The sequence below is a fragment of the Ricinus communis genome, chromosome 5 (genome assembly GCF_019578655.1).
Source record: "Ricinus communis isolate WT05 ecotype wild-type chromosome 5, ASM1957865v1, whole genome shotgun sequence".
NCBI classification, from domain to species: Eukaryota; Viridiplantae; Streptophyta; class Magnoliopsida; order Malpighiales; family Euphorbiaceae; genus Ricinus; species Ricinus communis.
This window is the reverse complement of record NC_063260.1, coordinates 18,311,210-18,383,298: the sequence shown is the minus strand read 5'-3', so window position 1 is coordinate 18,383,298 and position 72,089 is coordinate 18,311,210. Positions and strand designations below refer to the sequence as shown.

The 72,089-nt window shown below is 33.3% G+C and overlaps 2 protein-coding genes and 3 long non-coding RNA genes across 8 annotated transcripts in view; all 5 read left to right on the top strand.

Moving 5' to 3' along the window:
* Positions 1 to 910, top strand: part of LOC125370170 — a 3,422-nt gene extending 2,512 nt beyond the window's left edge. Inside the window, exons 3-4 of the long non-coding RNA XR_007216068.1 lie at positions 1 to 113; positions 379 to 910. The exon at positions 1 to 113 is cut by the window's left edge and continues 556 nt beyond it. This is a non-coding gene — a long non-coding RNA (uncharacterized LOC125370170). The remainder of the gene's footprint in view (positions 114 to 378) is intronic.
* Positions 911 to 8,101: 7,191 nt separating this feature from the next.
* LOC8269350 lies at positions 8,102 to 10,711 on the top strand. The gene is made up of 2 exons (XM_015726686.3): positions 8,102 to 9,774; positions 10,363 to 10,711. Exon 1 carries the CDS (start codon positions 8,671 to 8,673, stop codon positions 9,409 to 9,411), a length of 741 nt encoding a protein of 246 aa, XP_015582172.2. The 5' UTR covers positions 8,102 to 8,670; the 3' UTR covers positions 9,412 to 9,774; positions 10,363 to 10,711.
* Positions 10,712 to 41,902: 31,191 nt separating this feature from the next.
* LOC107262218 lies at positions 41,903 to 44,059 on the top strand. The gene is made up of 2 exons (XR_001536117.2): positions 41,903 to 42,584; positions 43,811 to 44,059. It is a non-coding gene; the product is annotated as an uncharacterized LOC107262218 (long non-coding RNA).
* A 9,439-nt stretch (positions 44,060 to 53,498) lies between these two features.
* On the top strand, positions 53,499 to 58,882 carry LOC8269347. The gene is made up of 5 exons (XM_015726692.3): positions 53,499 to 54,659; positions 54,773 to 54,840; positions 54,938 to 56,806; positions 57,607 to 57,736; positions 57,876 to 58,882. Exons 1-5 carry the CDS (start codon positions 54,503 to 54,505, stop codon positions 58,604 to 58,606), a joined length of 2,955 nt encoding a protein of 984 aa, XP_015582178.2. The 5' UTR covers positions 53,499 to 54,502; the 3' UTR covers positions 58,607 to 58,882.
* A 7,165-nt stretch (positions 58,883 to 66,047) lies between these two features.
* On the top strand, positions 66,048 to 69,673 carry LOC125370047. Of its 4 annotated transcripts, none has more exons than XR_007215719.1 (3): positions 66,065 to 66,607; positions 66,693 to 66,756; positions 67,263 to 69,673. It is a non-coding gene; the product is annotated as an uncharacterized LOC125370047 (long non-coding RNA). The 4 variants fall into 4 exon arrangements; XR_007215718.1 differs by having other exon boundaries at positions 66,077 to 66,607; positions 66,693 to 68,187; positions 68,271 to 69,673; XR_007215720.1 differs by having other exon boundaries at positions 66,048 to 66,587; positions 66,693 to 69,673.
* The last annotated feature ends 2,416 nt before the right edge of the window (positions 69,674 to 72,089 follow it).

Below are 72,089 nucleotides of genomic sequence, written 5' to 3'. Positions count from 1 at the left end.
GCAAAGTGTGCTACAACATTGAAGAACCAACTGAGCGAGATAGGCGGTCCTAGATTAAGTCCCTCACGCCATACTAGAGGTTCTATCTCTATGGTAGAGTGTACTAGAATATGGTAAGAATCATATCTCAATTAAATTGCATTTATTAATATTTATTTAAGTTTATCCATGTAATGTAATCATGTTTGACAAGCTAAAGAATTGGGTCGAGAGCTAGACTATATTAAGCTTTTCGAGGCTACCCATAAAAGCAAAAATAATAAAGACTTGATTGACGTGAGGTCTAAGGAAGTAGCTGTAAGTTTATTAATACTTTTCTAATTTTTGTAATTTGTTAATTATTTTATTGTAATAATATTTCTTGTTACTAATTACAAGATCGCTATCAAGCTCTGATGGAGAAAGCTAGAAGATGATTTGATGGTGATGCAGGAGTTGGACCTGAAGTAGTTATTCTTAGAGGCATCTAGCGAAGAGAAGAAGCGTCAAGTGTATAGCATGGGTGCCAGAGCTCTAGACCTCTACAACAGTTCCTCCACCTCCATTGTTGCATTCCAAGTTTAGATGTGCAGCATATGCGAGAGGGTATTCACCAAGAGTTGCAGCAGGAGCTACAACAGTAGATGGAGGAGTAGCACCCGACAATATTGGAGGAGCACAGTTCAACCATGGAGGCATAGAGGGTTGCAATAGAACGATAGATGCAGGAGTAGATGCAGAAGCAGATGGAGGATATGCGATGCCTCATTGCAAAGATGGCATGTACCAGACGGCTTGCACTTCTAAACTATCTTCCATCAGCCTATAATTTTGAGCATTGACCTACTGATTTGACATTTTTCTATATTTTTATAATTTTGACGGTTTTATATATTGAATATACTTTATAATATTATTTTTTGTATTCAAATTTTTTTATCTATTTATATATACATTTTTTCTCATATTCTTCATTTTATTTATCTATAACATGCTTATTAATAATACTAATAATAAATAAAAAAATAAAAAAATAAAAAATATATTTTACAGACGAATAAGCGACAGATGCTAATAAAATATTTTTATTTTTTCAGAAAAAAATTAGTGACGGACACCCAAATCCATTGCTAATGATAACATCAAGTGACAAATTGCCTCCTACTAATCTGTCATTGATTAGCCTTGGATGGACATCCGCCACTGATGTACTTTCCTTTAGCGATGGAACATCCCTCGCTATTGTCATGAAGAATAGCGACAAATTGATTTTTTTTGCTTTTTAGCGAGGAATATGCACCTGTCGCTATTCAGTTAACATTAGCGACGACGCAGTCGCCCACTTGTGCATCGCCAATATGAGTAGGTCTGTTGCTACAAGTTCAATACTACCAATTGTTTAGCGACAACTCCCTATCACTAAATTTGTTATTAATTTAGCAACAGACACAAAATGTCTATCGCTAACTGATTAGCGAGGATCAATATAAAGACAAAATATTTCTGTCGCAATTCCGTCGCTAATTATAGTTATTGACAATTTCACCTCCCTAGCATAGATTTCATCCATCGCTAAACCATAAATTTTTTTATAGTGTATTATATTAAATGAACCTAAAGTGTACATTTAGTTATAAGTGTATATTTGATGAACTTATAGTTTGTTGATAATAAACTTGTATTCTATAACCTATATTGATTTTTTTTTTTTTTGTGCTGACAACATATTAATTACTTATAAAGTGTATATTCATCTATTATTAGTGTCGAGTTTATTAACATAAACTTTAGATTTATTATTTATAAAGTGTATATTCATCTATTATTAATATCATATTTATTAATATAAAATTTAGATTTATTACTTCTAAAGAGTATATTCATTTATTTTTAATGTCAAGTTCATTAAACATAAATTGTATATTCATTAGATTTTTTGATGAGCCTATTATTACTGTATGAATATATCTTTTTATATAATTTATAAATTTATAGACTATAATCTATGAACCTTAGGTATACATATAATAAACCAAAACTTTATAACATATACCTATAAGTTATTTAATAAATTTAAATTATAATGTTGATGTTTGAAAGAAAATTAAGAAATAACAAAAAATAAAAATAAATTATATATATATATTTTAGAAATATAAATTTATTTTTCTCTATGCGTACACTTTTAATTATGTTAATTAAAATCCCTTTAATTTTATTTTTGTATTTCTTGCTAGCATATCATTAACAAATAAATTTATAAAAAGAAAAGAAAATAAATAAAATATAAAATTGAAATAAAAAGATATAATAATAAAATTATTAATAATAATATAATATAAAATGAAGAGTTGAAATATAGTAAAAGAATTTTCTAAAGTATAATAATTTATATGTCTTGCAATAGATTTAAATTTTTGTGGTATTAGTTTATTTTTGCCTTTTTATTAATTAGATATTTAATAATATAAGTTGTCAATTAATATTAAACCTATAAGTCTAACTTTTGAATTATTCAAACACATGCCTAACTTCATGATATACTAAAAATTGTTATGTCATGAATCTAAGACCTTATGATTTTTTATGCATCAAGCGCTCAACATACATGCGCAATAATTTCTCTTTCAGATACTAAAGATTGTATTACAATAAGAAAATAACACTTCTCTTTTATAATTTCATATTTCTTCATTCTATTATATTATTATTAATAATTTTTTATTATATTTTAATTTTAATTTTATATTTTTAACATATTTTATGTTTTTTTATTATAACACTGAATTTATTTTTAGCATTATACTAGTATTTTTATAATAAAAATATCACGTATTAGATTAAATTTTATACATACATGATGCTTTGTTAACAATTCAAGATTTTTGTTAATAATTCAAGATTTTGTGAAAGTATAAAATTTAATCGCATTTTAGTAAATATTTATATTTAAATTATATTACATCTTATTTTATAAAATTTAAATTTAAATAATTTTTTTATTAAATAATATTGTAATTTCTAAAAATTTATAATAATTATTATAATGAGATATTAAAATTAATAAATCCATATCCATAATAATAAATTTGAAACTTAATCATAAATCATGAATACAAATTTATCAATAAAAATTATAATATCAATTATAAAAGTATATGTTTGTAAGTTAACATAACAACTTTATAAATTGTAAATTATAGTGCATGTACATCTGAGATTTATATATTATAATCTAGAAATTTATGAAAGAAATACAGATATATAAGTTAAAAATAAAATATTCATAAATTATAAACTATAAGTTCATTATATGTAATTTGATATTTATAAATTATAATTTAAAATTTATAAATCAGAAATAAATTCACATGTTAAATCGATAAATTTACGGTCTATAAATGATGAATCTAAAGTTTATATTTGATAAATCTATGATCAATACTTAATGATCATATTGCTTATAACTATATTTAACATTAAATTCTCGATGAACTTATACCGTGCTACCAATAAACCTAGAATTTATGTTTAATAAATCTACAATTTATCACTTATGATTATGCATAGGAACAGTTAAACATTATTTGAAAGATAAAATATAATTTTATGAAAATATAAAATCATTCTTAAAACTCATTTGAAAAATTACCATAAAACTATTAAAATTCATCAATACACATTGAAAATTTTTATGTAAAATAAAATTTTGTTATTTATTTTTTTTCTATTGATATTTATAATACTTGATAACTTAATCAAGAAAAGTAAGCTATCAACAAGGTTTTCAAATCTGATCCGAGCTCTGGTGTGATTAAAACAATGGTAAGAAAGCGTCGGACGAGGTTGTCCGGCCACTCACTCTGATAACTAAGTCAGTAATAGTTTTAAGTTGTAAAGTATATAGTAATTATAAAATAATGAATGTACATGACATGTTGTGTTAGTGTCTCCTATGTAAAGACTGAAGGTCTATGTAAATGTAAAATCTCTTAATCTTTTTAGGATTAGTCTTCTTGGTTATACAATAAAACCTTAGGACGGATTTGATTTCTCAACTAAAGTTCGACTATATCTTGGTATTCAAAACTTCTTATTGTACTAAAATTTAGACTTAATCAACTCTGTATTTTTTGATTGTCACAATTCGGCACGCAATGCTCGATTTTTATTAGATGCTCGGCTTACTCTTATCTACTCACTTATTCTTTTATGCTCGACCTATTCTTTTTTGCTCGATCTATTCTTTCATGGTCGACATACTCTTTCAAGCTCGACCTATTCTCTCACGGTCAACATTGTTGATAGCTTACCTTTCTTAACCAAGTTATCAATACTAAAGTTATTATTAGAAGAATTAAACAAATACAAAGATTGAATCATTAATGTGATTTTTATTTTTCTTAGAAAAATAACATAATTTTAATTATTTCTTAAATGTTAAAAAATAAAATAAAATAAATAAAAATTTAATTATGAGAATTATAAATATAAAAAAATGTAAGCAGAAGATTACTTTAATTTAATTACAGCTAGTATGTCTTCTATTTTTTCAATATCGAATTTTTAATTAAGAGTTAAAATATGCACACGGTAATTTTTCACCAAATTCATGCATTTTTTATCTTGAAACATGATGCATTATATATTTGAATGCATAATATAATTTACCATCTATTGACAATCGTGTGATCTTGTATATATAATATATCAATGTACCCAAGTCAAGGATATAGTAATTGATATATATTTTTAACATACAACTAACTATATTAAATTTATATTAAATAAAATTAATATACATTTTATATTTTCTTAGAAATAAAATAAAGTAGTTTTTAAAATAAATTATAATTTTTTAGGACTATCTTAATAGTTGAATTGATGGTAAATCAATTATAAATAATTTTATTATTAAAAGTAAATATTATATTAATATTAAATTATAAATATCAGTTCATAAGTAGTAGAAATATAAAAATATTAAATCATAAAAATATTATTTTATCATAAAAAAAAACTAGTCCTTTAAATGAAAAGACATCTAACTACAAAATATATTTATATACTTTTTTTATTTTTTTAATATACACATCAACTATACAAATACATATTTCAACTCGCTATAAAAAAAGTAAATTAGTTAATATATGATATCCATTTTTAAACCTTAATTTTGACTATTAATTTTCTAATTTGGTTATCATTCAATAATAATGAAATGCGGATATTCTTGAAATTTATCATCATTAAGGAAGCTCCACTTAGAGTCGACATTTATCTCTTTGAGGCAGAGACTAATAAACAAGCCTAACCATATTCTATGTCCTCAACTATAATTTCAGGATCTTTTGGCTGTTAGACAAGCCTAACCATACTTCGTAATATTTCATAGACTTTCGAAAGTATTGGGTCAAACTATACCAGTAGTCATATAGGTCGGAACTTCAGTTACACAAATAGCAATTAATTTGGACTAAGTCCCACTCTTTTCCATTTATATGACATTTGATTTTCGAACTTTACTCATATTCCCAATATTAGAAAGACAGGTAAATTATCTGTGGTACTAACCCTTAATATTCGTTAATACTGAATTTTGGACTTAATATTTAGTTAGTATTAGGATTTCATTTTTTTTTTCCTTTTGATACTAATATTCTTATTTCTGTTTCAAATTAGGGCATTCCAGCCTATTTTTATTAACATGGCTATCATAAATACAACACTCTTAATTTATTTATTACATTACTAATATCAATGTACTAATAATTTATCTTGCTAGCACATAGATTCACTTTAAAATATTTTTAGAAAAAAAATTGAAAATAGATTTCATATATTTAGTAGGATAAGTTATTAGTGAAAATATATTAGTGAAATGATCAATTAATTTAAAATGAAAATAGCTTATCTATTTCTAATGGTCACATTAGCAAAATTAGAACGAAAAAAATATTACACACCCTAAAATGAAACAAAATTAGAACAATTAATACTAAAAATAATTAAAATATTAATACTGATTAAATATTAGGTGGAAAGGTATAGACCTGATAGGACCATTTACCGGGAAAAGACAATATAACTTCTTTTAGAAAAAAACTCAATGAAACTAGAAAAACTTAATCAAACCTAAAATAAATAAATAATAATAAAGAAAGCCAAAATAAAAAACAGCATAAGTATGAAAAACAACAAACAACATAAAGTTAGTGATTAGAATTGTAAATTAACATATATATTATATAATTATATTAAATTTTGAAAAATAAATTACTTTGATATATATTATTATTTTTGACGCCTAAAATTTTATTTTTGATATATTTAATTATTTTTAATACATAAGACTCAAATTAATATATAATTTTATAATTTTCTTATTAATTTATTAATTAATAAGTTTCATTCCTAATTAAATCATAATTTTAATTCTAAAAAATAATAATTCAATTATATTTTTTATATTATATTAACTAAAAAAAATTTCTTAATTAGACACTGATTATAATGCTAAAATTAATATTTTTAGTTATATTTTTAATATTAGATTAACTAATTAATAAGTTAGTTTTCTAATTATATAATAAATCTTGAATCTAAAAATAGTAATATCAACTATATTTAAAATATTAATTTTATATAATATTAAAAATTAATATATATTTTTAAAATAATGTTATACTAGTAGAGAGAATTTTAAAACTTTAAATTTTATTTATAATCAAAATAATAACAATAAATATAAAATCTAGAAAATAAACAATTAATTATATCGTAATCTCATAATTTTCTATACGCGATACCTAATGATAAAAAAAAATTTAAAATTTAAATGGTAAATTCTATGGTTAATTTGTTTTAAAACAAAATAACCATACTTTGTTTTGCAACAAAATAACTATACTTTGTTTTGCAACAAAATAACTATACTTTGTTTTAATCCACTAATAAAATAATGATAACTTACATAATTTTTTTTTTAAATTGGTAACTTGTAATTACAAGTTACCAATTAAAATGGTATTTACTAAAGTAACATAAAGTAGTTTTAAAAATCCATACACCCTTAAATATATAAAAAAAATTAGTTTAATTTGTAAAATAATATGAAAATGATTGTCATTTTTCTTAATTTAGCAATAAATTTTGCAATCACAAAAAAATTTAATATTTTTTATAAATTTATCAATTTTTCATATACTATTAAATTTCGCAAAAGTTGTCATTTTTTTGTAATATAATTCGTTTTTTCACAACTAGTTTCACTTACGAAAAATTAGTGTAATTTACAAAAAGAATACAAAGATGATTATCATTTTTTGTAATTTAGCAATATATTTCGCGATTACTAAAAATTTAATTGTTTTCATAAATTTATTAATTTTTCTGAATCATTAATTTTCACAAAAGTATTCATTTTTTCGTAATATCATTTATTTGTTCGTAACTAGTTACACTTACGAAAAATTAGTATAATTTGTGAAAAAATATGAAGAAGATTGTCATTTTTTATAATTTAGCAATATATTTCGCAATTACAAGAAATTTAGTAATTTTCGTAAATTTGTCAATTTTTTCATAAATCATTAAATTTCATAAAAATAATCATTTTTTTGGTAATATTATTCATTTTTCGCAATTAGTAACACTTATAAAAAATTAGCATAATTTTGTGAAACAATATGAAAAGTATTATCATTTTTCATAAAATATTAATTATTTTCATAATTATAAAATTGTAGAGGATTCAATAGGTTGTCCGTCATTTTTCCTTATAAAATTTAAAAGATAAGCTAATTAAGAATCAATAGTATTTAAAACAAAATAAAATCAGTTTGTTTAAAACAAAGTGGCTCCAGGAATCACTAATCTAACTTATAGCTACTTGAATTTTTTATCTTATTATGTGTCATTCTGTGCTTGATTTACCATTTCAGTTCAGCATTGAACCAGGACTTTATAAGATAAATTCTAAAGAAAATGGGTAGATAAAGAACTCAATCACCACCCCCAACTAGAGTCTTTAATATTAAGGGGGAAAATAAAACGAATCTTAAAAAAATAATAATAATAATAATAATAATAATAATACTTGGGAAAATTTCCAAACCTTATACGTCAAAGGAAACATGCCTACCTGTTTCATGGTAGCAGCAGACTATTATTGTCCCTATAACCAACTCCAATTGAAGCCGGTTTTTAGTGCTAAAAGCTCTCTTCAGTTCCCCTCTCTCTATCATCTCTCCCTCTCCTTTCATCTCTTTCTTTCTTTCTTTCTAACAAACAAACAAACAGCTCCTCATCTTATTAAGATTCAGTCGTCTCTCGAAAATCTCTCTTCTTCAAACTCCTCAGTCACAGGTCCTTATCTTCATCAGTAATACCTTGAAACTTGGATTACTATTCTTTAGGTCCTTATCTCCAACCCTTCATCGATACAAGCCATATCATAATTTTGCCCTTTTCATTCTCTTTATTTTTCATTTTCACTTCCTATCTTGACCATATATAAAGATTTCTTCTTTTTCTATGTCCAATTAATCCATGCAGTTGTTTTCCAATCTTTTAGTGCTTTCTTTTTTTATAAGAAAACCGTAGTCTTTATACTTGTCGTGATCACATATTTATATTAACTTTTTTTTTTCTCTTGAATGTTTTCTTGAGAATTGTACAAAACAAATTTCAATGGCAATTGAACTTTGTTCTGATAATAATAACTCCACTGGTTTTAGTCCAAGGATTTCATTTTCTCATGATTTTTGCCTCTCTGACATTGTTCCTGTCGAGCAACACCACTCTCTTCGACCAAACTCGTTAGGAAGCATCGACTTTGATTTCTGCACCCGTAAAAGCTTCGATCAGGAATCATCACCGGCGGACGAGCTTTTCTCTGATGGCAAGATTCTTCCAACAGAAATCAAGAAAAAGACTACCCCGGCCACGAAACAGACAAACAATTCTCTGCCTCCATCAGATGCTCTACTCGATGATAGTTCAAAGGCAGAAAAGATTAAAGAAATGAAAGGTGGAACTGATGAAGCAGAAGAGAAGCAAAGTAATTCAAAGTCATTTTGGCGGTTCAAAAGAAGTAGTAGTTTGAATTGCGTAAGTGGCTATGGTAGAAGCTTGTGTCCTTTACCACTTTTATCCAGAAGTAACTCTACTGGCTCCGCACCTAGTACTAGTGTCAAAAGGGTACCATTGTCAAAGGATAACAAGCAGCAAAGACAAGCATTCATAAAGTCACAGTCATCGTCATCATCATCATCTTCATCATCAGGCATGAGTTATCAAAAGCCTCCATTGAAGAAGAATTACTATGCGAATGGTGTTCGTGTTAATCCTGTGTTAAATGTTCCGTCAGGGAATTTATTTGGCTTAGGTTCAATCTTCTTCAATGGCAAAGATAAGAACAGGAAGAAGTGATGATTGAAACTTTTATCATGCACTAATAATAATGATAAAAAAACTAAATTATACATTCAAATTGCATATTAATTATTTTTTTTTTTCTGGGTTGAGATTATTCTTTTCTTTTCTTTTCTATTTTTAATAATCACCTCGACTTTTCCATTTCTTGATATTTAACTCATATGTTATTTTACTGAGGAAAGGGAGAAGGATGTAGAGAGAGATAGAGAGAGAGAGAGAGAGAGAGAGAGAGAGAGAGAGAGAGAGAGTTAATTTGAAGACAAAGAGACATTGAAAGGTGGAAATGGATGGGGGAGGGACCTGGAGATGATATAATTCAAAGCACATGGCTTTTGAGTATTCAGCACAAAATGACAGGTAACAATTGATTTCATGGTTGTCTTTTTCTGTATATATGCCTTTGAATTTCGCTCTCACATGGTGATATATTTTGAACTTTTTGTTCCTTATTATGATTATTTTTCTTCACTTCATACATTCTGTTGAGGATTGTTATTAGCTAATTTAAGCATTCTGAGTTTCATTATTAGCTTTTTGTTTGGAGAGAATATGATTTGATTGTGTTCTTCTTTTCTAATTAATGGATTCTTGATACATCTCAATCAGTAATATTAATTGCCTACCCAGCTAGCTAACTTATACTTAGCCTTAAATAACCCAGCCATCTAATTTGCTATATGCAGTTATTATTTGCCTCACTCAGCACCCAATGGCTATATGGTGCAGTGTTACAGCTAAAAACTTTTCCTTCTTGGTACACATATTAGTGATTTATTTTTCATATTAATTAACATATTCCTTAAAAAATGGTTAAAAAGACTTATAAAAGTGTTATTTTATTTTATTTTATTTATCCCGCATTATAAAAATTTAAAAATTAGATAATAAATTATTTTTTTAAATTTGATTATATAAAATATAAAAATTTCTTTTTGGATTTGACAGGTGAACTTATCTTATTATTGTTAAAGAAGATCAAATATAGATTGCATATTGAGAAGGGAAAGAGATAGATTTTGATGGAAATGTGGTATGGAAGCCAAAGAGAAGTTAATAATCATCCCACATGGAGTGGGACAGAGAAAAAGACATTAAGCTTTAGTTCAGTTAATGGCTGTCCTAATATAATATATATGCATGCTGAATACATGGTTTCTTTTCCTTTATTGTGAACAATTTAATGGTGATCCTCTTCTACAAGTGCTCAGTGCTCTGGTCATGTTTTTGCAAAAAATTTGGAGTTGAGTCTTTGTCGTATTATTTAATGGAAAACATTGTTTTGGTACGTCGGAAAGGAAATTAATGCATAGTTTGAACATGGTAGTTTCAGCTTTTGTTTCTCCTGTTTTATGTTTGATGGGACACCAACGTTAGAATGCACATGTTTGATCCAATCATTCAGAATTGCTGTTTCAAGTACATTTAAAAAAAAAAAGAAGTATAAAAAATTAGGATTGAATTTGTACTGCCAAGAACTTGAAAGGAAGGATTACAATTTAATGTTCTTCTCTTGGGAAATAGTTATAATAAAATTTAGGAATTAAATTATTTTATTATTATTGTTATTATTATTATTTTCAATATACAATTTTGAACTTGAGGAATTTTAAATGATGGGTGTGCTGTTAGAAATGATGGTTTTCAAAGTCAACCTAGATGCACTAAATTGGGCTCAACCTACGTAGTTCTGTTCTGTGTGCCCCCTCTCTGCAAGGATTCTGAAAGTTTTGCATTGAAATTCAATAATAAGAAACATTACCGAATAATAATGCTTCAATTATCAAAGGAAAAAATGAGAAATATGATCTTTAATTACAAATTAGAGTTTGGTCTTAAAGTATTTTCTTTTTTAAAATTTTCAAAATCTTGGTCTCTGAAGATGACTTTTAATATTATTTTAAAATACCTTTTTTTAGTTCAGGAACATTTGAATATGAAATCTAGAAATCTTTTATTTTTAAATGATGAATGATGTGATGGAGAACAGAAATTGTTATGAAAATAGAAAGATGAACTAAAATCAAACAATTAAGGCAGCCATAATTAGAAATTGAATGCTTAAGGTGTTCACTTTTTGAAATGAGAGTTTCTGAATGGCATTTCTCATTTTAAGAGAATTGTTGAGAAGCAAATACCAAATGATAATAAGTAGTTTTACAATGTTGTATGTCTTCTTCTTCTTATCCCTTTTCAAAGTTTTGACATTTCCTCTTTGTATGAATATGATTGTCGCTAGTAATGTGAATCACAGTCATCACAAGCAGACATAAGAAAATCTAAATTATATAACAAGGTAGATTTGACCAAGACTCTTGTTTCATTTGGAAATTCTCACACTTTTTTCTTATGTTGTTGGTTCCCAATCTGATTAGTAATCTTTTCTTTTTTTTCCTTAAAAATGATAGTTCTTGTAATTAGATTCTTCTAAATCTTCAATTTGTAATCCTTTACCGGTATAGGAACTTTATTTATTTACCGGTATAGGAATTTTAAAAGAAAAATTAGATGAATTTAATATAAACTAGTCGTTTATCCGTACGTTGCATAATCGTTATTATTATTTCGATTATAAAATCAAGTTTATAGATACAATTTAATAAATTTTTATTATTTAATATTAATTTATAATATTTTTTAAAAAATAATAATAAACTAACTATTTTTAAATATCCTTAATTTTTTTAATTTTAAAATTTCATTAATGCAATAATAAAAAAATTATTTTAAAAATATTTTTTAATTAATTCTAATATTGTATAAATTAATGCTATCAATAAAATTAATGTTATTATTTTTAAAATTATAAATTATTATATATTGATTTATTAGTGAATATAATATCTAAAAATATTATTTTCATAATTAAAATCATTATCTAATTAGAAAACTAATTTATTTGTTAATATAATATTAAAATATAATTAAGATGATATTTTTTAGAATAATCGTATCTAATTAGAAAACTAATCATTATCTAATTAAGAAATTAATTTGTTTGTAATATGTTATTTTTTAGGATTAGAATAGTGTTGAATTATAAATGTAACTTATTAATCAATAAATTAATAGAATAAACTATAAAATTAGACATAAACTTAAATTTCATGTGTCAAAATAAGTACACACGTCAAAATAATAACATAAATATTATTTTTAAAAATAATTTTGATACCTTAGTTTTTTAATTTAACCTAATAAATATTAAAAAATAATTTTTATAATATTAAATATTTTTAATTTTTAAATTAACCTAACAAGTATATAAATTTTATTTTATGATAATATTAACCTAACACCTAACACCCAATACATGGATATGTTAAAAAGAATATAAGTTGAGGTGTCTATTGCAAAAAAATATATGAATAAATATGTCTAACAAGTTACATTTTGAGTTACGGTGTTGAAGTGCCATACTAAAATTTAACTGTCCTAAATATACATTTGTCAACTTAAATCCATTATTTGATAAGAAAAAATTCGTCTAAATTCATAAATTTTAAAAAGTTTCTCATTTTTTAAAATTTTTCATTTTTAAAGGTTTTAGATAAAAAAATTTAAAATTTATAGATTATTATAGTATTTTTTATTTCAATATTTTCTCTATTAAATGTATATTATTTTAGAATTGTTTTTAATTTTAAATAAAAAAAAATTAGACTATTTTAAAAAATAAAATTATTAAAATCTATAAATCTTGACAAATTTATAAATTTTAGAATACTTAAATCCAAATGATGGTAAGTTTTCTTTTCAAGAAAGTAATTGAGATGGGAGAATTTATCTAAAAATTATCTTCTTTAGGGAAGAGCATATATCAGTTGCATAACAATATGGTTGTGTATGATTACAGAGATGTTGTCTCTTTCTCTTGGCACCCTATGCATTTGGCATATGCATAGCACTATTCAAAACGACATGATACACTATACTGCCATCCAATTGGATAAAAACTAGCTGATGCCAAATGCAGCAAGCTTGTGATAGAGTTATTCATCATATCCTGGGCCCATGGAAAACCCACTTGCATGTATTTCCAAAGAGACAATTCAAACTTGTTTCCTTAATCATATGCCTCTCTTTCGGGGCTACTGTTAGTTACACTCTTGGATGCTTACATAATAGCAATTTCTATATCAAGAAATAGGACCTAGTTTTTATACTATATCAACATTTCCGGTTACTATTTTGAACGAATTTGCCCGAAAGCTAGAAAGAGACAGTGTGAATGCTGTTGTCCAATACTTTTTTTTGGTCGAACTGTTGTCCAATACTTAATAACAAGAAAAATGTACATGCCGGACTAGTGACACATGGAAATCCTCAAATAGTAGAGTTATTAGAGTGTGTTTGCTTTGTTTTCCTTCTTTTTGGTAATAGAGCATCCACAGCAGAATTCCAGGTTTTGCAATTTTGGGGAAAGGTCTCCTTTCATGAAAATTAGTATTCAATGGCAATTGAATTATGTTCGGATAGTCCCAACAGTTTTGAGTCCTGGAATTTCATTTTCCAGTGATCTTTTCCGAAAGGACATAATCAATTCCAACAGAACAAAGCTCTCTCCAGCTCCAATCACATTCATCAAACTTCGATCTCGATTTCTGTTTCACCTTCAACATTAATCAGGATCAATGTCTATCTGCAGGCCAGCTTTTCATTGATGGAAACATCCTTCCTGTCCGTATCAAGAAAAAGATTACTCCCTCAGAAGCAGTACACCAGCCCACAGTTCCATCACCTTTCTGACCACTGCGCGCATTTGTTGATGCTATTACTAGAATTAACAAGAATCCTGACAGAGAATCAGGGCATGAGAGCTCCAAAGGAACTCAGATTGCAAGCAATGGAGCATGTCATAAAAACTTCATTAACCAAGAGTCGTTATCTACAGATGAGCATTTCTGTCCTGTCAAAATCAAGAAGATTGCTACCCGGAAACTGTCTCAACAACCCATAACTCCATCACCTCCGCACATTTCTTGAAGATATTTTCATTAAAGAATGCGTTAAGGATGACGTAAATCTTGAGAGCTCCAAAGAAATTAAGATCGTGACCAATAGAGAAGACTACAAGAAGCAAAACTGAAGAACAGTGTGCATAATTTCAAGAAGACTAACAGTGACAGTAATAGTAATTCGAGTTGTGAGGGAAGATATCCAAGAGGATTATGTCCATTTACACTTTCATCTCGAAGCAAGTCTAAAGAAAGAGCAATCATAAGCAGAATTCAGCTGAGAAGTGGAAGCCACCTTTGAAGAAGAAATTGGTTTCAAATGGAATTGAAATGTCTGATTCGGCAAACCATCTAATTTCCCTTGGAACTTTCACAAGTTTTTCAAATATATTTTCACTTTCTAATTTTGTCATTTGGGTCCATCACTTTTACCTTTCTTATTAAATCTATCCAAACTCCATAAGGTGTGTGTCACTGATGATGTGGCTTGCGACATGGATGAAGTAAGTGATGCTGGAAGGCCTAGCAAAATGAAATGTACTGTTTCCTTTAGAAACATCTATTATAAAAGGAAAAAAAAGAAAAGGAAAAAAAAGAAAAGGAAATAACACACAAAAGAACTAATTTGAGCACAAAATCAAATACTTAAAAGAAATCGCAGCAAAACTACTTCTTAACTCGACCACTACTCTCTTTCTCTCGCACACTTCCAGTGAACCCCACCTGATAAAAATAAAAAGAAATAAAAGAAACACACATGCACCTAACCAAAATGAATTCCAACAGTAGCCATAGAAGACCACCCGAAACTTTACCGACTCCTCAAGATTTTTATCAAATAGTTTGTCGGCGAAACCTTTAAAACCACCTTAAAGTCCCGATTCACCTCAAAAGCCTTCCTGTCTCTAACCCAAAATCTTTGATTTCTTATTACCTTTAATAAAAGGAACCCAGAAGATGACAATTATATAAACCTACAGATTCTGGTACAACTTCTTCTTCTAATTCAGAACCTAGCAAGCCGTTAATGGGTAGTTCTCAACTTTACCCTTCTAGGTTTTCATTTCTTTCTCCTTTAATTGGAGTATTTGAATTCAAGGCAAACGCCATTTCTCCTACTGAAGGTGATGGGTACTTCTCACTGTGCTATGCTGGCTTCCAGCCACACTTGCATCGTTACATGTCAGTAAGCCAACTCAGCAAAAGCACACACCTCATGGACCTTGCCCATATTTGATAAAAAAATACAAAAATGATAGACCTTAACAAAAACAATTAAAACATAAGGGTATATTTGAAAAACTAATGAAAGTTTAAGTAGACCGGATCGTTTTGCCTTCTAATTATCATGCTCTAAGCCTCTTTATTATGGATTTTTATTGTGTCTAGTCTGTCTAATACATCTGTGGTCCCCTGTATTTGTCCAAAATAGTCAAATATCACTCTAAACTTCAAATTTGACCTATTAGATATCTCTATTTAACTAATTACTCACATATAAATACATGCAGGATGATTTGGCAAAGTGCATTTCATGATAGCTTTGATGCGCGACTGAGCTGTTTTTTGAAATGCTGACGTGGATATAAAACAATTTTATTTAAAAATAAGGTGGCCATCGATTTGGTGCCAACCATCATCTTCTTCATTTTTATTCTCTTTTTGATTTTTAGGGTTTTGTCAAGTTACATTTTTTGTTTCTACTTTAGAAATTTTTTTCTTCTTCTCATGATGGAGTAGTCTGAAGTCGATCAATTGCCTCCAAATTTTGTATTTCTAATGTATCATTCTTGGCAACCTACTAAATTGAAGGCTTTATGGATAGTTTCAAACCTTGGACAAAAGTTTTTTGGATATAGAAACTTTGATGTAAAAATTGTCATTTATGTTAATATTTTGAAATTGTAAGTTGATTTACTTAATTTAGTGTCTAATTTGTTTATTTAAATTGTAGAGGATCGGTGCTTGTAGATATTTCATGTGGTTTGATTCATTGATGGCTGAACATTCAAGACAAGTTATTAATAGTTTGCTGAGACGTGTTAGAAGAAGTGAAGATGAGACGCAAAGTGCAAAGAATAAAGTGAAGCTTCTAATAGTGTTGCTTGCTGCTGTTGTTGTTTTCTTTTTCTGGATTGTAATGCAGTTAGATAATTCTGAGTAGATGTGATGTAAGTGTGTAGGGCAGTGCGGTATTAATAGTGCATGCCTGTTGTTATTTAGTTATATGAGGTTAATTCTAAAGTAATGGAAGCATATGTCATTATGAGAAAATACAAGTGTTTACTTTCCTGATATATAATTTGATAATTGCAAAAGAAAAGGACCAAAAACGTATGAGAGAATGGTAATTCCAATTAATAAAAGAAAATACTAATTCCAGTGCATTACAAGAATTAGTCCAAAATATGAATTAAAGAACTACTACAATTTACATTTTTAATAGGACAAGACAATAGATGCCCAAGAAAACATAATCTGAGTTCATTGTCATTATAATTAAAAAAGGACCACTATCAAATATCAGTTGTACTTATCTCAACAATTCTTATGATTTTTTCAAAAGAAACTAGTAACACCAACTCCGTTAATAATTTCATCAATTATTCTTTTATCAAAAAATAAATTAATTCAGCTAATTTTCTTATACCTCTAATAAATAATATTTCATAAAAAGCATCTATATTAAATTTTTATATTTTTATTTTGTGAGATTAAGTTCCTATATTTGCATAATATTAAATCCTTGTACTTCTATTTTATTGATATTTATCTGCTGAAAATTATTATTTGAATTTTGAGTTATAAGAATGATAAGAATTTATAATTTAGATTGAAATTATATTCTTATTTTAATAATGAATATTAATTTAATGGAAATAATACCAGTTGGTTTTGATCTATTTTAATTAAAATTCTAATTTGTTAGATTAGATCAGTTATATTAATTAAGACATGGTATTTTAATTCATAAAAATGAAAGTTGAACTAATAAAAAGAAAGACATATTGTAAAGAAGGAGATAATTTTTATGAGATTTTGAGTATCCCATAACAATCGTCTCCCGCTGGATCATCCAAATCGAATGCAGCAGTACTAGCACTGGAAGAGGATGATGATGAGGCTTTGGATTTGCCTTTAGAAGAAGGCCTCGGACAAACTGTTTTATAAGTTGTAGGAAATCTTCTTCGGTTTGGGCTGCAGCAAGCTTTGGAAGGAGAAAAGACTTTTGTGCCAAGAACGTTGTTTGTTCTTTAGGAGGAGGCAAGAAGCTATGTTTGGTCAAGAAGTTTTGAACGGCTTTTAGGGACAGTTTGTCTTGGTGGTTGAATTTGTCCCACCATTTTACTTTGAATCTACGGATAAGTGTAATCTCACCATCTGGAAGCAGATTGAAGTGAAAGTACCATACACATACCTAGGGTAAAAAGAAATTTGAACATAAAAGGAGAAGCGGGGGAAAACGCTTTTCCATGGAATTTGGTCTGTAATTTGCTTTGAAGAGGTTGAACAGGGGTAAGACTTCGGGAATAAGAGTCTCAGGGGCATTACCGTAGTAATTCCACCACTGTTTAAACCAGTAAGGGATTTTGGAGGTTTGGATATTGGTGTCGAAGTAGAATAGCCAGGAGTGGCTTCTTCCTTCGTTTTGGATAAGAAAGGTATTGAACCAGGCTTGCTGGTAATCCCAATAGGAGAAAGAGGTGTTAAGATTTGAAGGGTAGGTTCTTTTTAGAGAAGTAAGGAAGGAACGAGGAGAGTGTAAATCCATACCCCAATCAGACGGGTGAAGGATTCTTTGGATTGTGCATGTTGAATATGCAAGGTCTTTATGGGCTTTGTCTTTTTTGAAATGCTTGAATTTGGCTGAACCAGTAACCTCAAGGATTGACTGGTAATAAGCCTAAGGCTTTGAAATATTCGAGGGTTTAAAGAACCAACCTGGAGGGAAAATCTTTGAAACCAATTTTGAGAGGCTTTCTGTGCAGAATCCTTCCTCAATGGTTAAAACATTTTGAAAAATAGATTTTTCCAAATACTCATTTGATTTAAAACGTTTTGATTGCGTCAAAACAATCTCCTGAGAGTTTGGCTTTGAAAAACTATTTGAGTTTTGAGATAGATTTGGAGGGAAAATCTCTATCTCGGTATTTTGAAAAGGGATAGATAGTATACCTTTACCCTTTGTAGAGGAAGAGGATGACTTTGGAGTCGCTTCTGGCTTTGGAATAATTTGCTTTGTAGATGGTTCAGACAGGGATTGAACCATTTGTCTTTTGTATTCTTCCACTCTTTGAATGAATTCAAGGTCTTCACGAGCAAGCCATTCCCCGAATTTGTTTGGCTTGATCGGCTTTGAAAGGATCCATTTGTTGTTGAACTGGATCCGGTTGATTAATTTCTTCTTGGATTATCTCAGTCCAAGTCCTGATGGGCTTTGAAGTTGAAGGGAGAACTTCCTTCACTGGTCTTTGAATTTGGGCCGGTTTTGAACTAGCCGTGGACTTTTCTTCTTTGGACTTCGATTTTCTTGGCATTTTGTATCACTCCTGTTTTTGTAAGAACTCTCTGGTTAGAAAGTTAGGAATAGAATTTGATTCTCCTCGAATAAATTCAATCTCAAAATCAAAAACGGATAAGATAGCTTGCCAACGGGCGAAAATCTGTTTTGAAGCTATATTTTGGACATCTTTTTGTAAAACTTCTTTTGCAGACTTGCAATCAATTCTTAAAAGAAATTTTTGATTTAAAAGATCGCTTTGAAATTTAGAAATACAGAGAACTATCGAAAGGATTTCCTTTTTGATAGTAGAATAATTCTTTTGGGTATCATTCCAGTGAGCAGAAGTAAACTGGATAATATATTCTTTGGAATTTTGAACTTGCTTTAGAATCCCACCGTATCCTAACTCTGATGCATCCGTTTCTACAATTTTAAATGCAGAAGGATCAGCTAGATGCAGGCAAGGAATTTCTAAAACTTGTTTTTTAATGCTTTGGACTATCTTGGTATGCTGATCAGACCAATGAGGAGGGTTTTTCCTTAGCCTATCATGTAGGGGCTTTGCGAGACAGTTTAAATTAGGATAAAAATCCATGACATAATTTAAACTACCAAGAAATCTTTGAAGCTGAGTTTTTTCCAAAATTTTATCTGGAAACTTTGAAGTGAATGCAAGGGATCTCTCAATTGGAGTAATTGTACCCCGAGAGATGTAATGACCAAGAAATCTAATTTTTGTTTGAAAAAGAGATATCTTAGACTTTGAAACCACTAAACCATTTTTCTTAATAACATAGAAAAACGTTTCTAGATGTTTAAAATGTTGTTCAATGGAATTTGAAAAGATTAAAACATCATCTATGTAGACAATGCAGAACTTTGAAAATGGATTAAAAATGTCATTCATGATTTTCTGAAATTCAGAAGGGGCATTTTTTAATCCAAAAGGCATCACATTCCACTCATATTGGCCGAATGGGATCATGAAATGTCGTTTTGTAACGATCTTTTGGATCAATCCGGATTTGCTAAAATCCCGATTTCATGTCAAACTTTGAAAAGATGAATGCGAATGCGGTTTTGTAAAAGATCTTTCTTATTTGGAATAGGATACCTAATCCACTTAAGAGCTTTGTTCAAGGGTTTGTAGTTGATCACTAGCCTAGGAGTTCCTCTTTCTATCTCGCTATTCTTATTGACATAGAAAGCTGCACAAGACCAAGGTGATCTAGACTTTAAAATTAAACCTTTAGACTCAAGATCTTTAATCTCTAATCTGCAATGGCTTTCTAAAGACTCATTCATCTGAATGGGTCTGGCTTTAGTAGGGATTTGCTTATCTGAAAAATCGTTTTCATATGGCAAATCTACCATATGTTGCTTTCGATTCCAAAAAGCATTTGGAAGATCAGAACAGAGTTCATTCTCAATCTTCATTTGAAAATTAGAAATTTTTCTTTGAATAAAATCATTTTGCAGTTGATCTAGGATTCTCTTCAAACCCACATCTTGTTGAAGATGAGAAAGATGGGTCTGTTTACCTTTGATCAAAGCATTGATTTCAAAATTGTAAATGGAATGTGCTTGGATAAGATTCAAATTTCTCTTTTTTGGTTTTTCTAGAAAAGGAAAAATAATCTTTGAATCTTTAGCTTTGAAAATGATTCCAGCAGTTGTCACTTTAAAGGGAGTTATCAAATTGATAAACGGAGTCCCTAAGATAACAGTTTGCTGAAGATCCTTTATAAGAATAAAAACATTCTTTAAAGTATATTATTAAGAATTGCGGCTTCAGTTTTACCAGCAATCTTAATCTTTGAAGAATTGGCTGAAGTCAGCCTTTCTTTGGTTTCTTGATGAAACCTTCTAGGAACCAGTTCGCAGTTGATACAATTGAGGTCTGCTCCTGTATCAAACAACGCGATGGTTTCTATCTGGAAATCACCAGGGAAAACAAGCTTTATTTGAATCAAATATTTTCTTGAAGTAATTTCCTTTAAAACATTGATAAAGTTTTCAGGAACATTTTCAGAAACTTCAAGGTTTTGAAAATCATTTTCCTCATCAGAATCAGAATCACTATTCTGCTTGAGGATCAGGCTTTGGAGTAAAACAAAATCATTTTGTTGTTTTTCTTTCAACTCTTTGAGTTCTGTTTTGATGGTTTTAATCTCCTTCTGGAGTTCCTGAATAGTAGGAAGAGGATTTTTTGACTTCTTCCCTTTGTCCAAAATCGTAGTAAGATCATAAGTACTCTTACTAGAAGAAGGAACCAGAGATTCAGTTTTTAAAATTTCTTTTAAAACCTGTTTTTGAATGAGAGGATCACTAATATGCTTTACAGCCTCAAGAAGAGCTTCTTGTTGCTTAGTGAGCATATTAATGTTCTTTGAAGAGCTCTCTGAATCTGTCTCAGAACAATCAGTTGAGGTTTTGATTTCATCAATTTGAAATTCTTCCTCACTGTTTGAGAACTCTGATTCAGATGAATCAACTAGAAGAGCAGAAATCTTTTGCAAAACTTCTTCTTCTATTTGAAGCTCAAGAAGTCTTTTGAAAAACTTACAATACTTCGAAGTATGGCCTTTCTTACCACATTTAAAGCATGTAATTTTTGAAAAATCTTTTTTAGAATCTCGCTTTGGAAATTTAGAATGAAATTTGGAAGAAGATAGTTTTTTATAGAAATTCTCCTTGCTTTTAGAAGGCTTTCTATATTTGGAAAATCGCTTCTTTTTGAAAGACTTTGAATAAGAATCAACTTTGCATTTCCCTTTGCAACTAGACACGGGTTCTATTGGGTTATACTAAACCGGTTACTGTAAACTACCTAGTTCCTGCCTAGTCTTTTTCATCTCCCATTTGAGCTGTCTTTGAAGCTTAAGGTCATGACAAATCTTTAAACCTTCTCTCTGGGTTAGACTAACTAACTCACCATAAGTGTAGAAATCATAAGGGATTTGACCGTTATGGGCTTCTCTTATGGTATTCCTAACTCTTTCACCTAAAATCTTAGGTAAACCGGCTAAGAACTTTTCTTTCCAGAAAGGTTGGCTAGAATCTTCCCTAAGCATGACTCTGGTTAGGAAAGTGTCTTTGTGACTTTGGAAATTGCTAAGCTTCTTACAGGTAAGGTTGCTAAGGAGCTCGGCATTTTTGTCTTTGAGCAGAGAAGGGTCTCCTATGAAATGAAGGGAAATAGTGAGGATTAGAGTTGACACTGCATCCTCAATCGGATTTCCTATTTCATCTAGAATGGGAGTTCCTTCTATTGTGGTTTGGATAGCACCTAGGATTTAGAGTTGCTGTGCTTGAGTGAGATGATAATCCCACCATCCTTTAAGCTGGCCAGAAAATCCAGATATCAGGAGCACAGCAATGGCTCTATCGGAGGTACCACTTTGGGTTTTGTAGGCATTAGCTGCCATGGTCATCTGTTGCAAGAGACCAAGGATGTTGTACTCAGACATTCCATCTATATTCCATTCATAGACGGAGGAGGCATTGAATCTAGACTGGGTTAGGATGTTGTTCCTATTTTCAATTCCTAGATCTGGAGCGGTACTCCTAGGAGAATTCCAGGTTAATCTAGGGGCTTGGATTCCTAGTCTGTTGATGTTGAAGGGTTTTGGAATGGGGCTTTCAAGCCCTGAATCATCTGATTCATCACTTTGGGCTTGTCCTATTGCACTGATATTCCTACTGCTTTGAGGAGTATCTGGCACTAGATTTTTGGACGACTCAGAGGTTGCTAATCTACTTAGCTGTTCTCTGACTGCTTTGGCAAACTCAGTTTGCTTTTGGAAATGGTCTTGGCTTGGCTTTGTAAACTGATATGGCTTAAAAACGGGGTTTTTAAGCTTCTCTGACTGGTTCGACTCTTTTGGTTGACCAGTACTGGGGATAGGAGATGTCACCACTACAGGGGGCTTTTGAATCTGGTTTTCTATTCTAACCAGTTACTTTCCTATAGTGTTTAGACAGGTGTTCGAATAATTGTTCTGTTGAATAATATTCTTGACATTCTTTTTAAGGTCTTCACCTACCAGTTTGTAAGGCGTTGCCTCTATCTCACTCTCTCCATAAGGAATGGTTATCTTCCTAAGGGGAGGATGTTCAGACTGGACAGTTAGGTTTTCTCCTACCTTCCACTCAGGGGCTTTGTTCCTTACTGTGACAGGACTAATGGACTTATCCTTAAAGGGATAAAGGATGCCATTTTCTTTGCAGTAAATTTGAAACCAATCAAAAAATTTGATTTGGGCTTTGTTTTGAATGCAAAATTAATAGTATTTTTCCTGAATACTATCTTTTTCTTTTAAAAAATTCTTAAAAAATCAAAGTTTCTTAAGATGGTTTTTCTTTGAATAGAAATCTTCATGCAAGAGTTTTTTTATCAATTTCGAACTCTTTTGAAATCATGTTGATCTCTGCTTCAAGGTTTTGGGTAATGGCTGATGGTGATGGTGAAGATGGGGTAGAGGTTATCTCTATATCTTCGTCATCATTCTTTGGATTTAAGAGATAAATTTCTTCAAAAGGCTTTGAAATTTGGACTTTGGGTATTTCCCAATCGTCAATATGTTTTGAAAAATCTTCAATAGTGATTTCTTCACTATTTACTAGACCTTTGTACCTCGATGATTCAGAGGCAGAAGAATTTGAGAAAGAAGAAGATCTACAGAAGAAAGGTTCTAAATTCATTTTAACCTAAACCAAAATAACTTTCTAGACAAGCCTGGACCACAGCTCTCAGCTTTACTGCCCTGTCTGTCGGGACTTACTACTGCGCATAAAATGAACAGAACTTGCCTATAGGAAACCTGATGCAGTCTAAAATGAATGTAAAATCTTTGTAATGTAGATATGCTTCTAATCCCGGAACCCAATTGGCTCTGATACCAAATTAGAACAAGATCTAGGAAATAGAAGGAAATAGTGAGCAGTGAAGATTTAGATCTAAGTTCGTGGCGTTGGTAACCAGATTCACGCTTTCACAGCCTATGGGAGCTTTAAATGCTCTTGCAGAATCTGTTTTCCAGCCTATAAACTTATAGATCTGAAAATAAATTTGAATGTGAAACAATCAAGAAGTTTCTGATGTGCAGGATCCTCTTACGAGGCAAGCACAGAGCATACGCTTGATGATGGGGAAAGAAGAAGAAGATAGATAAAGAAGATAAACTTTGAATTGCTTTATTAATAATAACAGACTTTGAACATGGACATATAAACAACTTTGAAATATAAACAACTTTGAAAGCTTTAAATATACATACAACTTTGTAAAACTTTGAAACAGAAGAAAATATAGACTTATAAGAGGAGTTACAAGATTCTCTCTCTCTTACTCACTCTTTTCACTCTAATATCTTCTGTGAGAATTAGACTCAGGAAGAGCTTCTCTCTCTAGAATGCTTTCTTCTCTCTTCTAAGTTCTGAGTTCTGAAGAAGGAGGACTCCTCTATATATAGAGGTCTTGGAGCTTTGGATACTTGTCACGGGCTTTGGATGCTTTGCTTAGTGGAGTAGAAATGATTCTACTTGTCTTTGGAGTCTTGTGGAGATGCTTCACATGCTTTGGAGTCTTTTGATAATGCCAACCGTCTTTTGAGAAAGTTGTCGGCCATGCTTTGAAGGAATCTTTTACTTTTTTGACTTTTCTTTTGTCTTTTGTCTTCTTCTTTTCTTTTCTTTTCTTTTCTTTTCTTTTTCTTTTTCTTTTTTCTTTTTCTTTTCTTTTTCTTTTCTTTTTCTTTTTCTGGGCTTTAGTGTGGGCTTTTTGGCCCAACACAAATAACCTTGGGCTACCATTTCTGGTTTTTAACCCATGGGCTTGTAAAGAAGGAGATAATTTTTATGAGATTTTGAGTATCCCATAACAATCGTCTCCCGCTGGATCATCCAAATCGAATGCAGCAGTACTAGCACTGGAAGAGGATGATGATGAGGCTTTGGATTTGCCTTTAGAAGAAGCTGTCTCAGACAACTGTTTTATAAGTTGTAGGAAATCTTCTTCGGTTTGGGCTGCAGCAAGCTTTGGAAGGAGAAAAGACTTTTGTGCCAAGAACGTTGTTTGTTCTTTAGGAGGAGGCAAGAAGCTATGTTTGGTCAAGAAGTTTTGAACGGCTTTTAGGGACAGTTTATCTTGGTGGTTGAATTTGTCCCACCATTTTACTTTGAATCTACGGATAAGTGTAATCTCACCATCTGGAAGCAGATTGAAGTGAAAGTACCATACACATACCCAGGGTAAAAAGAAATTTGAACAGAAAAGGAGAAGCGGGGGAAAACGCTTTTCCATGGAATTTGGTTTGTAATTTGCTTTGAAGAGGTTGAACAGGGGTAAGACTTCGGGAATAAGAGTCTCAGGGGCATTACCGTAGTAATTCCACCACTGTTTAAACCAGTAAAGGATTTTGGAGGTTTGGATATTAGTGTCGAAGTAGAATAGCCAGGAGTGGCTTCTTCCTTCGTTTTGGATAAGAAATGTATTGAACCAGGCTTGCTGGTAATCCCAATAGGAGAAAGAGGTGTTAAAATTTGAAGGGTAGATTCTTTTTAGAGAAGTAGGGAAGGAACGAGGAGAGTGTAAATCCATACCCCAATCAGACGGGTGAAGGATTCTTTGGATTGTGCATGTTGAATATGCAGGGTCTTTATGGGCTTTGTCTTTTTTGAAATGCTTGAATTTGGCTGACTAGACAGTTAGGTTTTCTCCTACCTTCCACTCAGGGGCTTTGTTCCTTACTGTGACAGGACTAATGGACTTATCCTTAAAGGGATAAAGGATGCTATTTTCTTTGCAGTAAATTTGAAACCAATCAAAAAATTTGATTTGGGCTTTGTTTTGAATGCAAAATTGATAGTATTTTTCCTGAATACTATCTTTTTCTTTTAAAAAATTCTTAAAAAACCAAAGTTTCTTAAGATGGTTTTTCTTTGAATAGAAATCTTCATGCAAGAGTTTTTTATCAATTTCGAACTCTTTTGAAATCATGTTGATCTCTGCTTCAAGGTTTTGGGTAATGGCTGATGGTGATGGTGAAGATGGGGTAGAGGTTATCTCTATATCTTCATCATCATTCTTTGGATTTAAGAGATATATGTTATGGAATTTGAATATTTATTATAAAATAATTTTTTAAGAAATTTCATTGTTACATAACTTAAAAAGGAACTTTTAATTTTATTTTTAAATAAAGTACATAATTTAATAAAATTTCCAAATAACTGAACTACCCTTCAAATTAATTTTAAATAATTTTAGTGTGTTAAGTAAATTTTTTTTATAAAATATAGTTAAGGATTTAATTGGTTAAAGATTAAGATATAAGGATTTGGTAAAAGATTAAAAATAATAGAGACCAAATAATATATTTTCCACACGAGTTAACGCCGTGTATATTTTCTATTAGAAAAAGACTTAAATTTTATGAAAATAAAAATATAATGATTCAATATCAGCAAATGAAAATGCAAGGATTTAATTTTAAAAAATAAAGATACAAAGGGCTAAATATGGGTTATTCCAAGAAAAGAAGTCCATCTAATTGGTAATAATAAACTTATCAATTTGTGCTTACCTTACAAAACCAAATACATAAGGATAAAAGATTAAAAAGAAAAACCAATTTAGACCCTAAACCAATTTAGCTAATACTACTTTAGCTTTTAACAGTCACCTTTCATAGTAAAAGAATGTTGGGCATTTTGAGGTAAAGAGTGAAAATGGGTCCTTAGCTTTGCTTAAGCTAATATGGTAGTCGGCGGATGCAAGTTCTTCCCTTCTAAATCAGATAGATTCATATCCGAAAGAGGTTGACAATAAGTTCTTTCAAAATTGACTATTTGTCCCTCTGTTAGAGGTGTTCCAGAAATGTTTGCGATCTGCTAAAGTTATATTAAAAAATAATTTTTTTTTCAATATAAAGCCAAATTATAATCTTTAAAGTCAAAATTAGAAAAATAAATAGTTCTAAGTTAAAAGATTTTTCTTTCTTCTTTCTTTCAACACCGCCGCACTCACCATCGCCTCCACCTTCCACCTCTCACTGCCGCCTTCATCCCAACTTTCTTCTTTAAGTACTGGTCAACATTAAGGTTCACCATTTTTTTCTCTATCGCGATCCATTACCACTAATACCACCATCAATATTGCGAAAATCATCCTCTTCACAACTGCTATACGATCAATTTGTCATTGCAATCTTCATTCACAATCCATTACTACCCATACCGCTGCCATCATAATACATCCAAACATCTCGTCTTTTGCACTCAACTGATCAACTTGTTGCTTGAACTAATGCCTTTACATTATTTGAATCGATTCAGAGAACAAAAAAAAACCTTTATGATTTGAATAAAGAGAGATACAAAGATCAAAGCATATTGATGAATCCATTTGCCTTCGACTTATGATTTGAAATAATCCACTTATATAGAGCTTTTTATTTAGATTGTCTAGTCTTTGGCTTTTGAATTGGGTATTGAATAAAATCAATTTGAAGTTACAGTGAGAATTAAGCCCAAAAATAACGAACCGTCGCTGAAATAGAAGTTGTATGGTGGTCGTCGAAGGCGTGTTGATGATGAACGAGATGGACTCAGAACACCAGAAGCAATCAACTGATTCACATAAAAAACAACTTTCACGTAAACCCTCTCTTAACCTCCTTTATGATTATTCCCAAGCAAAAAATCAGATTAATGAAGCAATAGTTAAGCTATTGAGTACCATTTTGCTTCAATTTAGAGTCGAATTGATGGAAACAAATAGAATTTGATTAATTCTTTGTTAGCATATCCAAGGTGAGTTTCAAGATCATAAAAAATCTTAGATAATAGTGAGCATGAATCAACTAATCAATGGAATTGGAGGATTTTGATAATTTCAATTTGATAGGAATTTAAAGGGACTAACATTTCTCTATTATTCAAATAAATATTGCTCTCAACAAACTTTATACATACTCTAATGTCTGAAACTAGATTGATGCCAGCGGATTGTGCGGTTGATTACAAACTTAATTTTATGTTTAATTAAAATCAATTTTCTATATAAATTGCATAGAGAATTATCTTCTTATACTATTCAATTATGCAGTCTCTTTTGATTTGTGATATTGTCAGTCACTATCATTTCTCTATTATTCAAATAAATATTGCTCTCAACAAACTTTATACATACTCTAATTTCTGAAACTAGATTGATGCCAGCGGATTGTGCGGTTGATTACAAACTTAATTTTATGTTTAATTAAAATCAATTTTCTATATAAATTGCATAGAGAATTATTTTCTTATACTATTCAATTATGCAGTCTCTTTTGATTTGTGCTATTGTCAGTCACTATTTCGACTATTTCACATATGGTTTATTGCTAAGTGTGCTAGGGACTGATTACCTCAAATAATTACAATTGATATCATAAATATAAAATATATGATCGTGCGACTTATAATCTAGATAATGGTGTAAATAATAAAGGGACCTAAATTATTTTAAGTTCTTAGATAAGCTGATGCAATTTTGCCAAATCATTACATAGAGTTAATTAATGAACTAAAAAATAAACCAATAATGAGCTAGCGATGTAAAATTGAGAGGTAAGCATGCAATAACGAGCTAAAGATGTAGAATTGAGCTTAAGGAATAAAACTAAGAGCTAAATTACTGTAAGCTAAGAGCAATAATGTAATTATATGAGCTAAGTAACTCAATTGCAATAAATGATCCCTGAACAGTAACTAGAAAGCTTCAAGAGTTTAACTGTATAAATTACGTTGAGAAACACTTAGAAGCTTTGAACGTACTATAATTAGCAACTAAGGATTGCTTCCATATTCTAAGATTGTTGTTCTAATCTAAAGATAACTTGAATAACCTAAGGATAAAGATAAAAATAAAGTTTATAGTTCTAGGTCTGTTTCGGTTTGATATTTGTTTGGTTGGAGTTTGATCAGTAGGGTTCTTTGCCTATTTATAAACTTCCATTGCTTGTGGAATTCTTCCGGATTATTTTTCATTATTGGCTTGGTCCTCAATTAACTCCAACCTTAAGAGCATGTACTATTGTTTTCCATATTTTACACATATTGATAAGTATGTAACTTCCTTGTTCACTTTTTTTTTCTTCTCAACTTCTGTCCATATTTCAGCCCACTTTCTGCTTTTTCTTAACTGTCTTCTTCACACCATATAAACATATATTTTCTTCCATGGATATACTTTATTTCCACACTATTTCCTCCTCGGCTAATACTTGTATTCCTTCTTCCCCACTTAACAAAAATTGCATCAAGCTTCCAGAAGACTTTGTAACTGCCTTTTCACCTTCCTCTTTCTTTATTTTTTATATGTCAATAATCCTTAAGGATTATTAAATCAACTTTTGAGCAATGACTGAAGAATTATCATGGGTCAGGAATATGGATCAGACCAAAATCTATGGCTTTAGGATTTGGATAAGAGTTAAATAAGCTTTTTTCTATGGGCCTGACCAAATTATTAAGCTTGGGCCAGTATGATAGAGATCACAGTTAGGCGCGTACGACTAATTATAAATGGATTTAGGATGGGTTTGACATTGAAGTGTGTCAGATTAGGATTTGAATCTTTAGGTACCCACTATCTGAACTTGATTATTTAAACGGATAAGGATGTAGAGTATCTGAATCTGATATATGACACTCGTTTAAATGACATATATATATATATATATATATATATATATATATATGAAATAAAATAATAAAAATTAAATTATAAAACTGTATTTAAAACTACATGGTTTAGATTTTATGATTTTTATTAATATATATTTTAATTTAATTATTATAAGCGGATACCCATTTAATTATCTGAATTTATATAAATAGATATTTAATGGATAGGGTACCTGTTGTCCATTCGAATATCCATAACATTTATTTAGCAGTCATATATATTAAATAGATTTTTATCGAGTTCGGGCAGTATGCAGGTATTTCTATTTAGATTTGAAATAAGTTCAAATAATAGAGGTAATTTTCTAAATGGGTTTGAGATGGGTCAAATATATGTATTTTAATCTGGTTCGGGTTTAGATATCCTTAAATGACCGTACCTGTTGTCATTTCTAAAAATAATTATCGTCCTGCATATAATAAGGTTGAAAGCTTTATCTACATGGATGGTTCCTTAGAAAATATATTTAGCCTTTATTATTTAATAGAGAAATAATTAATTATTAATGAAATAATCTAATATTTATGAATATTTAGAAAAAAAAATATTATTTCTAACATTTACATAACTTAATAGTCTATAAACACACCGAAAAATTCATAATTCATTCAAAAATTTAACCAACTAAATAATAACAAATAACCTTAATTAAATTCTAAAATGACAATAAATTTCATAATTAATCGCCTGAATCAAATTTAAACCAATCAATACGACCAAAAATCTTAATCTTTCACTGCGAAAATTCTGCCTCTAGGCACGCTCAACAGAGCGCCTTCGCACGCGGTGGCTGGAATTCCCAACTGTTATCAGAATTGAAGATTGAGAACACCTATTTGAATGCCAAGCTGGGAGTCTAACCGTACCACCCTCTTCTCCAAACTTTTCACTGTTGTTGCGAATCGAGCTCTCCAAGCTCCAATGAGGGCCAGCCACCCTCAAACGATGATGTCAATTCCTAGAAAAGCACCCCACAGACCTTAGGAAGGACGGCGAGCATGCTGGTGTCTTTGGTTCCTCCAAAACACTGAGAATTGGGGCCAAAAAAAGGTAATAAGATTTTTCTGAATTGGAACACAGTTTTTGTTGCTTTTATATGTGTTAAAATGGCATTATTATTATTTTTAAAAATATTAAGGCTTACTAGTATGTGTATGTTTTGAAAGATAAAGTGAGGTGATTGGTTTTAGTTTAGAGTTCTGTATTTCAAAAGAAAAAAATAAAAGTTAGCTTAATTTTAATATAAGTTAATGACAGTTACATTTTTTTTATATATTTGTTATAGAAAATGGATGTTGCTATCAACCTGAGGTGGCACCTTGATAGGCATATTCTTCAAAGACCACCAGCACAGTATGTTGGTGAGGTCCATGTTGAATGTATACCTAATGTTGACTTTGAAAAATTGTCTTTATTTGTATTGTTAAGGTATACACGTGATTTTGGATACATGGCAATAGGTGAAGTGTTTTATAAAGCAAAAAGTAGTAATGAATTCTTAGCTATAAATAATGATCAAGTTATTTTAAAATTTGCATAAGGATTGGTGAATGATGAGACTGTAGACTTGTATGTTACTCATGTAGTAGATCAGGCAGAAGAAATCATTAATATTGATAATATGGATGATAATCCAGTAATAGGTGAGAGTGTCTCTAGTAACATCATTAGGAGTTGTGCTAGGGTTTTTATTGGAAATAAGGACACTATAAATACAAATGCTAGGGCATTTAGTAGCAAATTTGATGAAAATCTTAGGTTTCAAGCAGCCAATACAAGAGAGTAGAGTGAGGGTGAAAGGCAGGTTGAAGGTGAAAGACAAGGTGAGGGTGATGATGAAGGTGAAGGGCAAGGTGGGGTAAAGGTGAAGGTGAAAGGTAAGGTCAAGGTGAGGGTGATGATGAAGGGCAAGGTGAGGGTGAGGGTGAGGGTAAGTGTGATAGTAAGGCTGATAGTGAGGCTGAAAAAGAGGAATTGATAGAGACTGATGAGGATGACAATTATGGCAGTGATGTTAATAAAGAATTGGGGGATGTAAAAGAGGCTATTAAGGACTTTCTTAGGAGAAAAATGAGGAGATAGGTAGAAGATGGATTTATGGAGGTGCCATTAGGTAAAGTTGGGCATGATGAGGGATATGAAAATTTTGATAGAGGGAACAACAGAAATAAGAAAAAATTTGCTGATGATGAAAACATTATGCAAGTGATGGCCAATGTAGCAATGAAACAGACCTTGACAAATTTAATAAGGGAGTAAATCTCCCTACTAAGAGAGAAAGTAATAAGGTTTATTATGATCCTAAATGCCAGTATCCTAATGAGAGGTTGAAATGGTTTTTGAGAATGCAATCCAGTTTAAGGAAGCTGTGGCAAAATATACAATTCACAAGGCTGTGCAGTTGAAGCTAAGATCAAATGAAGCTCGCAAAGTGAGGGTGAAGTCCAAGAAGGCTACTTGTCCATGGCTGTTATTTGCAAGTTATGAAGGAAATACTGAGAACTTTATGGTGAAGACTTATAAGCTAGTACATAAATATCATGGATTTAATAAGAATGCACTATGTAACTCAGACTTTTTAGCAAAGTACTTTAGAAAATAGGATTATTTCACAATCATCTATCAAGCTATGAGAGTTACAAGACTTGTGCAAAAAAATTTGAAAATGTGTATTGGTATAACTAGTAGAAGGGCTAAGAGAAAAGTATTGTAATAGCGGTAAATACTAAAGCAAGACTACAACCTAAGGCCACCTGTCGGTGGAGTATAGCTAACGACGAGTACCAAGTGTCGTATTCCCCAAAGAACATATGAACCTAAACCTACTCAATCTTCTCTGTTATCTAATATTAAAAATGGCATTGAATGCTAAATACGAAATAAACTAAAGCTACTCTAATTGTTATCTAACTACGACTACTAGGAAATGATTAATTCAAGTTAAGAAATAAACCCTTAGGAATTCTTGTCTATAGGGAATGGAAACTAAAGACGGAATTGATTGATTGAATTCAATCTCCATGGGAAAATCTCTACGCAATTAACGCCTTTCTCAAGAAAACTAACATCTTAACTTAGATTAATTAGGTTGAAATCTCTTCCTAACTCTAATTATCCAAATTAGCATTATGTACCATTTAACATTATTGAGAGTTGTTAATTCTCAATCTGGTAGAACGAACACCCTATCTTTAGGCGAATTCAATTCTAGGTTGCAAAGGACAATCAAACCTAAACATCTTTCGCAAGAACATCAAATTCTAATAATTATTCAACAAGATATAAAGAACAAATCAATAAGCACTTCCATTACAAACAAACATTGAAAATCAATACATTCAATTCAAAAGTTAAGTACAAAAATCCCTAGATAAAGAACCCCCAATGGGTTAACAAGTTTAGCTAATCATGTTCATTATCAAAACCCACAAGAATTCAATTACAACAATGAGTAAAGGTAGAGAAACCCGAATACACCCTTGGATGAGAGTAAACAGCTCCAATTCCTCTTACCCAATCTTGAATCGATTCTTGTTCCTCTTGCTCGAATTGAAACCAATCAACAAACCTCGCCCAATCTTCAATCTTCGAAGAGAATCCAATTGAAACCTTGGTCCAAGTCTCCTTTTTCCTTAGTTCCAGCTCAGAAAACCCTTAGAAAGAGAAAAAATAGAGTTTGGGACGTCCTCCTATCCTCCCCTCTCGTTTTCCTCTTTTCTTTCTTTTAATTAATTCATCCAGCTTCCACAAACCTGGCCGTATTGATGCCCGTATTGGGAACACGGCCTGGTATTGGTGGGCGTGTCGGGAACACGGCCCCATGCTGATGGCCGTGTTATTCTCTGTGGTCGTGCTCCTTAACGATTCTTTTTCTTGTTGTCAAATGCACCCAACACGACCCGTTTTAGTGCCCATGTTAGGAACACGGCTTGCTCTTCAGAACGTGTTGGGAACACGGCCGTGTTCAGCTTCCTCATGAGCGAACTTGACTTGTTTTGGCAACTTTGACGTCCAATTCTGCTCCAATTCTTCCTTTTATCACTCTTTGACTTCTTTTAGACCTAATGCATACAAACAGACGCATAGGGTGAGTGTTGGGACCAATTCACATCCAAATGTACATAAAATCAGCCTTAAAAACCCCATTTAGATGTGTATATTCTACGCACATTAAATCACCCCATACTTAGCGTATTGCTTCTCCTCAAGCAATCAAAAGTAAAATAAGGAAAATAAACCACTAAGGAACAACACTTAAACTAATAAACAAGCTAGAGAGCCCCTGCATATATCCTTAACAAGCATAAGTCAAGCAAAAAGAAACGAAGCAATCAATTCAAATATCACAACCAAGATGCTAATTGATGGAAATTGTAGGTTTCATCAATTAACTCCCCAATAGCAAAATACTATGATAAGTTGAATTAGAAGAAAACTAGAAATTACCAATTTAATCCACAAATTCGGATCGTTCAAAGATTGAAGTAAGAAGATGGATGCTACTTAACCCCTTTACCAACAAGGATAAAGATACTAAGATAGACTTTGAATTTCCTCTTATGCCACAAACAAGAAAGTTTGATAAATAACAAGAAAATAAAGATTTAGATTTTGACACCACAAGCTAGAATAAAGCTTGATAAGTCGCAAAGTTCAAGCAAGAAATTAAAGACAAAATTCCTCACAATAAAACTCAAACAAAATTTCATATATCAAATTCAATCATGCTCCAAAAGAAAGAGAAAAGGACTTGTTTATATAGAGTACAAGTCCACGCACACACTACTAAAATAGACTCACACACATAGGATTATTTTTACTCTTAAATGGCCTTAGTAACCACTATCCACACTAATAGCCATTACTTGGTATTAATTACCCCATTAACTTGTATATGGTGGCTCTTAATAACCACTACCTACATTGATAGTCATTACTTGGTATTAATTACCACATTAACTTGTATGGTGGCTACATGTAACCCTAATTTTTATTAACATAAAAACAAGTTAAATATTATTCTTTGGGCCTCCATGGATGCCTTATTGGGTTGAAGTTCTTGGGCTTTCCAAATGTCCCTAATTAAACCCAATATGGCTTGTTGAAGCTTCTTGGATTTGGACCTTGTGATTGGGCCTTCTTGTACTATTAATGGATCTTGGATCTCTTTAAGCTTTGAACTTGGATTCACATCACTAATGATTCACAAAATACTATCTCAACAAAATTATTCAGAACCAACTCCTCATAAGATTCACTCTAAATCACTCAAAGTGTTTAAAGGATAGTGTTTAATCGCTCAATCATCAAATACTGCCTTACTTACTATATGCTTGCTCTTAAATCCTACTCCTACCACTTATGGAGAGTCAACAACCATGTTAAGAGGTCTTTATAAGGGTTGTAATGGGGATTAGGTAGGGGTAGGTAAATTTGGTAAGAGTTGAACTTATAGTGTTTTGCAATGAGATAAATGACTTGCACACAAGCCACAATAATCACAAGAGATAAACAATGAACAGTAGTCCAAGATGGGAAATAGGAATCCAGTCAAAATGTAAACCCCCAAAATCAATCAAACAGTTAGCTCACTTACTTTCTTTCTTTTCATCACCCTTCCCTCTTATTCTTCTTCTTATTATTATTTTTTATTTTTTATTTTTATTTTTTTATATATATAAGGGAAGAAACATTCACATAATAGAGTTGATGGAAGCTACTATAAGTTTCCAACGCTATTTCCAAAATAAAAATTTCCAATAAAAACAACTCATATGCAAAATCATAACCCAAAGCAGAATAAAACTAAATGGTAATGAAATATGATAGAAATGATAAAAGAAGGGGTTATCTACTGAATCAATAAACGAATGAAGGTTGTTTGGCTAGAATGAAAAACCTAAGTGCCTCTATCATACCAAAGTATTAAACTCTCCTTGTGGCCCTTATAAGCATTACCGAGCAAGTTCTAAAAGTAAAGACAGTTTGGCACTCTCAATAAGAAATAGATAAAAGCATATAAAGTGTATGCTTACAATTGAGGCTCAATTTCTCACAAGTGTGCTTTTTGAGTAGGTTTCAAACAAAAATCATCAAAATAGAATTAAATAAACCAAAGCAACTTAGTGCAAAACTCAAACTAAATAACTTACATTCTTTCACAAGACTCAACACTATTGGTTTTACCCTATCACATGGACATAAACAGGATTTCAAAAGCAAGTCAACAGTAAGAGCATCAAAACAAAGTGAAAATTTTTTAAAATTTTAAAAAAAAATTGCACAAAGAATAAACAAATAACTGAGATAGGATAAATAAAATGCGATATATACACTAGAAAAGGATCCAAATTTTATATACAAGAACAATAAAAATAATATAAAAAACACACAAGATAAATAAAGCTAAAAGATAAACAAAATACAAGAAAACAAGTGTATATAAATATCACCCACCCCAGACTTGAAGGACACACTGTCCCTAGTGTACAAAAAAATAATAATATAAGAAATGAAAAAGGAAAAAGAACTAATACTGCCCTGACTATGGCTCCGGAGGGAAAAGAGGTGCATCATCAGGGGTATCAGGGCGCTGGCTAGTCTATGGTGGAGGAGTGGCTACTCGCTGAGGGTCGGAAGTAGTGTCACTTGCAGGAGCTGGTGGGTCAGCAGGAACAGCGTTGGTAGGAGGCTCGTCAGGCTGCTTTGGTGAAGGATGCTCAGTCGGAGAAGAAAGGTCAGCTAAATCATCCGTTAGAGGGATGTCAAAATGGCTCTGTACTGGAACCCGGCTCTGCTGACTGGCAGGGGCATAACCTGTAGCAAAAATATCATCAAAAATATCAGTGGCCATAGAGGCCTCTAACCTATCTCCCTGCTCAATCAGGGCCTGAAGCATAGCCCTCTGCCTCAAACTAAGCCATCATCTAGCTCTGAAACTCAGTCTGACGCTATAAAAGGTCCTGCTGAAAAGCCTCTACTCGAATGAAGTGTTGCTGCTGCTCCTCTGCACTCTAAGCTGCAGCTCTCTAAACTCAATAGGGGAGACTCCTAAAACAGTTAAAGAAGACCTTGAAGGAGCTGAAGTAGACGGTCTGGAGGAAGACTCTGGAATATCAGAAGAAAGAGGTGGAACATCTTGTGTACCAGGGGCTCGTGGGGCAGGTCGCTCTTCTCTGCGTGCTGCCAAGAAAGCACTCCTCAGTCTATACTCTAGTCCTAGCGGACCCTGCCTACGAGTCACCATCCTCATACTAACCAACTGGGAAAGTCCCAAAGTCTCCATCACCCCCAGCTCTGTCAAATGTGGTACTGCCTCCTCCAAAATCCCTAAACTCCTAGCCAGCCGAGTAATGTAAGTCCCAAAACAGAAAAATACCTTCTTTGAGTTTTTGCAAAAGGCACTGATCTGTCTGGCCAACAAGTATCCCATGTCGACTGATTGGCTCTGGTGCATGCTGTAAAGTATAAATAGGTCCAGCTAGGTCACTACACCACCACTATCTCCCCTTCCAGTGATGGTCCTAGTCAGCAATGCATGCAAGTACCACAGTCCCTCAGGCAAGTTAGACGCCTGACCGGCCGGCATCCGATCCTCCTATCGAGATCTCAACCCACATCTGCGGATATGACACACCAGGCGTGTGTATACAGCCACTATATACCTCCCCAGCTACATCCTTCTCAGTGTAAAATGTTATGGATACCCCGCATGGAATGCTCAACTAAGAGAACAAAGGCAATGCAATCCAAGTGCATGACATGTATGAAAAATAAAGTAAATAAATGCAAAAAAAAATAAAAAGATCTAGGGGACTGCTCTGATCATCCATCGAGGCTGATGTTGTGGAAATTTAATGCCTCATCGGTAGAATATGAAAATAATAAAATAAAGAAATAATCGAACTGAAAATAATAATTAAATAAAATATAAAAACTTAAAACCAATAAAATATTTCAAAATGAAAGGGTAGAATATTAAAAATGAAAAATAGAATTTGGGGTGCCTCCCAAAAGCGCTTCTTTTTTATGTGGTGAGTCTTCTTAGCTGGACTCATGGTGAAAAGCAAGCGGGCGTGATCGACGACCATCCATCCTTATTCCAAGCAAATGGCTTCAAGTATCCGCTTAGAGGGATAATCGTCAATTTTCTCTTCCCGACTGTCAAGCAAGCTGCTAGTATGATGGGCAAAACTCGCTCCTCGTATAATTGCATGTAGTCATGATGCTCTAGGGGCTCTTCTAATTTGAAAGCAGAAGTTTCACTAATTGGAAAGATCGATGGTTGGGCAATTTCTTCAGGAATGTCAATGGTTTTCCCCAGTCCTTGGCTTGGTTCACTTGCTAGAAGGAAATTGAGCTCCTCCAAGACTTCTTCATTAGATAACTCGTGCTCATTTTCCATTATCGAAGGGACTTGTGGAAAATCCACCAAAAATTCCTGTAACTGCAACTCAGCTTCATCAACTATATGTTCCTGTTGGTAGTCTTTCAGAGGAATCATGTTCGCCTCTTTCATTTCTGGTTCTATCTCCATGTTCAAAGAATCGTCCTGCACATAAGCATCATCGTCAAACATAGTAGATAAACTAGAAGATTTCTCACCTGAACGCAAAGTGACGACGCTCAAATGTTCCACGGATTCAATAGTGTTTGATGGAGTTCCCAATTGTTCTGCAGCTAGTAACTTGAAGATCAAGCCTACTTGATGCTCTATGTTCTCAATTGGGGCTTGTTGACTTTCAAGTACACTCTCTGTTTTTTGGAATCTATCATCAAGACTTGCAACGAACCTCATCATCAGCTCCTTTGAAACTAACTCTTCATCTTAAGTTGAAGGTGCAAGACTAGGCTGCTGATCTAGTTGCTGAAATCCTGGTGGTTCTTGGCCATCTAAGCTCCATCCAAAGGGTGAATGAGTGCTCCATTCTTGATTGCAGGTGCTTTCATACTAGTTATTTAGCCAGCTTCCCGTATAATTCACCTGTTCAAAGTTATAAGAACAATGAGCAACATCACTGTACAATGGACAATCATTACTCAAATGTAAACCACAACAGATTTTATAAAAATCTTGAGATGAAAGAATGGGAGTGGAGAGTTGACCGGTAGCCCTGCAAAACGATTCCAATCGAGCTGCTAAGGTTGCATGGGTATCCCAATTTATAGCACTCTCTTGGTTCCTAATCCTATTTTCCAACGCGTCATACAAAGAGCTTGAATTTAGCATTGAACCTCCTTATCATTCACTACCTGAATCATAAACTTAAACTAAATAAATATGTATAAATAAAATAAATAAATAAATAAAAATAAAAATAATAAAAAAAATAAAAAAAAATGGCTAAAGTAACAAATAGCAAATTTCATTCTAGTTTTCAAACAAAAACTATACACATAAAATAAACTATAAACAAAAAGAGAAATGACTAGACTAACAAATATCAAAATTTCAATTTAGTTCACAGAAAGTCGTTCCCCAGCAACGGCGCCAAAAACTTGATAGCGGTAAATCCTAAAGCAAGACTACGACCTAAGGCAGTGTACTTATCGGTGGAGTATAGCTAACAGCGAGTACCAAGTGTCGTATTCCCCAAAGAACGTGCGAACCTAAACCTACTCAATCTTCTCTGTTATCTAATCTTAAAAATGGCGTTGAATGCTAAATATGAAATGAACTAAAGCTACTCTAATTGTTATCTAACTACAGCTACTAGGGAATGATTAATTCAAGTTAAGGAATAACCCCTTGGGAATTTTTGTCTCTAGGGAATGGAAACTAAAGATGGAATTGATTGATTGAATTCAATCTCCGTGGGAAAATCTCTATGCAATTAACGCCTTTCTCAAGGACACTAACATCTTAACTTAGATTAGTTAGGTTGAAATCTCTTCCTAACTCTAATTATCCAAATTAGCATTATGTACCATTTAACACTATTGAGAGTTGTTAATTCTCAATCCGGTAGAACGAACACCCTATCTCTAGGTGAATTCAATTCTAGGTTGCAAAGAACAATCCAAACCTAAACGCCTTTCGCAAGAACATTCAAATTCCAATAATCATTCAACAAGATATGAAGAACAAATCAATAAGCACTTCCATTGCAAACCAATATTAAAAATCAATACATTCAATTCAAAAGTTAAGTACAAAAATTCCTAGATAAAGAACCTCCAATGGGTTAACAAGTTAGCTAATCATGTTCATTATCAAAACCCACAAGAATTCAATTACAACAATGAGTAAAGGTAGAGAAACCCGAATACACCCTTGGATGAGAGTAAACAGCTCCAATTTCTCTTGCCCAATCTTGAATCGATTCTTGTTCCTCTTGCTCGAATTGAAATCAATCAACGAACCTCGCCCAATCTTCAATCTTCGAAGAGAATCCAATTGAAACCTTGGTCCAAGTCTCATTTTTCCTTAGTTCCAGCTCAGAAAACCCTTAGAGAGAGAAAGAATAGAGTTTGGGACGTCCTCCCCTCTCGTTTCTCTCTTTTCTTTCTTTTAATTAATTCGTTCAGCTGCCACGAACATGGCCGTATTGATGCCCGTATTGGAAACACGGCCTGGTATTGGTGGGCATGTCGGGAACACGGCCCCGTGCTGATGGTCGTGTTACTCTCCGTGGTCGTACTCCTTAACGCTTATTTTCCCTGTTGTCAAATGCACCCAACATGGCCCATTTTAGTGCCCATGTTGGGAACACGACTTGCTCTTCAGAACGTGTTGGGAACACGGTCAGTGTTAAAACCAACACAGCCGTGTTCAACTTTCTCATGCGCGAATTTGACTTGTTTTGGCAACTTTGACGTCCAATTCTGCTCTAATTCTTCCCTTTATCACTCTTTGACTTCTTTTGGACCTAATGCACACAAACAGACACATAGGGTGAGTGTTGGGACCAATTCACATCCAAATGTACATAAAATCAGCCTTAAAAACCCATTTAGATGTGTGTATTCTACGCACATCATATTGCAACAGAGTATGGGTCAAATGATTCATTTTCTTCATTTTCTTTTAGCTTTAATGGGATACAACACATGACGAAAAGAAAGAATATTTTAAAAAATATTTCTTTTCTTTGTTTAGGAGTTATTATAGGTTTTAATTGATTCAACAATTAGATGACTGAGATTATCATATTATAAGTATATGGTTTATCTTTTTAACCATATGTATTCTTTCAGGAGCAGTATGAGCTAATGAAGCATGGGGATCATATTGGAATTGGAACCCCAAAGAAACTTGGATATTTATTATGTGGACCATATTCGCAATTTATTTTCATATTCAAACAAATAAAAACTTTGAGAGTTTAAATTTCGTAATTATCGCTTCTATTAGTTTTCTTATAATTTGGATAATGCTATTTTGAAGTTATTTAAATATACTTTTCTATCTTTTTCCATAGATTCTTTACTCATACTCATTCAGTTGAATGGATTGATCCAATTAATAAAAATTATGTTTCATAATTTCATAATCCAATTTTTTCAAATAGAAATTAAAAAAATTGGATACAAATTATAAGAATGTACATTCTTCCTCGAATTTTTCATTGAGAAAAAGTATAATATCAAGAATTTTTCTTTAATAATGTTAATGTTAATAATAATTGATAAAGGAGTTTTTATTTAAATTAATTTTTTTTTATTTGGTTTAATTTGGAATGATTTAATGGAAATTTTAATGCTAGACGAATAAAGGAGTTAATTTCCATATCCAATTAGTTTGATTTTTAAGAAATTAATTAAGTAGATTATTTGAGAAACAGATTATATTTTTTGGTTATTCAAATTTTTCCTCTAAATGAATATATATAAATTAAATTCTATATTTGAGAATAATGGAAGAATTTGTAAAGGATGTTTTATAAAAGAATTTTTTGGGGAAAATGACATTTTAATTAGCTAATGGTATTAAATTTTAATTGAAAAATATTTAGCAAATTGATTAATTAAATTAATTGGGTGTTGGGATTAAATTGAAAAATTAATTTGAAATAAGGATTAAAAGTATAATTTTATCAATATGGGGTTTTAATGGAAATTTATATGTTTGGTATTTTTGTAATTAAATATGTTGGCAAGGGCTTTTTGATAATTTTACATTTAAAAGCAAGGGTAAATATATAATTGTGTATTTTCAATAATTATAATTTGGCCCAAATTAAATAGTTAGGGGCTCAATTGAAAAGTTAAAGAAAAGTCTAAGGGTTAATTAAAAATTTTACAGAATGCAATTGTTGTAATTAAAAAGGTTGAGGGACTAAATGGTAAGAAATAAAAATACAGGGACCAAAAGCCGACATGGAAGAAAAGAAAAAGAAGAAGAAGAAGAAGAAGAAGAAGAGAAGGAAGGAGAAATCGAGGGGAGAGTGAAGGAGGAGGAGGAGCGGGCAGCGTTGACCGTCAGGACGCGCAGCGGAGCGGGCCGAAAGTGCTGCCGGCGTCAGCGAGTGCGACGGTGGCGGCGACAGCTCCAGAAAGCAGCGATGGCGACAGTGAGAGCGAAGGACGCTGCAGCGGCTGTTCGGCGCCGTTCATGGCGTTTCCGCCGTCGGTAGCCACTGTTCTTGGTGGCAATCGACTCCCTTCGGTCTTGGCTTTGTTTTGGCGGCAGCGGCGACACTAATGGCGGCCGGAATTGGAAGTTCGCGGTGGAGAGAGAAAGTGGGTGGCAGCCGCATTTTCTGGCTTTTCCGGCGAGGTATGGATGATCGGAGGGCATATCCGGACTCTCCTCAGCTCAAGCTTCGCAATGGCACCGGTTTCGTAGCGATCTGACCCCGTTTGAAAATCAACGGCTGAGATCGTCTGTAAATCTCTCCGGATGATGAGGGGTTGGATCAAAAAATCAAAAGCAGGGATCGTCATCAACGCGTCATTTCGAGTTCGTTTGTGCGTTCGGATTGTCGATCGAACTCCGGCGGCTGGAGGCGAGTCGACCGAGCGATAAAGCGTCTGGGTAATTCTCTGACCCGTTGATTTTAGAATTCTTTGGTAAAGTTATATGTTTATTGAATTGTGTTGAATATTAGAAAATATTGTGAGTCAAAATAATTGTTTGTCGGACTGCCTGCCTTGGGTCGTGTTTTGTGTTGTGTGACGGAGTCGGAAAAATAGTGAAGTCTTGGGGACCCGTCTCCCGTTAAAATGATATATTGATTATTCAAAGTGTTTTCTGGCAGGTCCTGGACCCGTTTTACGGGGGGTAAATGTCCTTATTTTAGGGGAGGTTCTGCCGAATTTTTGGTAAAATTCTTCGGAGTCGAGATTTTTAGACAGTCAGTCCTAGGAATCTAGACCTAGGGTTAATTGTCAACTGTTTCAGCATTATTGATTAATTGTTTTCCGTGATTAGATAATCTGTCAGTTCGGCTAGCTCCACCCGAGGTATCGGAGCAGAGCTAGGAGGTCGTCAAAGCCGTGAGTTAAAGTCATATATCTGCTTACGTGTGTCATGCTGATATTTTACGCGATATCTCTGATTAAATGATTAATATTTTGATAATTTAGTTATATACTGTTTATATATGTTTCATTTTTCCGCATTATGATTTTATCGATTTTGTGCTAACTCGGGATGGGACGACAGTAGAACCTATTATTTGATGAATGCACCGGTATAAATCCGAGAGTGATGGAAAAAGGGTAAATTGGTAAATTTAAAAAGGTAAGTTTAGGACTTGCCCTGGTCGAGCATCACTCTCTAGGCTTAGTAGAGTGTGTTTGTCGCAGTAAAGGTCCCTTGTCGAGCATTGCTCTCTGGGCGCCGGCTTATTTGGAAATCTAAGTGACCAGACTGGAGTTAAGGAAGTCAAGTTTCCCTCTCTGAACGTCAGTCTTATTGGAGTAAGAGAGCCGAAAGGCTAAGAGTGTTAGTAATAATTAAGTGTCTGGACTGGATTTAAGGACCCTGGTCGAGCCTCGCTCTCTAGGCGCCAGTTCTGTTAGAATGAGAGAGAGTCGAGATGTTCAGTGTTCGGATTAGGGTTCTGCTGTGGTACTCCGTCCTGTAATGTGTGAACATTATTTTATTTAAGCATGACATGACATGTTTATTTTTGCATGACTTAGTATTTATTTCAAATTAAATAAATGTGTTATTCAAGTGTTTGTAACTGTTTTTTCTGGGATATGTGATTTTAACTCACTCTCAAGACTGACAGTCTCAATTTTACTATTTTTCAGATCTATGATTGTTAGTCTTCCTGCGGCTCTTATCTAGCAACCCGACTCCATCATCGGGTGATGAAATTGATTTAGTATGTTGAATTGTAAAATTTTAGATTCTCAACAGTAGAAATAATAGACTTATCAGTTATAAATTATTGTAGTTTCGGATCTTGCCTAATGCTTCTGGCAGACCGAATTAATTATGTGGAATGTAATAGTTAAGATAAATTGTGACATCAGTAATATCAGATGAGATTTAATTAAGTTAATGAGTGTCAGGCTTACTACGGGAGCCGATGGCCTTACGCCTACCCATTTTCAAGTGTCGGTCACGGGCCCACAGATCGGATCGTGATAAAAATGATTAAATCTCTTAAAAAATAAAGTTTTTAACCGGAATATAGAGCCAATGATCCATTAACTATTAGAATAAAATTAATAGAACGAATCATACTTTTACTACTAAATTATACCCACTATGATACGATTATTGTACATAAATAAACTTTTTATTGAGAAAAATATTTTTGATTTTATTTTAAATTTTAATTAATATAAATATATTAAATTATCCGAGAAAAAGGTATCTTTTCATACTCTGTCCTTTTCTAGCATGTATCATTTTCTCTGCCCATCAAATCTATGCTACCTCCTCAATAGACCAGATCAATGTTCTTTGAAATTTGCAACAAGATTACCTATAATCATAATATGAGTTGGTGGAAACTAAAATGATTTACTTAAGAGAAAGATACAACATTGAGAAACGCTCGAATTTTTTTTCTAAGTGACAAGTAGCTATATAAGGGCAATGGTAAATTGGAGTAGCATCTATCTCTCTTTCTTTCTATCTCAATGATAGGCATAATCAAATAGACTAATGTCTAAGATGAAGGCTGGCAAATTTTCATTCAATTTCATTCTATGGGTGCCATTTTCTTGTCAAGAAATATAATTTGTTTCATATCCCTTTAATGACACGTATCTTTAGGACAGTAGATATTTTAGTATACTTAACTAATATTGATGGTTTTTTCTTGGTTTTCTTTTGCCAACAAAAAATGGCATGTTTCACTTTACACTTTACTACTTGCCTTGGTGGGAATTATGTTGTAATAAATGAGTATCCTCCCCGAGGGGCTGAACAACTCCTCAATCATGAGGGCTAAGCTCGCTCTAGCCCACCACCGATATAGGGTCTAGGAGCCCAAAAAGAGCGTAGAACAATCTCATAGGCGAAATTCGGAGCATCAGCGATTTCGAACATTACTCTAGGGCAATTGATGAATTAGTGTAAATTAATCTCCAAGATTAAAAGTAATAAGCAGAAAACTTTATCATAATTTAAAAAATTAAATTCCCTAACAGAATAGGGAGGTATTGCTAAAGCCATAATTCCTTTTTTGCTTAGTGTAATTGGCCAGCCTTTTTCTTTTTTATTCAAAATCTCTTTCTTTTTATGGTTTTTTAAAGTTAGTACATCGTAAAGGCTCCTTGATTCTCTGTCTAATTATTAATCCAATTTTCTCACTAATATATATTTTGTATCTCATTATGCTACATACTTGGATCTTTAATGAATTAATTCTTCTATTCAAAAAGGGATTATAATTAAACTCCTGAAGGATATACCTTCAAAATTATTTGGCAAAGAGTGGTTGGCAAAAGAATGTTAATGTAAAAAAAATGATTCTTATCTGAAAAAAAAGCGGAAATGAATGAACTCGGGGTAGCTCCCGCGTCTATTTTATTTAGTTTAGCTTTTTTAGAAGTAAAGGAAGCAGAGAGAACTGAATCTGGATACTGCAAGGCACATGCAACAAGATGAAAAGCATCGAAAATAGGAGATGTGATCATGAAGAATTTGGGCTAGTTTTGAACTGTCCTTAGACCGATTCTCTTTTTCAGTAATAGACATCAAAATAGACTAAAAATTTAATCTGAAAAAGAAAGTAAAAATACAAGATGCCAAATATGGATTTATCCTGTTTTCTTATAATTGCATACTTCCATAAGCATTCTCAAAAGAATAAGAATCTTATTCTCAGCCAAATTATCATTTAATTATGATATAAATAGTTTCTTTCTTTATATTAACTAAACATACAAAGTAACAAGCTATTTTAAAGTGCCCAAACCTACCTACATTTGTGTTCCTTGGATGCATCAAATACCATAAAATCACTTCAAAGATGTAAATTACGCTGTGTCCTCATCCAACTTCCCAACAAAAAAGGCAAGCATGTCACATGTTGGTGCACATAGAAATGCAAGCATATTAGAAACAAACAAACAATAACAACACTGTTAATCTCTTCTATATGATAGGGCAATGACCTGTGAGCAGTGTCATAAGATGGTGATTAGTGAAGCTTCCAATGGTTCTTCCAGTCCCAACTGTCATCTTTTTAAAGGAATTATCCAGGAGCTGGCAACCCTTCTGGCTCCTGTCATTGTTGCTGTTTACCTTTTGTTATTGGGATTATAAACCCGGCTGGTGAAGCCCTCATCAGTTATAATTTTGGTGAAATATAAAATATAATCTCATATGGTTAATATTTTTTCTTCTGGAAGTTGATTCACTAATTTAATTATTCTTTACCTCTTAAAAAATCTCGGTATAAACAATGTATTTTTTACTCACTATTTTGACTCATTTATAATTTCGTAAAAAGATTTACTTCCACTACTTTATCTGGGGAATTAGAAGTATAAAAATGCCTTCAAATTAAAAAGAAATAAATTATAATTTAAAACAGACTCAAAAATTGAAAAATATTACCCATCTTTGGAAGGGAAACGTATCAATTTCTCTGCGAAGCAAATGAAAATATCTTAAATGCAATAAAACTCCATAATTTGAATCGCAAAGCTGTAGTGTACATATTGATAACGTTAATTATACTCTTTTATTTATATTATACTGAGTAACAATGTTTAATTAAGCCCTCGTCTTCGTCAATGCAGACAACAATTTACCTCGGCTTGCTGCCGGTTCCATGGAAATCTGACCGGAACACAACTTGCTTTATTTTTACGATAACTTTGGCTCCCCTTTTTATAATTCTATCTTCCACTTTGAGGGCACTTCAACTTTCGAGAATTTAAACCAAATTTTTATTATTCTTTTCTGTTTAATTTTCTTGTATTTCTTTGCTTCCAACATAAATTTTTATATCCACAATGTACATATTTATACACCTAATCCACTGTGTATGTCTGTGCGCGTGTGGTGAAAATTCAAAATGCACCAGGCACGTATATTATAATCATTTCCACCTTTCTATACATTTAGTTTATGATTTTTAAAATAATATTTAATTATAATTATTATATTCTAAAAAGATTGTAAGCAAAGGGTCGGGTCATGAGAATAATGGTGGATCCCTTTCTTTTCTTTTTTTCTTTTTCAAGAAGTTGAACGATACACTCCAAAAAGGGTGAAAAAAAGAAGCTATGCGAGACAATATAAGAGGATCGACGACAAAAAGTGTTAATTTTGTATATATATATATATATTTTTTTTAATGTCTCTCGGTTTTGAACATGTAATTGGAAAAGGGTACAGAGAAGAAATGGGAGTTAAAGTCCAAATGTCAACTTCTAACTTGAAGATTTTTCTTCCACTTCTTTAATGATAATGTCCTCATCTAATTCAAACCCACAACCGTCTTTCGTTCATGTGTTCTTCTTAAATAATAACAAGACAATATGAAAGTATGCACAAAAGGCGGACTTTGGTTTTACTCACATGCACCAACCGACTTACCAACGTTAGACTAATATTTTCTTCATTTTCGATTATATAATTGACATTTTTAAATTTAAAATTCATTCAATAGTTACAACATCTCTTTCTTAAGGGGTTGATCCAAAAGTTTAAGGATCCATCTACATTTTTTTTAATTTCACGTATAAAATTAGAGATGGCAATTTTTTTATTAGATTTAATTAAATAACATAAGATCCCACATAGTTAAATAGATTTGAGATAAATATCTTTGAAATATTTTTTTATGATATAAAAAATATTTAAATTTAAACAAATTAATTTATTTAATTCGAAAGTGATACAGATAAATATGTTTATTTAAATGAATTAATAGATTAACATGCAATGCACGAAGCAAATAAACACGTTTAATATATTTATTTCTCTCCTTTTATATTTTTATAAATAATTGCTTTATTTAAAGATATTAAATTATATTTTAAAATTATAAGTTGGATTTGAGTTATTTTACATTTAAGAAATTATATTTTTAAAATTTTAATAATTAATTTTTATTAAAAATACTTTCTAAATTTAATTTATTAAAAAGATTATATAGATTGATCCGTATAATCTACTTAGTAAATATGTGTGCTTTGGTTTAATATTTTAATATAATAAACTAAATAAATCGTGTTAACTATTTTTATATTATACATATATATTAATATGATGTGATTAAATATAGTACTACACGAACCTAGTAAAATTTAATTTTAGCTTCATTTCTCTTATGGCAAAATAAATAACAAACTTAAAATAACTATATAGTTGTAATTATTATTTAAATATACAAATTGAATTATAACTTCAGTTGAAAAACTTAATATAAAATCATTATAGGCTAATAAAAAACAAAAGTTGAAGAAAAAGTCAAAACCTATTCAAATCCATTTATGCACAATAAATTGATGATATAAACTCCTAAAAAGAAAGCAAATCTCATCATATGACAATGATGTTGCGTTTGAAATTTTTGATATTATCTTTGTTTTGTACCTAATAAGAAAGATTTGTATTTTCCAAAATAAGAACACACAAGAAAAGGAAAAGAAGAAAAACAAAAGAAAGCACAATATTACAATTAATCGATCAATTAAACCAACACCAAAATTACATTAAATAACAAAAAATTAAATTTTTATTTTGTTAATTTTTCTGGTATTAGACTTGTTTGGAAATTACAAGTTAGGCTAAAATGGAGGAGAGAGAGAGAGAGAGAGAGAGAGAGAGAGAGAGAGAGAAGGGGGGGGTGTGCAAGTGTACCAAGAATAGTGTACGTGTTGTAAAGAAAAAGCTGTAAACAAAAAAAGAAAGAGAAGGACGAAACTAAACCTAACAACGAGAAAGCCTACGCTGCTCTTGCTGTTTTCGTACTCCATAATACATCACATGGGACCCGCGGAATTAACTGGCAGTGATAGGCTAAAAGAAAAGGAGTACTGGATCCCATATCCTAGATTCCCTCCTAAGTCCTTATAATCTTTGGAAGCTATGCTATTGAGCCCCTCCCAAACTTTAAGTTATGAAATTGTCCTTTCCAATTGCATTATTAATAATTTCATTTTTCTACGTTTATTTTCCTTTCTCTTGTTTGGATAATCCCTCATTTATTTTTCATCCTCTTATTTTTATCTTTTATTTTATTTTTCTTTCAAAATAGAGAGAAAATATAGAATAATAATATTTATTATTTGTCATGACCCACTCTATGGATCGGTGACCGGCACTAGGGAATGGGTAGGCTTAAGGCCACCCAATCCCGTAGTAAGCTTGACACTCAATGACTTAAACAAATCTCATCTCAATTAATACTATTGATTCTATAATTTTATAACCATTAAATTTACAATTAATTCGGTCTGCCAGAAAAAATTAGGCGAGACCCGAAACTCATAAAATTTATAACTGATACATCTGTCATTACTACTGCGGAGAATCTAAGATTTTACATATTAACGTACCAAATCAAATACACCACCCGATGATGAAGGAGTCGGGTTACTAGATAAGAGTCGTGGGAAGACTAACAGTCACGAATCTGAAAAAAAAAAAAGAAGTAAATTGAGACTGTTAATCTCAAAAGTGAGTTAAAATCAAATAATCTAGAGACTATTGCAGTCTTCACATAAAATATTAGTTATTCGAATCAATATATCAAACCCTGAACATAAACACAAATCATAATATTATCATACCATAATAGAAAAATAAATAAAAATATATTTTTACTTTTACGGGACGAGTGACTCAGTAGAACCCTAACCCCAAATTCTAGTAGCCTTTCGGCTCTTTTAGTCCAACAGGTCTGGCGCCCAGAGAGCAAGCTCGATCAGAGTCCTTACCTCCAGCCTGAACACTTGAATTCCAAATAAGCCGGCAACTAGAGAGCGTTGCTCGATCAGGACAAATAAATCCATAATAATCTTATGTCCATGATCATTACTGGTGCGCACGCGGTCCTGATGTAACCCACCAGGTGGCATGTTCTACGAAAGCCATATTTCCCAAAACGCAATCATCACATTTAATAAATATCATTGTTTAATGAAATCATTCAACACATATTGAAATAAAGATTAAAAATTTAGGGTAAAGCAACATGCAATTTGTGTCGAAAAATAATAATATCTGTATTATTATAACGTTACTAATAATAATATTTATATTATTTTCAATAATTAATAATCAAGTGAAATTATTTATATTGCGATACTAATAATCATATTAAGCATAAATTTCTAAAATAGCATATTAAATTCAGACTTAGCAATAGTGCAACGATTAAGTGACTTTAACTCACAGATTTGGTGACCTCCTAGCTCTGCTTCGGTGCCTCGGTTGGAGCGAGCCGAACAGGCAGATAATCTAATTACAGAAAATAATTTATCAAAACGCTGAAATAATCGATCATTAATCCTAGGTCTAGACTCCTAGGACCGACTGTCTAAGAATCCCGATTCGGGAGAATTCTACCGAAAATCCGGCAGAACCTCCACTACAACACGGACATTTACCCCCCCTCGTAAAAATGGGTCCAAGACCTGCCAGAAAAACACTTCAAATACCCAACAATTCAAACAACGGGAGTCGGGTCCCTAGACTTCACTAATTTCCTGACTACACCACACAACACAAAAATCACAACTACAGCAGGCAGTCCGACAAACTATTATTTTTAACTCACAAATATCATCTAATACATAACACAATTCAATAGACACACAATTAAACCAAGAATTCTAAAACTAACGGGCCAGAGAAAATTACCGAAACGCTTGATTGCTCGGTCAACTCGCCTCCAGCCGCTGGAGTCCGATCGACGATCCGAACACACCATCGGACTCAAAACGACACGCTGATGACGATCCCTGTTTCCAATTTTCTGATCTGACCCCCGATCATCAGGAGAGATTTGCGGACGATCTTGGCCGTCGATTAGCAAACGAAGTCTGATCGCCACGAAACCGGTGCCATTGCAAAGCTTGAGCTGAGGAGAATCAGGATACGTCCTCCGATTGTCCATCCTCTGCCGGAGCTCGCCGGAAAAGCTGAAAAACGCGGCTGCCACTACTTCGCCGGAACTCTCTCCTCCGGCCACCAAAACCGACGCCGCTGCCACCAAAAGGAAGCTCTCTTCGAGGGGAGTCGATCGCTACCGAGATCGGCCGAACGGCCGAAAGTCTTGCCTCGATGCTGCTGTGCCGCCAGCCCCGCCGGTTGTCTCAAGGACACCGCCCGCAAAGATCGATCTCCTCTTTCCCCCGCCACTTTCTCTCTCCCCGACATCTCCTTCCTTCCTTTCTCTTCTTCCCCGATTCCTTTCCTTTCAATATCAACATTTGACCCTTAAACTTTTTTTTATTACAATTTGGTCCCTCAACTATTTTAATTACTTACAACTTCATCTTGCAGAAATTTCAATTAACCCCTAAACTTTTCTTTAGCCTTTCAATTAAGCCCCTAACTAATTAATTTAGGCCAAATTAGAATTATTGAAAATACATAATTACATATATACCCTTGACCGACATATTAATAAAATTTTACTTTTAATCCTCATCCCAAAATAAATTTTTAATTTAGTCCTAACACATCATTAATTTAATTAATCAATTTACTAAATATTTTCCAACTTAAAATTAAATACTACTAGCTAATTAAAATACCAATTTCCCCAAGAAATTTCTTTTATAAAAACATCATTTATAAATTCTTGCATGATTTTTCAATATATAATTTTATTTATATATATGCTATATATATATTTGGAAAAAATTTGAATAACCAAAATAACTCATATTAATTTCTTAAAGATCCAACAAATTGGGTATAGAAAAATAACTCATTTAATTGTCTAATATTAAAATTTCTATTAAATCATTTCAAATTAAACTAAATAAAAATAAAGTAAAATTAATTTAAATAAAAATTTATTTATTGATTATTATTAATATAATCATTATTAAGAGAAAAATTCCGGGTATTATATTATTATTTTTCTTTTCTCTTTTTTCAATCACTTTTTTTTTTTCACTTTTTTAAACATAAAAGAATTATCTTCTTTTCTCTCTTATTTTCTTCCAATCCAAACAAGGTAAAATGCTAACTTAAATTTAGCAAACATTCAAGGTTTAATATTTAACTTTACCAATATAACATATCAAATTTTATTATTATCCGATCTCATCTCTGAATATATTCAAAAAAGCACATACTTATCAAATGGTATGACGTATTAATAATATTGGAACCACTTAAAATATAAACTAATCGTATTATGACATATATTTCTTTTCTTTGGTTTTTCTAAAAAAATTAAAAATTAAATTAAATTAATTAAAATAAATAATAAATCTAAATAAATTTTAAACCTAACTAACCATCACCGTCAACTCTCATCTAACCACTACTGCCACCTTCTTCATCGTCTTCTTCCACGATAATAACAAAAAGCATAGTCTAACAAAATATTTTTAATTCTAATGACTAAAATCATCCAATTTTTTCAGTTGGCACACATTGATAAATACATAAATTAATGAGTGCTCCTTCCTCTCACAACCACCAATCATATTCTCTTTTTCTATCTTTTATCCTCTCCAATTTTTGGGAAGTAGTATGAGAATCTCCTCATACAATAGTCATAACACATTAAGCTCTTCTTTTCTCTCAAAAGTAATCAAAGCCCCAAATTCATGCCCCAAATTCATGCCCCAATTTAAAGATATTATTCTTTATGCGTCTGCAGCTCCACCTCTCATCGCTACAAGTAGTAGCAGTCAAAGCTCCTTCCTCTCATATGAGAAGATAGGCTTTCTCATTTTCATTTTCTTTTGCCTCCTTTCTTTTATTCAAGTGGTTGATTGGGTATTAGTGGTGTTAGACGGTGAGTGATAGGTAGTAGTAGTGTTGAGTTTTATGGGTTTGGTAGTGACAATGGATGAAAAACTTAAAAATTATGGTGGTAGGAAGAATGATATGAAAAAAAGAGAGAAAATTAGGTGTTCATATAATTTCATGTGCTTCTCAATGTTTATTAACATACTATTTTTCATGTTGGCACTAAATAAATAAGATCGAACAATAAGATTAGATTTCATGATTGAAATCAGTTATAAATAAAAGTTGATATGTGCTATTGGTTAAAATAAGAATACATGGATGCCAGAGGTCAAAGGTGAAAAGCACAAGGGTGAAATCGCGTATTCAACAATACATAATGCATTACCATTGCATCAGGTAACCGGTTAAAAGAAACAACTAAACAATTACCCTACATCTTATGACATAATAGTTCAGATCATTTCCTGTCTAATCTAACGGTCTAAAACCTGCAGTAGTTTCTATACGGTAGAGTACCGTAGACTGACCCCAAAACAGAACATAAGAACTCGTTGTCTTATTATCACTCACTCACAGTCACTCTCTCTCTCTTTGACCACTCTATTCTTTCTCACTTCTTCACAGCATCAATGCGCGTGGGTTGCTTTCTGCCTGTGGCTTTCTCTCTCGTGAACACCCACACACACAAAAGAAAGAAATTATTAAATCACAGACGCACTCTTCCTCTCTCTCTCTCTTCTCTCTCTTACTGTCAAGACGACGAGCAGCCCCTTTCACTACTGAAGGAGTTGCAGTAGCAGTAGCAGTATCAGAGGGAACTTTTTCTTGTTGTGTCTTTCTTTGTTTCTTGGTATTATAATTTTTCTTTTGGGTTGCTTGATTACTGTCAAATGGCAGTTCTTCGTCATTCTCCTTCTCCTCCTCCTCCTCGAGCTTCATTTTCTTGGCTTTTGCACAATTACCATCCAATCACTTGATTGATTCTTTCTATTTCTTATCATCATTTGCTTTTATTTCTTTTGGGGTTTGGGGTTCTTGATTTGATCATTTATCACCATCCATCATTTGCTTTTATTTCTTTTAATCAGAGAGAGAATCACCTGGTCTTTTGAGTCAAGACAATGTACTAAATACAAACTCTAGCTAGCTAACCCAAAAACCACAGCAAAGATAAAAGGAAAAGGAAAACAGCCTTTCTTCTACAACCCTTTTCTTTCCTTTTCTTTGCTACATTTCTTTTCTTGATCGTCGTTTTGTTCTTCTCTTCTGTCACTTTCTTCCTTCCCCATTTGCATAACTGTACGGCTTCACTGTTTTCTGCTGTTCATTTCTTGTTTTCTTTTAGATTTCTTTCTCTGCTACATTGTGTTTTCTTTAGCTTGTTTTAAGGGAAACTAAAACCTGGGATTTTCACATGCATTTTCTTGTCATTTCTTTAATGGATCGAATTCAAGACCTGAGATTTGACTGTTTTTAGTTGGAAGAGCGTAACTTTCAGCATTTTTAGCTTCTGGATTTTCTTCTTCTTCTTCTTCTTCTTCATCATCATCTTGTTCTTGAATTGATATTTCCTTTTCCTTTTTGCGGAGATGAATGAAGCAGCAGGTAAAACGGGATCCTGTTTGGCCATAGCTGAGAAACGGCCTCACAGACCTGGAGGTTGTGTAGGCATTTTCTTTCAGCTCTTTGATTGGAATCGAAGATTAGCCAAGAAAAAGCTATTCTCAAGAAAATTGCTTCCTCCAGGTTACTCTCTTTCTCTCTCTAGACTCCAAACACAAAACAAGAAATACTCATTTAACCAAGATTCCATATCATATATTGAGTAAATTCTTTGTGTGTTTTTTTTTCCAATTTAGCTCGTGGAAAGCAAACCACAAAGAAATACGGAGGAGATGACAAGATGCCTAAAACTAAACCTCGTTTGGTATGTGCATTATTTTCTTGATTTATTTTGCATCTTGAAACTGCAAAAGTTGTACTCTATTGAATGAATTTGTGGGTGCTTTTTCATTTTTTTGCAGATTGCTGATGAGAACAGTGGGGGTTTTCCAAATGTAAAGAAAAATGGGAACCGTTGTGACGTTACAGAGCAAAAGCATGAAATGAGAGCTGCAGGTTTAGTTGCTAGGCTGATGGGTCTTGAATCCATGCCAGCAGTGCACCGAGATAAGCACAAGAAAGCTTCAAATTCTGCTACTTGTGAGGTTAAAAAAGAGAATTTTGTTGATGCTCAATGTGGGTCTGATGTGGAAGTTTTGAAGTTGGATAAGGGAAGTAGTAAGGTTGAATCTAGGCCTCAAAAGCTTCAAAAAACGGGGCAGTTCGAGAGACGGGCTGTTACGAGGTTTGGAGCTGAGGCTTTGCATATTAGGAACGTATTGTCAAGGTCAAGAAAGCATCAGCACCCCAAGCTTGCTTCGCCGGTGAAGAGTCCTAGGATTTCCTCTTCCAGGAATGTGTCTAGGGCATCCAGGCTCATTGATGCTGCCACTCGGATTTTGGAACCAGGATTGCAAGCTACCAACAGAGCAAAATGTGCTCTTACTTATTCAGGTTCTATCCATTGTGCTCCCAAGAATGAGATTTTGATGGAAGCAATGGGACTGGGAGTCATGTCACCAGATCTATTATTAAAGCAACAACAGAATGAAGTGAAATATGATGTGGCAGCGGGTAAATCTTTGATGGGGCAGGCCTCTTGCAAAAATTGTGGTAATTTGCTTGATGTAGTGGATTCTAGACCAACGGTAGAGGAACAGCGATTTGTTTGTTCATCCTCAGCTGCAAATGCAGCAACCACGTACTTGCAGGAATTGGTAAGGATTAAGCCAAGGCCACTCATATCCTCTCCTGAACAAGAAAGGAATGAAACTTATCAGCAAAATCAGGTTAAACTATCCACTGCAGCTGAAAGACTAGATAATTCACGAGCATGTGGGGAACCCATATTGGATAGGAAGCCTGCGTATACAGAGGGCCAAGTGCCCCGGCAATTTAGAAGTCAGCATTGCAGGTCTCCGAAGGATGAGACCCATTCTATTGCTTCCCGGCAGAGGACTGAAACCCGTAATGAGATGTCAGTATGCAGGAATAGAATTCCACCAAGAGCCAAGTTAAATGATCTGCAAAGTAGGAGAGCTTCTTCAGCTGCCAATGCTATTGTTGCTAAAGATTTTGTTGCTATGAACCGAAGCTTAGGTGGCCGCACCAGGCCTCGAGTGTCTACCAAGGCAGATAATTACATGGTTGACACAGAGAGAAAAGTTTGCAGCAGGCGAGATGATTCCTTGCCACAGTTGAGGCCTCCAGTACGGAAGAGGAGGACTGCAAGTAGCAATGCACAGCTTGAAAGTAATGGACTTGTTAGTTCAACATCTATGAGACACAGAAACATTAAATGCGACTTGATGATAAGAAAAGAATTGGAGCCTGATGGAAATAAGAACAATAATGTCATATCTTTGAACCATGCTAGTATCAAAACCAGATCAGCTAGTCAAGGTAACAAAGCTAATGGAAATAAGAACAATGATGTCATATCTTTCACATTTAATTCCCCATTGAAGCATAAAAGTCCTATGTCCTCCAAGCTGAAAGAGTCGATGGATCACATCAATAATGCTTCTCATGAAAAAAAGCTACTATCAGAAAGAAATGATGTCAAAACATTTTCACAAAGGAAAATACCATTGGATGGAGATACTTTAGGGGCACTTTTAGAACAAAAACTAAAGGAACTGACCTCTCAAGAGGAGGATGAATTGGCAATTGGCGGTTCTGCACCCAAGAGATCAACTGCTATGATTCTACAAGAACTGATATCAGCGTTAGTTGAACAGCAGCCGCTTTCTCCAGTTGGTCATATGTCCAATGCAGAATCAGCTTTCCAGGTTGGTTTACTTTCATCAACTTGGTGCTGCCTTTTCTGTTTATATTTGTATTTGTTATCAAAACTACATTTGCACTTTGGTATACTTCTTCTGGTTTTGAGGCTTGTTAAACATTCTAAGATATAAATCATTTGGCTACTTTGACTGTTTTAGCTCACATGTCTCTTTTTTAGAATGCAGAATTGCTTCCATCAAGTGGCTAAAATCAATAATGAAATTTGGTTGACTAAGATGAATTATAGTTATGAGAGCACATTTAAAATTGGGAAATGTTAGTAGATATTGACTGTGGAAGGGTGCAGCAATCATATTTAATATCTTTTGTCACTTCTTGTTTGACTAATTTCTAGTGTCTTGTTGATTGCTATCTTCGTTTTGTAATTATATACAGCTGCCAATTTAGTTAAATATAGATCTCAGGAATTCACAGATCAGATGTTTGAGATTTATCTGTAATAGGAAATATGCAGATTGCGCCAGTAACATTTATTGTCAAAGTTAAGATGTAGCACTTCTGTAAGTAGAAATTTGAATTAAATGTTTATATACCAAATGGGCCAATTCATTGCCTAGTTGACCGTCGAGCACCTTCCGCCTAGGCTAAGGTAATCTTATATGGAATTATTTATTTGGTGATTGCTTACCTATTGTCAGCAAATTTACTACAATTATTTTGATAAACATGTGGTGAAATTTATCCTTTTCTGATGATCGTTTTTGCTTTTATCATTGTTTTGGGCTGGTATGGTGTGCCTAGGCTAACATTTAAACCTGATAAATTAGCTTCTGTTATATTTCAGACTCGACAAGGGAGAGGAGGGACTTCAGTTGGATTCTCACATGACAGTGACCACCTGAGTCCTGGATCTGTTCTCGAAGCTTCATTCTCAAATGAAAGCTGTTTCTCTAGCAGTGTGGATGATAATTCAGGTAAGACTTATCTCTTTAATGCTTTTGAATGGACACACTGAACAGTTTTCTGCAGAAAAACTTTTGTTGGCACATACTACTGTAATTTCCTTTTCAGTATTATGCTGACAATCAATTGAACATTTTCTTGTGATTCCAGGACGTAGGCTGTTTTATGATTCTGTGGATTACTCTTGTGATCAGCTACAACCAATAGAAACTGATGCTGAGCTTCAGGATTCTGCAACCTCTGGGAATGAAGGGCGGATGGGTAGCATCATGGTGACTGATCTTCTCAACCATTTATCTGTGATACTACAAAGCATCAATCTTGCCGATGGTGGACTAACAGGTGCTAGGCTCACCTATGTAAGGGAGGTTATCTTGAATGCTGAACTATTATTTGGAAGTGCAGCTCCGCAAAATTCAGATAGAATGAAGAGTTCTTTTATAGGTCCATTTCTTCTCAATGAGCTTGAAACTCTTGCTGGCACCATGTGGACAAATTTCAATTGCCTTTCGGGCTTTGAGGAGAGCAAAGAAGGTAGTGAAGTTAGAAGGTTTCTTTTTGATTCAGTGATAGAGTGCTTAGATTCAAAATATAGCCGATATTGCAATTCTGGATATAAAGCATGGAGAAGAGTACCCTCATGCATGAAGGCAGAAATACTGATTGAAGAGGTTGGGAAGGAGATCAGAAGGTGGACGGATATGGCTGGGATGATTCCAGATGAGATCATAGAATGGGAAATGAGTCATGCCTTGGGAAAATGGACAGATTTTGAAATCGAAACGTTTGAAACAGGTGCTGACATCGATTGGGATATACTTCAAGTTTTAGTTGACGAAATTGTGATAGACTTTTGGAATTGCAGGATAAACTCCTTGTGAAGTGCCTATACCTTTGTAAGTTTCCTTCTGTTAGTAACATAGCATGCCATTGCTTAACCCCGTGTCTGGTGTCTCCTGTTGTAAGAGGCACGCTATCCAAAATGACGTGCGATAGAGTATCCACATTGTAAATGCAATTCTGTAGGCTTTACCTGCTTTTCCTGGAAATATAACTTGTTTGGCTATGGAGAAACAGCTCCATATGGTGGTGTTGTTAGCACAAGCGTATAAAAAGGTTGAAAGGGCAGAAAGCTCTTCAATTCACAACATTTTTGACGTACATCTTAACTTAGCACTAGAACGCCTCCTTCCAATAAACTTTTTGACTTTGTACACTTGATGAAGTCTGAAGTCTAAACCTTAATGCACTCATCTGATGTGGCCCAAGTCATCACTTGCGTCAGGAAGGAGAGAAATGGAAGGAAAGAGGGAGAAAGAGATGAGAACAGAGGAAAAAAGAGATGAGAAAAGAAGAGGTACTTGCATTTGTTCGGAGAGGGACTGGAATTATAATATAATCTTTTATTTATTCACGATGATCATGTACATCCTGCAAATGTGTTATCTATACAAAGATTCACACCTTAACTAACTATGCCCCTCTAACTAATGTTTTTGGCGCCAATTACACTAATGCAGCTAACTAACTGACCATAACTAACTTGATACTCTGCTACACAAGTCAGAACTCCTTGTGATGCATCTCTGTCGTAACCTCTTGATCATAATATCATCCTTAGCTCAACTCTTCGGCAATGCAGTGGACTGTGCTGGCAGAAGGTTGATTCGAATGAAAGGGATGTGAGCTCTCTTTTGCCAAATTTCTACAATCTCTTCTTTGCCTCTCTACAAATGGTCATCCTTCAGTCTGCAATCTGATTGGCAGAGATGACAATCCTTTAGTCCCATATCCAGCTTGTCTGCAGAGCGGTGAGATGTCAGGCAATGAACCTTTTGACAGGAAGGCAAATTCTCTACAGGAATGAACACTTAAAGGCGAAAAAAGAAGATGAGTCGCACAATTCATTGATTGAGAATACAAAAAACTTAATTCCAAATTATCTCAAACTAGTTTCTCCGAAGATCCAAGGCTCATAGAACTTCAGGCGAGCTTTCAAGTTCACCACAGTTACCAATTTCCAAAAATTTTGGAGCAGACAAGTTATGTAGCTCTGATTTGAGAAGGACTTGAGACTGCCTAGCTCTTCAGTCTTTAGGTGCTCAATGAATGTATGGTTTGGCAAGTTCCATCAGAAAAAAACTTTCAATTCATAGGCAGTTTAGGATGTGAATTTGGTAATGGAGATGAATTTCTGAACTGCCCTGAAGTTACGTTCGCTTCCTCAGCCCTAGGTCATTAAGCTATCTGTCGTGCCGTCCCTCCCTGCGATCAGTGGAGTTTGCCTTCCCAAAGATCAGTCAGTCTATGAGTAGTACTAGGAGTAGTAGCCGTCATTGTAGTAGCTTGTTTGTCTGAGGGATACATTGATAGGGAGTGCCACAAACCAAGGGCTAAACCACTTAATCCATTGATGCGACTTATTATTATTATTAGCAAGCTCGGGAGGATGGTATCCAAACCCACAAATTTCTGATGCTTTAATACAAGTTATAAACTAGCATTTCTAATCATTTCACCTTAATTATTTATTCCAGAAATCAATTAAGTTTAAAAGGGTTTGATTTTGTGAAGTTATCAGTTCCAAATCCATTTAAGCTTGGAAGTCAATTTTTGATGTTTAACCAAATCTGAGGTGAATTCAGGCGATTTGATTGGTTTTGTCAAGATAAAAAATAGACCATTTGTTTTTAATACGTGGGCGTCCGTTGTCACCATATGCTTAATGCCCATGTTTGAGCAAATTTTATTCTTCTTATTAAAGCAAATTCTAGTTTTTATTATCTTATACTGCATAAATTTCCTTAAAGAAAATATTGCAGAAACATATTGAATACTGTCAAGCTCGGAAAGTATCATTATTGACATTCCCTTTTCAGGGTGAGAAGCTCTCAATTACTTGCTTTCGAAGTGCTGTTCTGAGAATCTATTCTCTTCCAAAAGAGAGAACCAAATTGAAGCAGATTGTAATCATTATCATTTGTAAGCAGGATTAAACGTAATATATAGCCTTATAATCTGCTCTAAAACCAATCGCTTGCTAATAACCGTAGTAATAATAAGGCATCTTTCAGGAAAACCAAATCTAATGAAAGGATAAACAAAACTCTGATGATTTCAAAAGCAGAATTGCCTGAGCCCAAAACAGTCCTGTCAATGTTTCTACAACTCCTTTTGCTCCTCGTTTTTACCATTGATGGCAGTGGCTGCAGCCCTAGGCGGCCCTTTGACAGTGGAATAGCTCTTTCTAGTTGCTCATTGTTAGATCCTCAATGCCTAATATGCCAGAATTGAGACAATAGGAAAAATCCGAAGGATTAAAAAATGAAAAAAAAGAAAGATAAGATACAGCTATGAGTTGCTCATATGCTCAAACCCACCAATGATTAGATATTTTCATGGGTTAAATTATGGTTTACACATTCAATAAAAAAATATATATATATACAATTATATTTGCAAGATGAGTATTGATTGGCTTAGGAAGTTGTATGAATATTTTTAAAAGGAGCATTCAACAGGGTGTAGAAAATAAAATCATGGTGTGCAGATAAGAGTAGAGCCATATTGGCAAACTCACTGTGGAATTGAATTTGAGCAAATAGTCCTATGGATTCCAAGACGGCTAATGAAGGTATGCATATAGCAGCCACCGCTGAAAGGTGTCTTGATCACGTTGCCAATCTTGGATGCGAGTGTCAGGGATGTGAGATATCTTTGGCCAATCCTCTCTTCTATCTTTCTCGCATCGCCTTTGAAGATTTGGGCAATGATAAATTTCTAACTCTCTTAGCATCTTCAGGTTAGATATCCCATCTGGCAAACACATCAACTTAGGGCAATGCTGAATTTCGAAGCATAAAAGAGACACGAGATTTTCTATCTGATCTGACAAAGAAGATAGTCCCTCACAGTTCCTGATTTCTAGTGTCCGGAGAGCAGTGAGATGTCCGATACTCTCTGGCAAACACATCAACTTGGGGCAACCCTGAATTGCCAGGCCTGAAAGAGACGCGAGATTTCCTATCTGATTTGGCAAAGAAGACAATTCCTCACAGGGCCCGATTTCGAGGATTTGGAGAGCCGTGAGATGTTCGATGCTCTCAGGCAATGAAGTTAGCTTTGGACAACCATTTACATTCTGTTGGTTTGTTTTACAGAAGAGACGAGAATAAAAAATTGAGAGAAGAAGATTGATTGTTATTGATGGCATTAATTTCATAATTAAATACACTAATTTAAAAACTGAAAAAGCAACTAACTAGCTGAAAATCAACAACTGTGCCAACTAATGCCACTAAGGCACTAACTGCTTAACAAACTCCTAAAGACTTGGTAAAAGAAATTAAATTGAACATGAAAAAAAAATAAATTAATCACTGATGCACACATTCAAACACTCCTCCTTGCATCAGTAGGTGGGAACTCTAAGTTTTCTCTTAGATCTTCAAATCTATTCTTTGCAAGAGGCTTTGTAAATATGTCTGCCAGTTGATCTTCAGTCTTGTAATGCTTCAGTTGTACTGCACCATCCTTTTGAACATCTCTAACGAAGAAAAGTTTAATGCTGAAATGCTTGGTTTTTCCATGAAAAACTGGATTATTAGAGATAGTTATTGCTGCTTGATTGTCCACCATAATCTCAGTACTTGTCTTTTGTACCAAGTTTATATCATTAGAATTTTCCGCAGCCAAAGAGCTTGATTAACTGCTGATGTAGCAACTATAAATTCTGCTTCAGCTATAGATTGTGCTACAATCTCTTGTTTCTTCGAACTCCAGTTGAATATTCATGATCCAAAACTGAAACAAAAACCAGATGTGCTTTTCTTGTCATCGAACGATCCACTCTAATCACTATCGGAATAATCGTGCAATTGGAAATTTGTTGAAGAACTGAATTTAACCCCAGAACTTAAGGTTCCCTTGACATACCGAAGATCTCTTTTTGCGGCAATAAGATGAGACTCATTAGCACAATTCAAGAATCTAGAAAGAACACTTACAGCAAATGATATATGTGGTCTTGTTGCTGTAACATTAAGCAGCCCATCAAACTTCTATAGTGTGATTCATCCACATTTTCGCTTCCATCGCCCCTCCAAAGCTTTTCTTTTTGACACATATTAGTAGTTACGCTTTTGTATTTCTCCATGTTGAACTTCCTTAAGATTTCCTTCGCATACTTCTGTTGAGATAAAAACTTCACCTTGTCTTTACTTAATTTCCATTTCGAGAAAGTAAGACATTTCTCCAAGATCAATCATCTCAAAGACTTGCATCATGTCTTTTTTTAACTGTTGAATAAGCTCAATATTGCTACCAGTGACCAAAAGATCATCAACATATAATGAGACCACAATAAAATCAGTAGTGTTACCTTTTATATATAAAGTGGACTCACTAAGACTCTTCACAAAGCCTAAGTTCAGTAGGTATTCATCAATTCTGCTGTACGAGGCCCTTGGGGCTTGTTTTAAGCCGTACAATGCCTTCTTCAATAAATACACATTCTCTTCATGGCCTTTCACAGCAAATCCTTCAGGTTGCTCAATATAAATTTTTTCTTCCAAAAATCCATTTAAGAATGCTGATTTTACATCTAGTTGATGGATTTTCCATTGCTTTTGTGCTGCAATAGCTAGTAGCATTCTGATGGTATCCAACCTTGCAACAGGAGCAAACGTATCAAAGAAGTCTACTCCGAAAACTTGAGCATACCCTTTCACAACTGACCTTGCTTTATATTTATTGATTGAGCCATCTACGTTTTTCTTTATTCTGAACACCCATTTTGCTTCAATTACTTTCTGATGTGGAGGCCTTTCAACTAGCACCCAGGTTTGATTTTTCTCAATCATGCACAGCTCCTCCTTTATTGCAGCTCTCCAATTTGGGTCCTTCTCGGCTTCCTAGTATCCTGAAGGTTCAAGAACAACAACGTTGCATCTCTAGTATATGTCAGCAAGTGATCTGATGCCACGTATTGGAGAATCATCAATCAACTGGTCTTGATTTTGATCATCAAACTGCTGATTTTCTTTATTGTTGAAGTCCCACTTATCATTCTCCATGAAAGTTACACCCCTGCTTAATAGAATTTTTCTTGTGTCAGGTTGAAAAATGCTATAAGCTTTAGATGTCAAGCTATATCCAATGAATACGCCAGGCTTAGCTCTTTTGTCCAACTTGCCTCGCTTCATCTATGGAACATGAGTAAAGCACAAACAACCAAATACTTTCAGATTTTTTATCAGTGGTTTATAACCATACCATGTCTCGAAAGGGGTCTTTCCATCGACTGCTTTTTTGGGAAGTCGGTTTAGCAGAGATACTACTGTATTTGCTGCCTCAACTCAATATTCCTTCGGAAGATCCTTCTCATGAAGCATACATCTGGCCATCTCCATTATTATTCTATTCTTTCACTCGCTGACCCCATTTTGTTGTGGAGTGTATGGCGTTGTAAGTTGATGCTCTATTCCAGCCTTTTCATAAAATTTATCAAATTCATTGGAGGTGTACTCTTTTCCATTATCTGATCGCAACACTTGAATTTTACAACCACTTTGATTCTCAATCCAGTTCTTGAATTTGAAGAACACACCTGCAACCTCTGATTTGAACCTAAGAAAATAGATCCAACACATTCTTGTGTAATCATCAATAAAAATAATGTAATATTTACTCCCATTGAGTGAAGGAGTTTTGTGAGGTCCAGCTACATCTGTATGAATTAATTGCAGCTTATCAGTGGCTCTCCAGTCTCCATGTTGGAAAGGAAGTCTTGCTTGTTTACCAAATTGACACGCTTTGCAACATGGTGGGTCAGGCTCAATGTGAGGCAAACCGCGAACCAACCCCTTTTTTTGAATATTCAAAATTGCTGCATGATGGAAATAACCTAGCATTTTATGCCAAGTCCCTGTGTTGGTCATAGCAACAGCATAAACTGCTTGTTCCTCCTCCATTGGATCAAGCGAGAAACTCTTGCCCTTCATTTTAATTCTTATGACATCATTGTCATGAGCGTTCTTGATCGTATAGTGCTTCCTTTCAAAAAAGACTTTGAATCCCTTCTCAACTAGCTGCCCAACAATTAATAAATTCTTATCAATGTCAGGTACATACATAACATCAGAAATTAATTTAGTACCTGTGCAACTCTCTATAGCGACAGTTCCCCTTCCTTTGGCAGCAATGTAGTCACCATTACCAATTCTGACTTTGGATACTAGTGACCTATCTAACTCTCTAAAAAACTCTGCATTACGAGTCATGTGATTGGGACAACCGCTATCTACGAGCCAACACTCACTTGAGCTTGAGCTGCTGCTTTTAAAACAAGATGCTACAAATAATTGTTGTTCTTCCTCTTGTTCGCTTGCTGTTTGAGCATCATCCTTCTATTGGAAATTGCTTTTGCATATCTTTTCATGATGCCCAAGTTTGTTGCACTTCCCATACTTCACATCAGGTCTTTTCCAACATTTGAAAGGAGGATGACCCTTTTTGCTGCAGTTTCTGCAAGGAGAAAATTCTCTCTTCCTTTCTCCTTTGTTGCTGCTAGCTGTATCACGAGAACTGAAGTTCTTCTTATTACTTTTCTTCTTGTCTTTCTCTCTTTGATTGATTTGTAGCTTAGCCTGCAATGCTCCTTCCACAGAACTTTCACTTCTCATCAGTCTCCTTTGTTCTTGAGCCTGTAAAGTACTGTTTAGTTCTGCCAAGGTAATTTGTGAGAGATCTTTGCTACTCTCCATGGAGGATATAGTAGCATCAAATCTTTCATGAAGAGTCACAAGTATTTTTTGAGCAATTCTAGAATCAAAAATTTCAGAACCAAGCAACCTTATTTTATTAGCAATGCTAAGAAACTTATCTGTATACTCCTTAATTGTCTCTGACTCCTTCATTTGCTGCATCTCGAACTCACAAATCAGATTCAACACTTGCATTCCTTTAACTTTTTTATCTCTTTCATATTCAGCTTTAAGGAAATTCCACACACCAAATGCTTACTTTTGGTTCATGATTCTTGTGAAAATCTCTTGTGAGACAGCAGCAAACAAAATAGCTTTTGCCTTCAACTTTCTTGATTTCTTTTCCTTGTGGTTCTTGATCCGCGCCATTGTTGGATTTGCAGATAATGGAGGAACTTCGTAGTCCTCTTCCACAGCTTCCCAGAGATCATTCGCCTCTAGGTGAGCTTCCATTCTAGCTGCCCATAGATGATAATTTTCACCTTTAAACATTGGTGGAGCTAGTGCTGTAAAAGGTGTTTTAGAATCCATTTGCTGGATAGAATCAAGAAAGGTAAGGTTGTGTAGTAGGTTTCTCTTGGCTAACTCACAGATCCCTTAAGAAAAAAAAAATGCTTTGATACCAGTTTGTTGGTTTGTTTTACAGAAGAGACGAGAATAAAAAATTGAGAGAAGAAGATTGATCATTATTGATGGCATAATTTCATAATTAAATAAATTGATTTAAAAACTGAAAAGAGGAACTAACTAGCTGAAAATCAGCAACTGTGCCAACTAATGCCACTAAGGCACTAACTGCTTAACAAACTCCTAAAAGACTTGGTAAAAGAAATTAAATTGAACATGAGAAAAAAACAAATTAATCACTGATGCACACATTTAAACATTCCAGCGCCGTCACATGTCCCACTCCCTCTGAGAGAAAGGAAAATTCTGGACAATCATAAAACGATAACTGACAAAGAGAAGATAAGCCACAAATTTCATTGACTGGTGGTGGAAAGGAGTTGATTCCACACCTACTTATATGTAGTCTCTCCAATGAATTGAGACTACAGAGACCTTCTCGCATGCTTTCAAGTTCTTTACGTTCCTCAAGGTGCAAATATTTTAGAGCAGGTAGATTATATGGTTGATTTGATAACGACTTGAGACCGTACAGGGACACAATTTTTATATCCTCATGGAGTGTATGGTTTTGCAGCACACTATCCGGAAGAGAAGTCAACTGAGGATCGCCCCAATGGAGTGCCAGGCGAGTAATAGAGGTAAAGTTCTGAGCTAATCTGATCACCATTTCAATAACTCTATTGAGTTCTAATTTTTTGAGAAATGGCATAATCGGTAATTCATCAATTGAAGACAATAGCGGACACTTAAGCTCTCAAGGACTGGAAAAATGTCTCTACCACCGACCATTGCCCATTCCTGTAAACCACCCACGTATTCAAGACTCAAGCTCTCCAATGATGGGAATGAAGTTTCTCCATTCCCGTATATCTCATTCCCAATACACTTCACACACTACCCATTTTGCCTAACGTGAGAATCCTAAGAAACTTCAGTTTCCCAAAAGGTGGAAGGTGTTCACATCTATCACAACTGACCAGCTCGATTTTCACTAGATTTGGTAGAAATAATTCCATCATCCATTTTGGAAATTTTGAACCTGGATATTTAAATATGCCTAACTTCTTTAGATTTGAATGGGGTTGGAGGCTATCAATGACCTTTTCTGATAGGTTGCTATTGTCTTTTCCTCCTGGTGACCAAGATAGTTGTAGTGACTGAAGTTCTTTCTTCTACATCAAATTAGCATTCTTTGCATCTCCACAATTTCTGACGCAACCAACCTTCTTAATGCACAACTCTCCCCCGAGATTCAATTCTTTCAGCTCTCCTATGCCACAACCAATGTAGTTGCCCACAACGAAGATGCTGAGCTTCCTCAGACGTGTCAATTGTCCCATTTCAGCAGGCATATATCTAAGTGAATCACATCCAGTGATGTCAGGTTGCATGAGATTTTTCATGTGCTTCAAACCTTCTGGTAATTTGTAGAGATAATTGCAATTTTTAAGATGCAGTGTCTGCAAGTTTTGGAGGGCGGTTATTGATGCCGGTAGACTTCCGATACTTGACCTAGAGAAATCTAAATATCTCAGATGTTTCAATCCATCAATTCACATCGGCAGTTTATCCAAAAGGACACTGGTATCCAAGACTCTCAAATGCTTCTGGCCAGACAAGTAGGAAGGCACCCGGTGGTTTGAGGAATAATAGTCCATCCAAAGGAGTGAACGCAGTGATTGATCCTTGAAGAGGTTGTTGCTCTGAGGAGAAGATTGCTCTGGATTCCTAACAATGCTAAAATGCCGAGCCTTTTTTGGAACTTCAGAGACCTTGTTGAGTTCAATCAATTTGCACTCGTCTTTCATAATTGATTGTGCAAGATCATGGACAAAATCATGCATTTTACATGCAGTGTTTCCTGAAAGATCCTCTTCCACATCTTGGAAAAACGACCTCCAAACTAATTCACTAAAAGTCTCATGGCCTTTATAGTACAAATCCATTTCTCCTTTGCAAGTAATGAAGCCATTTGCCATCCATAATCCTATCCCTTTGTCCTTCTCCATGCAGTAATCTTTAGAAAATAGTGAGCAAAATGCAAGACATTGTTTCAGATACGGTGCTAGGTGATTATAACTTAACCTCAAAGCAAGTAAAATATTCATGCTTCCTTCATTTGGTAACTCCCAAATCTCACTTTCCTTGACAGATAACCATTCACTCTCTTTTCTTTTGAGGCGCAGCACGCTTCCCATAATCTTTATAGCTAAAGGTAACCCTCCACACTTCTCTTCGATTCAATCTCATAATGTGCCTTTAGGATTTATGATTGAGAAAATTGCAAAACAACTTAGTTCCCAGGTTGGATTGGTTCAAGAAGTCGATGTTGGACAGTCTGGTGCATGCTTTGGTTGATTTCTATGAGCTAGAATTTTTGTTGACAATACGAAACTATTGCAAGAAGGTCTAATATTGGATTTGAGTGATATTAAAACTAAATGCCCCAAGATCTTACAGATGAGATGATAATGACCTTTTCTAGCTTAACTAAAAGTCTTGAGTCCGAACTTTAGGTATGTAGTTTTGTTAAAACTCTTGAGGTAGTGCTTTACCACCCGGAAGGGTCCTGCACGCTCTGGATTACTCTAGATAAATAGAAAGGAATTGGATCTGAATGATTTTGAAACTAAATGTCCTATTATTATTTCATATGAGCATAATAACTGACTTTTGTTATAGTTGTGCTTATGTTGGACATGTTTATAAGGATTGTGAGAAGATGGATAATGAGCAAAAGGTTAATCTGATCTTAATTTTGGACCATGGATGAAGGAAATCAACCCTTTCTTTATGAGTATTAAAGAAAAACAATAGAGAAATGGTAAGAAATAAAAACTCATGCAGCTCATTCCAATGATGAACAATGTAGCAATGAGTCGTTGGATGAAGCTCAACTTTCCATGCAACAATACGGGGAAGAGAAGGAAAATGGTAGTTTGGACATTATCCCAATACTTGATGTTAAAGCTTCATCACATGGATGGATTAATGTAGTAGACCAAGTTGATTCAGCGGAAAATTTGTAAGATGCAATGGTCTTTTAGATGGGGTTGGGTAGTGATAATATTTTGGATATTAAGACTACGAATGTCAATCGAAGCAAGACAAAAATCAGTGGTGGTTGAAGAAGGCGTAAACCAAATATTAACAAGCAAGACAGAGCTGCAAAGGGGCCGAATAATGAAAGTGGTTTGATCCCTATTAATATTTGACTATCAAATTTAATTGGGCAGCTTAGTGGGCATGTTAGTGCTAAACGTAATAAAGGCACAGTTGGTGACCATGGGACAGATGATATTATTGAGCCAGTTAATAAATTTCAGGCGAGTTAATATTTCTCAAAAAGATCTTGTTCCGGTGGAGGCTACTCAACAGCCCCACCAGTCCCCATGAGTTGCTTATGTTTGAATGTTCATAGGCTTGGGAATCCATGGTTATTAAGAGGCTTCAACAAATTGTTCGAGAGCAAGATCCCAACCTTTTATTTTTGTTTAAAAACATTACATTCTAATTGCTGTAGTAATTTTAAACTTTTATTGCATTTTGCTATTATGTTTGTTGTTAGTAGCTCTTGCGCAAGTAGAGGTCTCACGCTTTTCTGGTAGGAACCTTTAGATGTTACCATCAAGCCATTTTCCTATAGAAGTTGTTGTGTCCAATATACTAGGAGATGTTGGCTTGTGATTAAAAGGATATAATGCTTTTTTCTTTGACTAAGAATACTATTGGATCTAATATAGGAAACGCAAGCTATTGATTAGAAGTGGCCTTGTGATTGTTGTTGACTTCCTTTAGGCACATGTCGATACAAACTCCATATTTTCTTTTCACATCCAAGCATCCCAAAGAAGAAAGTATAATTTTATTGTTGGCATTCAGGGTAATGATGGTACTTAGCATTCTTCTATTAATGGCATTATAACTGCAATTCATGCATATTATGCAAACTTATTGCTTCTTTTACACCTAATGAAGTTAATATTGATGAGGCCCTTAATTGTGTTCCTAGGAGAGTTATTGAGAGTATGAATATTGTGTTCCTTGTATCATGGGAAACTATAAAAAAAAGCACTTTTTGATATGTATCATTCAAATTTGGGGGTGTTTTATTAGAAGTTCTGTATCATACTTCATCTCCTGTATCTCGAGATGCACATTTAAAATTAAATACTTATATATATATATGATACGTATCGTTCAAAAGCTCCAAGACTTGGCAATTTTTTATTAGAAGTTTTGTGTCATACTTCATCTCTTGTATCTCGAGATGGACATTTAAAACTAAACACTTATATATATATATATATATATTCGATATGTATCATTCAAAAGCTCCAAGACTTGGCGGTTTTTTATTAGAAGTTCTGTGTCATACTTCATCTCCTGTGTCTCGAGATGGACATTTAAAACTAAACACTTGCATATATATATATATATATATATATATATATATATATATATGTTTTGAAATCATAATTATGAAAAAATAATAATATTATTTTTAATATGATGTTTCAATTCAACGACTATAATTAGAAATGCCTTTATTAAATATTATTAAATAAGTTAATTTACAAATTTTACCTTTAAATACTAACTTTATAACTATAGCCTTTTTAGATGTACACTATAGTATGAAACAAGGATGTACAAGTCACAATGAGTATGTATGTGACTATTTAGACGGGAAATACTGGCCAACCTTACTCTCGCCTTTAATTACAGTTATTAGCTCAACCACCCACTATCAAGCCTTGCTTCCTGAATAAAAATTTATGAAAAGAGTAGAATGAGTATAAAAATACTCAGTAATAGATATACAAGCAGAAGACAATTTAGATAACTATAAGCAGAAGAAAACCACATAATTATACAAATATATAACGTCGTGAATCAAATTTTTGAAGCAATTAATCTTTGTCAAGCAAGAAAACACCAGTACATAAATTATTCTAACACTCATACAAAACAACAATACTAAGTATCAACATCATATAATTTAAATGGTAATAAAAGTCTCATAGATTTTAACCATCCTCATAACAATTATCACCAATCAATCATCATATCAAAAACTCACTCTAGGCACACTTGATGGCTAACCCTTCCTCTACATTAGCACGGTCCGACCTTTCTCCTTTCACCGGCCTACAATCAAGTGCCCTGTTGTCTAATGCGCTTTAACAACCATAAACAAATTACATGTGCATATATATCAATCTCAGCACATTTCAAACACATCACTCTGAGGAGGCATTTCTTGAAAACAAAGTACACTTTCACTTAAAGGCATTGGATGAATGCTCTTTTTAATATTAAAATGGAACTATATCAGGCTGCCACGTAATTGTGAAATATAAGTAATGTGTAATCGATAAAATTAAGGCTATCAATGTTTGTGCTCATTAAGAAAAAGCTAAGATCTTTAATTAACATATATATATTAATTAATTAGGCCAACTAAAAGCTGAAATATTCTTGTTGGTGAACTGTAAAATCATCACATGTAAAATCTAACATAAACAACCTACTTTTGATAATTGTACTTCAAATTTGTAAAACCAATTGAATATATTTTGAAATAAGTACCAATATGAAAATTAATAAACTGAAAATAACAAATTTAAGTTTCTTTTTCTCCAAGTTCAATATTTAGCTTTCAAATCAAAGAAATCAACTTTGTAAGACTTGATATCTACTCACTCTAAAGGGCCTTTAATTATACCCAACCCTCCACAAGCTATCTACCTTGCACTTGCATTTTTCTTATCTTTTTCAATACCTAATTCATAAACTTCACTTAGAAATCAACAAAATAATATGCCTTTATGCTCTCCTATCATGCAGCTCCCAAACGATATGCAAATTATGCTTTTAAACTCAATCTTACATTCCTGTCTCAATAACCATGATAGGACAGGTTTTGGGGCCAACTCTGAAAAATTATTAGGAATTACACATGAGCTAT

Coding starts and splice junctions, on each gene's coding strand:
- LOC8269350 (XM_015726686.3), top strand. CDS start 8,671: ATGGCAATTGAACTTTGTTCTGATAATAATAACTCCACTGGTTTTAGT.
- LOC8269347 (XM_015726692.3), top strand. CDS start 54,503: ATGAATGAAGCAGCAGGTAAAACGGGATCCTGTTTGGCCATAGCTGAG. Junction 56,807..57,606: donor ATGCAGAATCAGCTTTCCAG/GTTGGTTTACTT, acceptor GTTATATTTCAG/ACTCGACAAGGGAGAGGAGG. Junction 57,737..57,875: donor CAGTGTGGATGATAATTCAG/GTAAGACTTATC, acceptor TTGTGATTCCAG/GACGTAGGCTGTTTTATGAT.